Source organism: Gossypium arboreum, chromosome 12 (assembly GCF_025698485.1).
Source record: "Gossypium arboreum isolate Shixiya-1 chromosome 12, ASM2569848v2, whole genome shotgun sequence".
In the NCBI taxonomy this organism is placed as follows: Eukaryota; Viridiplantae; Streptophyta; class Magnoliopsida; order Malvales; family Malvaceae; genus Gossypium; species Gossypium arboreum.
Window position 1 is genome coordinate 107,994,869 of NC_069081.1, and position 72,089 is coordinate 108,066,957.

General features: G+C 33.8%; 5 protein-coding genes and 2 non-coding genes across 7 annotated transcripts; 3 read left to right on the top strand and 4 right to left on the bottom strand.

Moving 5' to 3' along the window:
- The first annotated feature begins 5,042 nt into the window (after positions 1-5,042).
- LOC128285502 (solanesyl diphosphate synthase 1, chloroplastic-like) lies at positions 5,043-8,775 on the top strand. Its single transcript, XM_053022975.1, has 3 exons — positions 5,043-5,061; positions 7,899-7,981; positions 8,482-8,775. Exons 1-3 carry the CDS (start codon positions 5,043-5,045, stop codon positions 8,773-8,775), a joined length of 396 nt encoding a protein of 131 aa, XP_052878935.1.
- Positions 8,776-11,337: 2,562 nt separating this feature from the next.
- Positions 11,338-12,462, bottom strand: LOC108478910 (protein PHYTOCHROME KINASE SUBSTRATE 1-like). The gene has a single exon (XM_017781364.2). It carries the CDS (start codon positions 12,460-12,462, stop codon positions 11,338-11,340), a length of 1,125 nt encoding a protein of 374 aa, XP_017636853.2.
- Positions 12,463-14,228: 1,766 nt separating this feature from the next.
- TRNAL-AAG (transfer RNA leucine (anticodon AAG)) lies at positions 14,229-14,309 on the bottom strand. Its single transcript has one exon. It is a non-coding gene; the product is annotated as a tRNA-Leu (tRNA).
- A 418-nt stretch (positions 14,310-14,727) lies between these two features.
- Positions 14,728-17,932, top strand: LOC108477280 (putative pentatricopeptide repeat-containing protein At1g74580). The gene is made up of 2 exons (XM_017779786.2): positions 14,728-15,146; positions 15,476-17,932. The coding sequence occupies exon 2, from the start codon at positions 15,581-15,583 to the stop codon at positions 17,858-17,860; it is 2,280 nt and encodes a 759-aa protein (XP_017635275.1). The 5' UTR covers positions 14,728-15,146; positions 15,476-15,580; the 3' UTR covers positions 17,861-17,932.
- A 1,174-nt stretch (positions 17,933-19,106) lies between these two features.
- LOC108478596 (pentatricopeptide repeat-containing protein At1g74600, chloroplastic) lies at positions 19,107-22,228 on the bottom strand. The gene has a single exon (XM_017781061.2). The coding sequence runs from the start codon at positions 21,983-21,985 to the stop codon at positions 19,301-19,303; it is 2,685 nt and encodes an 894-aa protein (XP_017636550.1). The 5' UTR covers positions 21,986-22,228; the 3' UTR covers positions 19,107-19,300.
- Positions 22,229-43,276: 21,048 nt separating this feature from the next.
- Positions 43,277-44,734, bottom strand: LOC108477251 (60S ribosomal protein L34-like). Its single transcript, XM_017779743.2, has 4 exons — positions 44,518-44,734; positions 44,330-44,409; positions 43,670-43,779; positions 43,277-43,508 (listed from the first exon to the last, which is right to left on the bottom strand). The coding sequence occupies exons 1-4, from the start codon at positions 44,594-44,596 to the stop codon at positions 43,415-43,417; spliced, it is 363 nt and encodes a 120-aa protein (XP_017635232.1). The 5' UTR covers positions 44,597-44,734; the 3' UTR covers positions 43,277-43,414.
- Positions 44,735-51,222: 6,488 nt separating this feature from the next.
- Positions 51,223-51,329, top strand: LOC128286056 (small nucleolar RNA R71). Its single transcript, XR_008276602.1, has one exon. It is a non-coding gene; the product is annotated as a small nucleolar RNA R71 (small nucleolar RNA).
- Positions 51,330-72,089: the final 20,760 nt, after the last annotated feature.

Genomic DNA, 72,089 nt, shown 5'->3' on the forward strand with positions numbered 1-72,089 from the left:
ACCATAAATTATGGATATCAAGTGTACATTTTGTCTACAACAACATGATAGCTGGCCACTTCATGTAAAACGGGAGGTTTGTCATGCAAATCCTCCTATTTTGCACTCTTATTTATTTGGCCACTTCAATTTAGCCTATAGCATTTTCAAACATTTTCACATAGGTCCTATTTCATAATTTCACCCCCTTTTTCTTATGGAACAAAAATTAACTAAAATTGTCGGGTTCTATCTTAAGTTTGGGCTTTCTAGAGGCCCACTAACATAATTAAACCTATGCCAACATTCACAGAATTCCCGAAAATTGGGGCGTTACAGTTGGAATGGTTTGTGGCTTCCGAACAGCGATAACGGCGGAACCTAATAAGATAGCAATTACAACCCAAGAAGTAATAAGTACTTGGGCATGGACTTGGAAAGCTCCCTTATTTTGACGTGAAAAAGAAAGAAAGATGAGAAAGATAATATCTTTATCTCTTTTTCTCTTTTTTATGTATTATAATATTAATTGATAAAATATTATTACTTAATTAAAAAAATCATTTAAAAGCCATCATGAAACCATTGATTTTTAAGTAATGGAAAAATTACCATTAAGTCCTTTCCATCAAAATAAAAATAGGATAATTGCACTTTAGTCTCTATACTTTTCTAACTTATTCAATTTAGTCCCTGAACTCGATACTAAATTTTTAACTTAACCCTATACTCCTACTAATAATCCTCTGTGTTTCATGCCTGGCGGTTTTCTCTAAAAACTATAACAATTTCTTATACTACTATTTATTTATATATCACTTATTCAAGGACTTCAACCATAAATATTCATCTTCTCTTCTTCTTCTTTTTTTTTTTAAGTGGGAATGTTACAAGACACCAATCTACTGTCTTTTGATAGTGTATGCTTCTTTATTGATCCGACTCAACAAATTTCGTAAGGTGACAATCTACAAGGAAGAAAACAACGAGAGTAAGTATTTAGGATACTTAGTAAGTCCAAATAGGAAATCCTATGCTTACCTTGTTTTTACAATAAGAATTAAAGCTACCTTAGTTTGGCCTAAAAGCTACCTTAGTTTGGCCTAACTTTGGCTAGAACATGACACTAAAAACACCAACGAAGTGAGCAAATATTTATAACATGAATATTATATGCTATATGTAACTTAACATATCAATTCATGTTACTTTCTTATAACCTATTAAAATGACAATTTCATTCAACAAACCATAAGAATATACAAGTTTACATGCGTTGTAAGATGCTTTTGATGAGTTAGCTTTGAAATTTGAGACCATAAATTTTAAATATAAGAAAATAATTTCTAAGCTCAAAGTAGAAAATGATATTCTTTTAAAAACTAAATACAATTTTGAAAGTGTAAATAAAAATTTGAAAAATGATATAAAGGCTTTCAAATTTACATGTGCTACATTTGAAAAAGAAAATTTTGATTTGAAGTTAAAACTTGAGAACTTGAAGAAAGAAAAATAAATAATTTTAGAAAACCCATAAAAATGGCAAAGTGTAAACATTATCATTATCATTTTATTGTGTTTAATTTTTTTATAACTTTTGATATATTTTGGGTGTTTTGTTAAAAATATATATTTAAAATTTTTGAGGGTTTTTTTAATTTTCCAAATTGTACTTATTTTTTATTTTTTCATAAAATTTTGAATTTTTGTATATTATTTTAAAATTTTAAAATTTACATTTATGTATTTTAAAATTTTATTTAAAAATGAAATTTTGAATTATTTAAAAGTTATATATAATATGTTTTTTTAAATTTTAAATAAATGTAATACACATAATATTAAAAATAAAAGGTGACATGCAATGTGTCATACATTTTGCTACATTGTGCTACAAAATAATGGTTTCATTATGAGAGGGAAAATTTAGATAACGAAACGAAAAATGAGTATGGGTTAAGGGCTAAAGTAAATATTAAGCCATTTCTTCCTCGCAAAAGGAAATTATAGAATCACAAGCCCAAAGCAGCACCTCATCATGGGTTCCGCTGAATTTTAGTTCCAAAGGTCCAATTTGCATTTAAAATCTACCTAGAAAATACGTAATTTAGTTTTGGGTAAACTGCCTGGTTGGTCAGGAGGTGAGACTAGGGAGTGCTGCGGTCAGGGTTGCAGTGGGGCTTGTTCTGAGTGTGATTAGCCCAAGTGCGAACCACGATGTCGAAGCTGAAAGGGTAAAGAGATAGAAGAGACTAAGGACAATGACCATCAGCCTATTCCACCAAAGTAGAGAGACAAACCATATTTAGCTGGAATAACGAGTGAAAAGTTTGTTGTGTTATTATTATCTAAATGACAACTAATGATGTGGAAATTAAAAAAAAGTCAGGTTTAGCATTTCTATTAAAAAGTCAGCATATAACTTGTAATCAAATATTTTTTTAAAATCCTTCATTTATTTTGGTATGATAATAATAATAATAATAATAATAATAAATAGGTTTAAGAGGAACAGGTGGTGGGGGTCAATCTTTATGGTTCACATAAACTTCTTTTATGTGTTTTCAGTTGAAGACATTCATCAACTATGTAGTCTATGTTATCATGTTCTGCTTGCTCCCCCCACAATACCCTTCCCAGCTCCACAACTACTGTACTGGGCAATTTCTCAACTCTTTTTTGCCTTTTTTCGATTAAATATAAAATCTAATTTGATATTTTATGCATTTTAATATTAATATAAATAATTTTTTTTGTAATTTGATGGTTGTTGTTTTTTTTTTATAATTATTATCTATATCTATTCTTTAAATGTTATAAAAGCTATTCGATTGAAAATTGAAAATTCAGTCTGTGTTATCTGTGTAGTGTTGATACCTCTCATACCTGACGGCTCAATAATACTAAATTATTAAAATAGTGGATGAGCTAGTTCTTAAGTCTCAACCATAAATGGTTGAGCTCTAAGTGGTCCAATGCCAACTATTAGCATTTCAGCTTCTAGTAATTTCAATTTGAGATAAAAGTAATATTTAATCACTTCACTAGTTTCTTTTCTTTTTTTTTCTTTTTTTACATTAGTTTCAAAAATTAGTAACTTTTCTCAATTTAGTCTTTGAATTTATATTTTATTAAGATATGATGGCGTGACATTTTAAGATTTTTATTAAATTTTCAGATGATGATATAGTACAATTTTAGAGTATCACATCATCACACTTTAATAAATCCAAATTTAAGGACCAAATTGAAAAAAAATTACTAAGGCTCAGTTTGTTTACTTGTAAAAGCTTTTCCGTAAAAGCTTTTCAGCCTTTTCTGATGTTTGGTTGGCAGAAAAAAATTTCCACGGTAAAACAATTTACAAGACACGGGAAAATAAAGTTTACCCTTTTTATTTCTGTAAGACAAGTTTCTCCTTTTCACATCCAACTTGCTAAATGCTTTCTCCTTCTCCTTCTCCTTCTCTTTCCTCTTCCTTTCATTGTGTCCCCGACCCAAGATTCCTCTTTGTATAAAAAACAACCAGCAGTAGCTTAGTTGACGAAAAGAAAAAAGCCCTATCCATTGTCTTTTGAGAAATGAAACTCTCATCTAAAAAGTCCCTGCCCTGATGTATTCCCAATTCTTCCTGAAAGCCGGGCATTCTCAAGCAGCGGAGTCAATAGCAATTGGCATCCTTACAAAGAAAGATGCTCACGAAAGACCAGCAGCAGCCTAGCCCTTTTCTTGCGAAGAGGGGATTATGCTCGGCGAATCGGCATCATATCACACACAGAGGTAAGGAATGCGGGAAGGTGCGTAGCCCTGCTAAAGGAATGCCTCAGGGCATAGCAAAAAAGGTAGGACTAGTTCTTCTTCAATTGCGAAAACTGCTGATTCGAGAACAAGAACAGCTTCTTCCTTGGCACAGCTACCAGCCAAAGCAAAACAATTTGGTGATTTTTTCTCTTCAATTTTTTCGTCTATTTCCCTTCAACGATTTGCTTTCATGGGATTAGCTGGGATCCTGATGAGGTTCAATTTGTGATAGAGTTAATATTTTGTGTTTGAATTAGGCCTTTTGATGCGTTTGATTTTATGGGTATTTGATTTTGAACCATTTCTCTTTATTAGATTGTCTGTTTTATACTACAATGTTGGAATGGAATGGATGTTAGCAAAGATGGGTGATTTGTGGTTACCTTTAATTTTGTAAAATGGATGAAATGGCTAATTCTTTGTTTGGTAGTATTACTTATTTTTATCCTCTGCTTTGCGTTTCTTGATTCGTGATTAATAGTGTTTTGTGCTGCCTGATTGTATTTTGTTAATCTCCCATGTATCAGAAATAGACATGAAGAAGTTAATTCTTTATGTGCTCCTCCATGCACAAAAAATAAGGAAGGGAAAACACTTATGGGATGTGTTGAGGCCCAATTTTAGCCCAGATACAAACCAACCCAACTGCCCCAAAAACCCAAAACTAAGCCCAAACCTAACCTAACCCTAGCCTACTATCCTAAACTCCTTCAAGAAACCCTAGCCCCTAGGTGTGCCGCCCTTAGTCTTTGGCCTCTGCCATGCCGCCGACATCATCCCCTCTGCCACCACCTGCTCCATCGCCCTAGTCTGCCCCCACTTGCACCTGCAGAGAAGAGAAATAAATCATTAGCAATATCAAGTGGAAAAATGGATATAAAAGCCATTATCAATCCAATGTAAAGAGGGTTTTTTTTATCAATAGAAAGCAATAGATTTTCAACAAAAAAAGAAAATACAGTCACAAAAAACAAGATTCAAATACATAAATAACAAATAGTAGATCGAAAGAGGGATCGAAAAAAAGTTCAAAAATCAAGTAAAGGTCATCTTCTTTTATTTCATTTTTATTTTCTTTTTTTCTTCCTTTACAAATCTGTTTATACATATATATAGATATACACATATATAAAAAGTGTATAAAAAAGCATAAAAAGAGGACTTACTTTCGATCTCGCTGAAAAAGGCTGACTTTTGGCCTTCCCATCGCCAAGATGCTTGTGGCCAAACAAACGGCGAATGACAATGGTACGTGATGACCGATGGCGGATACCAAGGCCGGTGAGGGCCTGCTGCAGAGAAAAGAGAAAACCCCCTTTTATCTTTTTGAAGAGAATGATGGAAGAATGAATTTTTTAAAAAATATTTAGCTTTTATACCCACATAAAACGGCGTCGTTTTGGGTTTGAAGTTCAAACGCCAAAACGGCATCGTTTTGAGCCTTAACCCGGGACCCAACTCACTTCAGGCCTAAGATCTGCGTGTTTCTACAAAAGGGGGTATTTATTGTTTAGGTCCTTTCGCTTTTTTATTATTCTGAAATTAATTTTTTTATTAGTTCTAATTTTACCCCGTAATTTATTTTGGTTTTCATTTTGGTCCTATGTGGTGCTGCGCGTTTTAGAGAGAGGGTTTATTGCCTGATTTGGTCCCTCCTTTTTGTTTGCACATTCGAATTGGTCCTTTCCTTCTTCATTTATTTTCAAATTGGCCCCGAACTTTCATTTTAGGTTCGATTTAGACCCTTTTTGTTATTTTTCAATGTTTTAATTAAATTAATTGGTTTAATGTTATTATATTTACTATTATTATTTTACTATTATTATATAATATATTTTTATTATTATAATTTTATTATTTTACTATTATAACTTAACGTATTATTATTACTATTATTTTTATTTTTATTACCATTATTATTATTATTATACTTGTACTTATATTTATTTTATTCTAATACCATTATTATTATTACTTCTATTATTTTTATTTCTAACTATTATTATTCATATATATATTATTATTTGTATTATTGTTATTCTTACTATTATTAATATACTTATTATTGCTATTATTATTTTTACTATTATTACTATTTTATTTTTTACTTTTATTATTATTAATATTATTATTATCATCTTATTTTATTGCTATTATCATTGTTGTAATTACTATTACTAGTATTATTATTTTTTAACTATTATTATTATTGGTAGTAGTATCATTACTATAATTATTTTATTTTATTTTATTTCATTTTGTTTTTACTTATACGTCATTATCATTATTAAATTAATTATTTTACATTATCATTTCTATTATTTCTTTTTATATCTATATACCTAATGTCTTTAAGTACATTTATTTCATCTTATCCCATCATTTTATTTTTTATTTATCCATACCCTTTTATAATTATAAACTTTAGATTGTTCATAATTTCTCTTATTATTAATATTATTCTCATTATTAACACATTTTTTTAATTTATTTGCTCATTATTAATATTATTCTCATTATTAATATCTATTTGCTCATTCGTTTAATATTTTTCAGTTTCAAATTTTCAATTGACTTATCATTTTTCCCTTTTATTTTCGCCTTGTTCGTTTATTTTATTTTATTTTCGATCTCATATATTGTCGTTTATATAAACGCATTTATCATGTTGTGCATGTTAGTACCGTAATTTATTTTATATTTTACTATCAAATTGTGTTACATCTTACCTGATACTTTAATTTTTTTTTAAATAATTGATATTCTATGTTTCGAGATTTGAGAAAATCGTGCCCTAACTTACTAGGTTTCGATTTCTCTCATTTAACCCAAATAACGGAATATTCTTTTGAATTGTAATACGAGTTTTTAATAAAATACTTATTCTTGGAAATACGAAGTGTTGTGCCCTAACTTACTGGATATGACATCTTGTTACCTCGGGATAAGATTTTTTTTTAATAAAGGCAATTTGGTATTTGGAAGTTCGAGAGATTGTGCCCTAACTTACTGAGTTTCGATTTTCCTCGTTTACTCTAAAATATCGAATATCCTTTTAAAAAAGTTAAAATACACGGTTTTTAAGTAAAAGGCAAGCTCATTCTCAAAAGTTCGAGACGTTGTGTCCGAACTTACTAGATGTGACGTTCTATTACTTCGAGACGGGAAGGTCTTTAACGTTCGAGTCTTCTACAAAAAGAGGGGTCGTATTTTGAAGTCTTTCAAGTTTTCAATTTTCGACACTAAGACACTAATTAATCAACTAGGTACCAATTTTTGGGCGTTACGAGGGTGCTAATCCTTCCTCACACGTAATCCACTCCCGAACCTATTTTTTTTGAATTTCGCAGACCAAAATCGTTGTTTTAATAAATCAAACCATTTATTAAAAACAACCGCTTTTACGAGGTGACCCGATCACACCTCATCAAAAAGGATGGGTGGCGACTCCCATGTTCGTTTTCATTTTCAAAAATAAAGTCGATCCCCGTTTTACCAAAAAAATGGTTTCGACAGAATGCTTTTAAATCTGTTAGGACAAATGAAAATTCAAGTAGGTTAAAAGGTTAAGATCATGGTTTGATTTTATAAGACAGATACTGATTTCACTTGGAGTTCGAGGTCTCTGGATTTATCAGTTTCCAACTCCAATATTTGGTCTTCAGTCAGCAAAATCAGAAAATGGTTAAAAGGTTAGTCCTGTTGTTTGCTTTTAGAATGATCGAGTGTATAGAAAGAATGACATGAATGTGATTTCTGGTCTCTTTTGCTGTTGCCTAGGTATGGAGTGTATTGATGTAAAAAGAATATCATGATGCAGTGAGTAGACGGATTGAAGCACTTATTTGCTTCAGTGTTGCAATGATGTGATAATGATTTGTACAAGCAATCAAGAGTTCTTGTTGATCCTGAACTTTTTGCAAGAGAGACAAAACTTCTTGCAAGAGAGACAATTTATATGTTATCATTTTTTCTTTTCTTTTTAAATATTCTTCTATATTGCTGATGTGATAAATTCAATGTTTTTGCTTGATTTAACATTTGTTCAGTCTTTGCCTATGTTATTTTAGTTCTTGAGTCATTCTATTGAAATTTGTTTTTTGCTCATCTTCATGTAGCTAGTGTAAGTGAAATAGAAGCACTTTATAAGCTTTTCAAGAAGATAAGCAATGCTGTTATAAATGATGGGCTGATTAACAAGGTTTTTGTTTTTTCATAGTTCCTATTTTGTTATATATTTGATATATATTTTTATTTATTTTTGTCAAGTTCTTTTGGCTTGATGATCACTCCTCGTCTTGAGTTGGTTCTTTCCCTCTCATCTTTGTAGCATTTAAGTTTTATTTGTATTACTATTTAACAAGAGGAGTTCCAATTGGCGTTATTCGAAACAAACAAAAAAGAAAAGTTGATCGAGTATTTTTATCTAATGTTAATTAATAATCTGTCCATAGTTGAAAGAATAATTCTTATTAGCATAATATTGCTTGAGTTGTTGTCAATGTATTTCTGATTTCACTGCAAATATTTGACTTGTTTGATACAAAGCATAATGGAATTCTAGGTTTCGAAGAGTTTGATCGTGCTTTTTCTATCTTCCATCGTAGTGTAACAAAGCAAATGTATGAATATGGAAAGAATCTTGGCCTATTATTCCAAGTTGTTGATGACATATTGGATTTTACACAATCAGCAGAGTAGCTGGGGAAACTAGCTGGTAGTGATCTGGCAAAAGGCAACCTCACATCACCTGTAATTTTTGCGCTCAAAAAGGAGCCCAAACTTAGAGATATCATTGAATCTGAGTTCTACAAGACTGGTTCCCTTGACGAAGCAATCGAACTAGTAAAGCAATGCGGGGGAATCGAAAGGGCACAAGAGTTGGCAAAAGAGAAAGCTGATATTGCAATCAAGAATATCCAATGTCTTCCTCAAAGCGATTTCCGGTTAGGGCTTGAAGATATGGTGATGTTTAATCTAGAAAGGATTGATTAGTTTAACTAATCCAAAACAATCAGCATGATACATGACAGATAAACATGGCATGAAGTTGAAGCCTATACCAATATAGAATAGCTTTCTTAGGATATTAATTGGTTCATTGTCATTGGTTGTATATTCATACAAGGCTTTGAGCTTTGACTTGAGCTCCTAGTTTCAATGTCTTCAAATTATACATTTGTCTGAGAAAAAATAATTTCTCTATTAAATAATTAAATTGATGACCAATAAAGTTTTTATGGTCATCAATATTTAGCTAATAAACTTCCATTATGTATACAAGGAAAACCTATGTTATAAGGGTTTCTCTTTTTCTTCTTAAAGTATTTGTGTTTGACGTTTATCTGAAAAAGTGTGAATAGACTTTGGTCGTTTTCAATTTATGACGGTTAATATTCTAGCTTAATAATTTAATATTATTCTATATTTAATTTGATTTATTTATAAATAAGTCATTGCAATATATGTAAAATAATTTAAAATATAAATTTATTAATATATATAAATTTATTAATATATGTAAAAACAACTTTTCTGAAAAATATTTTCAGGAAATTTGCCAAACAACAGAAAATATTTTACAGAGATTCATCTAAACACCAGAAAAGTAAATTATTTTCCAGAAATTATTTTTTGAAAAATATTTTACTAGCAAACAAACGAAGCCTAAGTTGAAGAATTGAATTATATTGGCCACTTCCCAACATTCCTCTGCCATCGTTTTGCTTAATTTAGCAAATTCATAGTATCTAACCATATCAATTATATATATTTGAAAGTTGAGTCGAATTGGTTAAAATATGTCATGATTTTTTGTATTCTCTATAAATTTGAAATTTGGTTTATGTACTCTTATTTTAGAAATTTAATTTTTTAGATTTCAAAATTCAGTTCCAACTGGTAAAATTATTTTATTAAGTCTATGTTTATTATAACGTTATTTTTCAGTTATATGATTACTAAGTGAATATTTTTTATTTCAAAATATCACTCAATAAATTTAACAAAAAATAATATTAATAATTAAATTTGAATTTTAAAACTTAAAAATAAAGAGATTAAAGATAAAAATCGAGAGAGTAAAATTTAAATTTATGAAGCCTATAAAAACAATAAAAAATTGAGATGAATACGCGTCCATTTCGTTTGCAACCCCACCATGTAGTTCATCTTTAGTTTGGCTGTTGGGTGATATGACCCAAGGATATCCCAAAAAACTAAGAATGAATGAATATTGTGTTGATTTTACTATAATTTCAACTCAGACTGAAAATGAGAGAACAAAGCAGTGGGGTCCACTTGTCCCCATGGACCAAGCCGGATCGTTGTCTACTTGTTAATATATTTTTATGTCAAACTTCAAAAATCAAAGTCTGATTCAACCCATCGCCCAATCTTATTGTTTCAAAAACAATAAATATTAAAAAGTATGTTTTTATAGTTACATTTAAATAAAATGTTTTCATTTGAATTTGAATTGGATCAAGATGGGCATGGAATTTATGAGTCTACCTAACTTGTTGCAGCATGCATGTTGATGGATTTGAAACATCAAACATGTGATTGTGGGTAAACATTCTTGTTAGTTTTCATCATTAAAATTTGTGACACCATTGACACATTCAGCTTCCATTCTGGTCAAGGGGATTGTGATATATGCCACAATTTTTGGAGCTTGGCAAATTTTCATCCTATTGTTTGCAAATTCAGTTTGCACCATACTTGAACCATAACTAAAGCTGGATTAGCCACCTTTCAGGTTGGTTGGCTAGTAAAGAGTTTTCGATTGTCCAACCCCAAGCAACCAATCATGCTTACTAGACTGAGTAGAAAGCTCAATGTTTGGACACAGGTGAAGAAACAGTGCTTGAAAACAACAATGCACTGTGTAAACTGAAGAAAGCTTAAAACAGCAATGTACTGTTTGAAAACAACAAGACATTAAGTGACAAAGGCAATACCGAAAGCTTAAGCTAATAGGAAATGGTTCAACTACTACATATAATGGAAGGGTTGCAATTGTAATTCATCAAACATAGCGACAAGACGACATGGCAAAACCGGGAGGTGGGACTAGAGATTTTATTTACAACATAAATAAACAAATAAATATAATCCCACTTTTTGAGTGTCTTCATGTCGTTGTGAATAAAATGTCAATGCAAATGAGGTCTGTTGTTGTAGGCTCTTCAAGGAAGGGAAAGATCAAAGATGATGGCTTCTTAAAAAGCAACTTGAATAAAAAGTAAACTGATTGGACCAAAGTGTAGGTCTGTTAACCTTCTTTTTCGGGTCCAATTTGCCTTCACATTCTCCTCTTATGTTTCCATGCTGTTGTGCATTTTAGTGACACAAAACCTATATGGACTTCAACTTCCTGTAGAGACAATCAGTACTTGAAAAGCCAAAACACATGTGAAATATTCTTGACAAACTAACTACATGATTAAAAGAAAATTTATGTCCATATGCAACGATTTCAGCTATCTTAAAATTTATGTCCATATGCAACGATTTCAGCTATCTTCTTCCTTAATCGTCATTGCTTTACCCATCTCAGTATGGAAACAGCTTTTTAGGAACTATGCTGCTTGGACTCTTCGTTTTTCCGTCTCTTGTGTATGCAGTTTCAGCAACCATGGCTGCTTTGTGACTCTTGCACCCCAATATCCCGCCTGATCGGCTTCTTTGCGCCACTTTGGTGGCGACTGCGTTTGGTTTCTTTACATCATAATCCGAAACGAATGAGCAGTCCGCTGCACCGGCGGTGACGACGCTCCATTCAACGCTGGTCCCGCTCGGTGCATACGGTGGTGTCATGCAGCTAGACATGCCATCCGAGGCATGCCCTGGCCTTGGCCTTGCGAACAACGCGGCTGGACCATCGCCGCATATGTTATCAATCTCAAAGAGATCTGAACTGCAATCGCTTTCGACATCATCGCCTGCTTGGCTACTTCTCGAAACAGATGAAATGGTCGGGGCATTTGGGATGGCATCCCAAGTTAACATGGACAGTTTCCTTTCAAGGTTCTTGGTTATGTCCCCTTTCTTCATCGCAGTGGATCCGAATACTTCGAGGGAATTTCGTGGATCATCCATTTGTCTTTTGAGTTTCAGAACCGGCGATCGGAAACACACTTCTCTGTTAGAACCGGCACTCATCTGATCAAACTTATCTTTGGCTTCCATCAGTTTCCTTCTCACCTGTTTTGCATGAACCCTTCCATGATCAACATTCTGATTGACGTAAACAGATTTCCCATCGGAGCAAGACCCGGTGCAGCTAAGATTAGAGAAAAAGAAGCTCCTTCCATCAACCCTTTTTGGTTTGTTTACGGATCGATTCCCCCTGAAACTTGGTAGCAAAACGCTTTGGCTACTCCAACTTGCTTCGGAACTGGCAGTGGGTGTCCCAGGCCAGCGGCGTGGACCCACCGGATGCAGCAGATCATCATCACCATCATCGAGTTTCATATTGAAGTAATTTTCAGCTCCAAATACACTGATTTCACTAACTTGGGTCTTATTCCTTTCTAGTCGTCCGATGGCAACCTGGGGATGCTTAATCCTATTCCCAGGTTCTGCAAAGTTATGAACAAAGATCTCTTCTGCGGTGGTATGGTAAGAAGAAAAGGAGACGTCACCGAGACTGGTGTTTTTCCTTTTCTCACCGTCCATCATCTCAAACAACTGGGATAAACTTGATGGATTGAATTTGAAGTATTTCGAAACTGGTAATCCCAAAACTAATTTAAGGAGAGAAGTTTGGCTATGATCCAGGAAGAAGTGGAGGTCACTTGGCTCCTTAAGAGGTCCTACTTGCTTGGGGCATTGAATGACAATTCATCACCTTTTTGCTCACTACATCTAGTTTCATTTTTCATTCTACGACTATTTTTCATTCTACGACTATTTCTTGATAGCTTTTTAAAAACAAGATACATGTTTTTACTGTAGATATGGACACCTAACAAAATGACACGTGTCCCCTATATCACTATTATTTTTGTCCGATCGAAGGAAAAGGGTAATTTCTGTTTTGGATCACTAGATTTACTCAAACTTTTCATTTTATTAAATTACGTTTAGAAAAAGTCACAGGCTCCAAATCTAGTTATCGTTATTATTTTGTTTACTCATCAATTAATTAGACATTAATTTAAGGACTAAAATATTATTTAAATGATATCATTTTGAAAATATTTCTGTTTTTATATTAAAATATTAAATAATATTTAGAGTTCGTTTGGATAGTATAGAGTACACTTTGTTCTAATTACAAATAATTATAATTCTCTAGGCATGTTCTAATTACACGTAATTCCTTATATCATGATAGTACAAATTATAATTACACATTTACATCATTTATACTTTTAAAATATTAATTACTATAAGAATTATTAATATGATAAAAATAATTTTAATTAAGTAACAATAATTAAAAGCAAATCATCATAAGTATTATTTAGTTTAAAGAAAAAACAATTGATAATATGAGTACTAATGAGAATAACAAAAAGAAAAATATTATATGCAATTTTATCTAATTATTCGTAGTAGATTTGTTAGATTATTCCTTTTTAATATTTAACATATGCTTTCTATCGTCCTTTGTTTGTTCTTGATCGAGTTCATTATCATTTAAATTTTAATCTGCATCATTAGAATTATCAAGATCTCCTTCTTTCATGTACTTTTTCAAGTATGAATCATTTCAATTCCACATATGATTGAATTTATGAAACATGCAACATGCTAGTATGATCCAACCTAATTTTTTTTTTATACTAAGGTGATGTTAATATGTAAAGTATTTTTTTTAAAAATAACAAATGTCTTCTCAACCACATTTAAAAGCCTTAAATGTCTCAAATTAAAGAGTTTGTAACATATTTATGGTGCTTGTTTTCAGCATCATTCTCTCAAATGGTATCATACCCCACAACAAGATACAATAAATTCTTTTATATTTGTATAATTAACATCAACATTGTAATATTTGAAATTCACAATATAATTAATATGTAAATTAAGTAAAAATAATATAAAACAAACTAGAATTAATTTAGAGTAAATTTTAATACTACATCGTAGTATTGGTAAACTTTGACATATGGGCATATAGAATAATGAAGTAAAACCATTAGCTTGATCTAAGAAAAAATTAGTGAAAAGAGTGGATTTGATTAAACAAGATGGCCTGCTCAAAATGCTATTCATTGAAGAAACTTTAAACATAAATTCAAATGAAAAATCAAAGCTTTAACGAAATTCAACAACAAAATAGAATCGAAGTTTGTAAGTACGATTAATTCATAACCGCATTTAAAAAAGAACCCCCATGAAAAACAAAAAAACAAAACCCCAATAAATACTGCTCACAAAGAAAAGCCCAAAGAAACCCACTATACAGAAAAGAACACATAAAAATAGCATAACATTGTTGAGAGTGGGATTTGAACCCACGCCCTTTCGGACCAGAACCTTAATCTGGCGCCTTAGACCAACTCGGCCATCTCAACACCACTGTTAATATCCTATTTTATAATTATAAACTATAAAACATTTTGACATAATCACTTTACAATTGTAAAATCACCTTAAAATAAATAAAAATATTTATTTACGGTTATTAACTTTAATGATATAGCAAGTAAATGAAAATATTTATATTTTTAATTTTAATGATATAGTGTCTACGTGACCGTTTATATATATGTTACATTAAAAATAAGCAAGATACAGATCTCTAATACTAATCTACATATTATTAATTCAACTTAGATTTTAAGTGATTTGAGTATTTTCAATCCATTGCTGTCATATTCTTTAACACACATTAGGATACTTGCTATGGCTGCTTAGACAACTAACATAAAGACTTGAAATTTAAATGGTAAATCAATTAAAACCTTCATAAGAGGCACCGCGCAAAAGAAGAAAATTCTCACCATACTCGATTAAAAGGTAACATGCATGTGTAGGGGCTGAGCCATCTCACAATAAGAGGGTATGATTTCTCCATCCAAACCCCAACCCAAATCCAAACCCGTCTCTACTTTCACGCACCCTTCCACTATAGCCATTTTTTTCCCTTTCTCCTGCTCTTCAAAGCGCAGTTGAAAAGAATGAAAATTGGAGATACTTTATATTACCCTGCTTGCCGTTCGATTGAGTATACGAGATGGGTCCCAATTTAAGCTTCAAATAGCGATATCTGAACCGTTGATTGGGTTGAATTCTGAAACTCCCGCTACCTTTTCTCCCTTTGGAATAACCTTCAGCCACGCCAATTCAAATTGGAGTTCAATCTCTTCTTGGCTACTTTCGGGCATTACAAATGCTGCAACTTTTTTCTGGTATCCTTTCTTTCTTTAATTCTATGTTTCAGTTTTATTTATTTATTTATTGTCTATGCTAATATCGAGTAGTTAATGCATTGCTGCTTTTATTTGTTTCCTGAGAAAGTGGAAGAAAAGAAGACAATTTTTTTAACCCATTTGCTTACTTTACTTGTTTCCCATATTATCTTAGATTTAGCATTGAAGGATTTGATTCCTTTTTATATCTGTTAATCATTGAAGTGTAGAGCTTTTCATTCCTGAAAAGAGTATCTAATTTTGGACTAGGGTTTTTCGAATTACAAACTAATGGTCATTTCTTTTGGGTAATTTTTTTCTTGTTTTAGGATAAGCCAAAGCTTAATGTGAGAAGAAGAGCTGAACGCCTTCAGATGTTAATTGGCTTAATAGGTTTGGATATGATTATATTGTGTTAGATTTCTCTTTTTGGAATGAGTCCTGCTTTGCTTCCTAAACATGTAGCTGCAGTTGTAAAACACCAAAGGGATCCGCTCAAAGCGCTTCAAATGTTCAATGCAGTAAAGAAAGAAGATGGATTCAAGCATACTTTGTTAACCTATAAGTGCATGATTGACAAGCTTGGGTTTCATGGGGAATTTGAGGCTATGGAGAAGGTACTGCTAGAGATGAGACTGAATGTCGACAGCAGTCTGCTTGAAGGAGTTTATATCGGGTGCATGAGAAATTATGGACGCAAACAGAAAGTTCAGGAAGCCATCGCTGTGTTTGAAAGGATGGATTTTTATAATTGCGAGCCAACAGTTTTATCATATAATGCAATCATGAATATTTTGGTTGAATATGGATATTTCAATCAAGCGCACAAGGTGTATATGAGAATGAGAGATAAAGGGATCGTCCCCGACGTGTACACTTTTACGATTAGGATAAAGTCATTTTGTAGGACAAAGAGGCCTCATGCTGCTTTAAGGCTTCTTAGAAACATGCCTATGCTAGGATGTGAGATAAATGCAGCAGCTTATTGTACTGTAGTAGGAGGGTTTTTTGAAGAGAACCATCACATTGAGGCATATGAGTTGTTTGATGAGATGCTTAAGCTCGGAATTGCTCCAAATATCACTTCTTTTAATAAACTTATACACATTCTTTGCAAGAAGGGGAATGTTCGAGAAAGCGAAAAGCTGCTGAACAAGGTCATGAAGAGGGGAGTGTCTCCAAATTTGTTTACAGTCAATATCTTTATCCAAGGGCTTTGCAGAAAAGGTGCACTAAATGAGGCCGTTAGTTTTTTGAATGGTGTGGCTGAGGAAGGTCTGAAACCAGATGTTGTTACATACAATACCTTAATATGTGGCTTGTGTAAGAGCGCCAAGGTTGTAGAAGCTGAAATATTTTTGCATAAAATGGTGAATGAAGGTTTGGAGCCAGATGGTTTTACCTACAATGCTGTCATTGATGGATATTGCAAATTGGGCATAATACAAAATGCAGATAAGATTCTCAACGATGCAGTTTTCAAGGGTTTTATTCCCGATGAATTCACTTATTGTTCCTTAATTAACGGTTTATGCCAGCATGGTGAGACAGACCGTGCTGTGGCTGTATTTAATGAGGCTTTGGGGAAAGGATTAAAACCTAATATTATTATGTATAACACTCTTATCAAAGGGTTGTCTTTGCAGGGGCTGATTTTGCAAGCCTTGCAGCTGATGAATGAGATGTCGGAAAATGGTTGCAGTCCCAACATATGGACTTACAATATAGTTATAAATGGATTATGCAAGATGGGGTGTGTCTCTGATGCTAACAATTTACTGAATGATGCTATTGCGAAAGGTTACCTTCCGGATATTTTTACATTTAATACTTTGATCGATGGATACTGTAAGCAGTTGAAAGTGGAAAATGCAGTTGAGATTTTAAATCAAATGTGGAACTATGATGTTATTCCTGATGTGATAACATATAACTCTGTGCTGAATGGCCTCTGTAAAACTTCGAAGTCCGAAGATGTCATGGAAACTTTTAAAACCATGATGGAGAAAGGGTGCATTCCCAATGTAATCACATACAATATACTTGTTGAGAGCCTCTGTAAAGCTCGAAAAGTTAACGAAGCAATGGACTTGCTCGAGGAAATAGAAAAGAAGGGTCTTTCTCCAGATATCGTTAGTTTTGGCACGCTGATCCATGGATTTTGTGATAACGGAGACCTGGATGGAGCATATCAGCTGTTTAAAAGAATGGGACAAAGATACACGGTTTGTCATACAACGGCGACGTACAATATTATGATCAATGCTTTTTCTGAGAAGCTAAAGATCAATATGGCTGAAAAGCTTTTCCATGAAATGGGTGAAAATGGTTATACCCCTGACAGTTATACGTATCGTGTCATGATTGATGGCTTCTGCAAAACGGGAAGGGTTGATTCAGGTTATGATTTCCTTCTGGAAAAAGTTACAAAAGGGTTCATTCCATCGTTAACAACATTCGGACGGGTTATAAACTGTCTTTGCGTAGAGAATAGGGTTAATAATGCAGTTGGTCTCATCCACCTTATGGTGAAAAAGGACATTGTTCCTGAGATCGTGAACACCATTTTCGAGTCAGATAAGAAGGAAATTGCAGCTCCTAAGATAGTTGTAGAAGATTTGTTGAAAAAGGGTCATATAACTTATTATGCATATGATCTTCTTCATGATGGAGTTAGAGATAAAAAGCTGCTAAAAAAGCTTCAGAGTGGGTAATATCATAATTTTCATAGAGGATTGTATACTGTTTTGAATCACAAATTTATAAAGATATGTTTTTATTATAAACGTAGTAAAATGTCATTGCAATCATCAATTATGTGTTTTTATAGGTTAAAAGTTACTCTGCCAATATCTTCAAGCATCCCTTACTATAGAAAACCCTTTAATAATAAATGGAAAGGAAATAACCAATACCTTGGAACTTATTGAAATGAGAACTAGCCATACACGAAGTGCTGTTTAAGTCTTTATATTGCTTTCCCATTTTGCTTAAAAGACTCCATGATAGATACGGTTTGACAATAATACGACATTCCAAGATTCTTACGTAACATTTGCATTCAAGTCTAAATAGTTTAAATAACATTCAGTCTTCAATTAAATCCTAATTTAATAGTAAAAATTAATTTCAGTTTATGTAAATTCTGAAATAATGAATTTTTTATTTGAATTTTCAAACACCCTTCTAAAACAATAAATTGGAAGAGAAGAGGTTAACATACTAAAACAATACAATCATATATTTTTCTGACGTAGGCGCCAGCCTTAGAATTTTATTTAATTTTTGTTTTGCACCAAAATCATTAACTTTTAGATGATTATAATGATGTAATATAAATTAAATTACAACAGATTCGTGAAAAAAAATTAAAAATATTTTCATTAAAACTTCATATCCCACTTTGTTTAAACGGTTAAGTTAAAAAAATTAAAAATTGCAATGTTTTATACCAAATCTCATTAATGGTTTTTATTGATTTTATATAAATAAAAGATAAAAAGATAAAATATTTTTAATTGAGTTGGTGCTCAATTTACTCTAGACAGCAACTCAATTAAAGATTATAAAATATACAGGCTAAATTATGGTATACCGATGATGTGAATGAAAAATGTAAGGAAAATATTTATAAAAATTAATGTAATAAATAAATAAATAAACTTCGATTAAAATGATAAGTATATATATTTAATTTATTATTATGGGTTTAAATTGGTTTTATAAATTTATATAAAAATTAAAATATAAAATACCATCCTAATAATATTTGGTGTTCGGTTGATTCCTTAGACCAAATAGCTATATGCAGTGTAGATAGAAAATAAGTAAATAACTAGATAGTAACGAGTTTCTACCCTTGAAGTTGAAGACATAAGTTTTGCTCCCAACAGCTTAGCATGTGCTGTTGCAGATATTGCATCGTTAGCTCCAACATTTACAAGCTCCTTTGAGAAAGGATGGTTAGAATCAAGAGCTATCGTCTTTAACATGTCATTATCAGGATGAAAAAGTGCAATCTGCCACATCAAATTTCACTATAGGGCCTGAATATTTTCACAAATTTTACCCCCCTTTCAGAAATTGATGTGCATCTTTGGGTACAGATTTCCAAGCAACTAGCTGAAGAACAATGAATACTGAAGTCAGATAATTCACATAGAACTCCAACCAGGTTCCTTCCTCGCCCCGCTTCCCTCCATCAGGCTTCTGATCTCTAGGGCTCCTTCCCACTCACCCATGTCAGCACAGATATTAGATAAGGAAACATAAGCTCCTGCAGCACTTGGTTCTAACTCAATAACCTTTTTGGCTGCGAGCCTTCCAAGTTCAACATCTCCATGTACTTTACATGCAGCCAGTAGTGTTCCCCAAATGAAGGCATCAGGCTCAATAGGCATGTTGTTTATAAACTTTTCAGCTTCTTTCAATTTCCCAGACCGACCAAGAATATCAACCATGGAGGCATAGTGACGACAATTAGGTTGAATCCCATAGTCTTTGGCCATTGAGTTGAGATGGTAGTGACCTTCTTCAATCAGCCCACTATGACTACAGGCAGATAAAACCTTAACGAAAGTTATAGGGTCAGGGTTGATTCCTTGTTTCTTCATGACCTCATAGATTCTTAGGGCCCCTAAACCTTTTCCATGCTGAGCGTAGCTTGAGATCATAGCTGTCCAACCTACCAAATCAGGTTTATCTATCTCGTTGAATGCAGTCTCACAATCTTTAATGCTCCCACATTCAGAATACATCATAACAAGTGAACTTCCAACAGAAACTTCTGAATCTAAGCCCACTTTTATGACAAGTGCATGCAGTTGATTCCCAATGCCTGATTTGTTTGGAAGTGCACAAGCCCTAAGGATGGATGAAAGTGTGTAAGAGTTTATGGCCAAATTAGAGTTCATCATTGCACAAAAAAGCGACAGTGCCTCTTGAACTAAACCACTTTGAGCATACCCAGAAATCAAGGATGAATATGATACAAGATCTTTTTGGACAAGCATGTCAAATACCTTTCTTGCTAATTGTAGTGCTTTGCATTTTGAGTATACAGTTATAAGTGTGCTACAAATAACTGCTTCATTGCCAAGACCTGCACGGATTGCATAGCCATGAATTTCTTTGCCTTTACGCAGACAAGAAAGAGAAGAGCATGCAGAAAGAGTTGCACTTAGAGTCATTTGATCAGGTTTGTCTTCAGACTGCATGTCTTTGAACATTTGAACAGCACGTTCCGCATAGCCATGTTCCGTAAACCCAGCAATCATTGAAGCCCATGAAATATTGTCGTGGACAGGCATACTCTGAAATACTTTTAATGATTCTTCTAAACTACCGCATTTGGAGTACATTGTGAAAAGAGAAGTCTCAACGGAAAGATCAAAGATCAACCCAGTTTTAAGAGTGTAACAGTGCATCTGCCTCCCTAGTTTTAGACATTCTATCACACTAAAGACACTAGACATACAAAACCTATCCGGTCTCACACCCTCTTTTAACATTCTCCTTAACAATTCAATTACATATTGAGAACTCTGTTTCTGAGCAAAAGAAGAAATCAACACAGCTAATGTATCTGCGGAACTCCTTATGCCTTCCATCTCTTTGAACACTATTTCAGCCATACCAATGACTCCTATTTTTGAGTACATATTTACCACAGCAACTTGTATTACCGAATCCATACAAAATCCACTCTTTATAATCCATGAATGGATTTGTGTTGCCTCTTCAATCATGTTTAGTTTAGCACAAGCAGAAATCACAGCAGTAGCAGTGTAGTTGTTTACTTCCAAGTTCATATATCTCATTTCTTTAAAAAACTTGAGCGCATTGATATAATCATCCTTCTGCACAAATCCAGAAATTATAGCAGTCCAAGAAACAACATTTCGCGTAGGCATCCATGAAAATACATTCACAGCTTCATCCATGTCTCCACTCTTGACATAGAAATCGATCAAGGCAGTTCCCACAAAGACATCTACTGCACCACATTTAATTATCCACCCCTGAACTTCTTTTCCAATCTCAAGCTCTTTGAGTGCAGCACAAGCAGTCAAAACACTTGAGAAGGTAAAACTGTTAGGCATCAAAAACTGCTTTCCCATTTGAACAAAAAGATCCAAAGCAATCCAATTTTCTTCGTTCCTAACAGCTACAGATATAATACCATTCCAACAGACCACATTCTCACAACTTGAAACGTCATAAAACACCCTCAAAGCATCCCAAAAGGCACAACATTTTGCAAACAAGTCAATCATTCCAGTACGAACATACCCATTCGAATTAAGCCCATTTTTCATCGTAACTGAATAAACCTGCTTGCCAAAACTAATACTTTGCATAGCAACACAAGCCGCAAGCACATTTCTATAACTAATCTCATCAGGTTCAAAACCGGAAATCCACATTTTGCTAAACCATAAACAAGAACTCTCAAACAACTTCTTGTAATTAAAGCCAGAAATCAGAGTATTCCATGAAGTTACGGTTGGTTCAGGCATTTTATCAAACAACTTGACAGCTTCTTCCATTGAACCCCATTTGCAGTACCTATCAAGCAAATTATTTGCAACAAAGATATCGGTTTGAAGTTTTGACGTTTTGAGTAAATGGGCATGTAAAATTTTCGTGCTTTTAATTGTATAGTTTCTCGATCTTCTGTAATCAATGACAAAGTTAGAAGTACTAGAAAAAGTTGGACTTGTTTCATCATTTTCTACGCTGTATATAGATGGGGCTTCAATGGCCGCGAGAGTTGAGATACATTTACAAGAAGAGTAAGAGATATGAGTATGAAATTGTTTATTCAAAACAGAACGCATTTCTGAGTATGAACCTAGGGAGGTTGTTTGATCTTGTGAGATTACATTGCTTACTAGCAGCAAAACTATAATTTTACGTTATATATAATATAACGTAATAATTGGCTCATTAAATGTCAATATCGCCGAATTGGTGTAATGCGCCAGTTTCAGGTACTGGTCCGAGAAGGCATGAGTTAGAATCTCATTCTTCACATAAATATTATTTTAATTCCTATTGAGGTTGCTGGGTTTCAATGGGGATCCCCTGAATTCAATTTAAATAATAAAAATATTTTAATAGTAAAATCGCTATTTTGGATGAGATGGATAAACTGAAATAATTTTTAAAATTAAGCGGTTCAATTCAATCAATGATATTTCTAATAAATTGTGTTAAAAAGAATTATTTATAAGTTGAGGTAATGAATAATACTAGATATTGTATTAAAAAAATTAATATGATCGAATTTATAATGAATAATTTAAAGAAAAAACTAATAATTTTGTTAAAATAAAATTTAAAAATAAATTTTTAAATATTGTAAAGGTACTTAAATTTTCTTTTCTCTCATCTTCCCCAAATTGATGTATTAAAAATGGAATAAAGTTAAGAAAAGTAAAAGATACTCAATTCCCTTTACTTTCCTCTATTCTTTTCACTTTTTCACCCTTTATAAAAATAACTTATTCAAACAAAGAAACAAAAATCACCTTTCCCTCACTTTAATTACCTTTCCTTTTTTTTTTCTTAATCCAAATATGTTGTTAGAAGGAAAGTGTAACAACCAATTTTTCAATAGTGTTGGAAACGAAATTTTCAAACCTCATTTTCGATGTTTGAGTCCATAAATATTAAATAGTATAAAGACTAAATTGTAACAGCAATAAAAGTTAATCACTATAATATTTTAATTAATTGAAGGATCAACTGAACAATTGGACCTTTCCTAAACCACCAAACAGTGGTGAATGCCAACTTTTATCCATTAAAATTGTTAATCATCATTAAGATAAATAAAGTTTAACTTAATTAATTAAGATATATCAATTTAATTTAGTGTAAAAGGAAATAAAATAATAAAAAAAACCATTTATTCTTCCTCGTTTCATCAAAACCATAGAAAAATTATAGGGTTTTGAGCATAAACATTTCAAGTCTTTTTCTTGTGATTTTTATATTTTTGAGGTCTTCAGAGCTCGATTTAGTTAGTCTGTGTATCAATTTATAAAATTATTAAAGCTTTCAAAGGTCTCCATTTATGAGTACTTGATGAATTTAGTGTTAATTTGTCAGATTTTAAGCTTAGATATGAAAAATGACTAGTGGGTAAAGTTTAATTGTTAATTTTTGAACATAAAGACTAAAGTGCATAAATTGCAAAATTGATGTCAAAATTTATGTAAATATAGATAACAAAGGGCTGTAGAATGATGGAATTGAGATCAGTTTCAAAATCAAGGGTCAAATTTGAATGTTATGGTGATTTCGATTTTGGGGACTAAATTGAACAAAATATGAAACTTTAGGGAACATTCATAAAGTGAAATTGAAATGTCATAAGCATATAATAGGATGTTATAAGGTAACTGGTATTTATAAATTGAAATAAATTATCGTATAGATCAAGAATAAAACCAACCAGAGGAAAATCAAGGAAAAGACAAAATTACAGATTAGTCCTCGATGTTTCATCTGTTGTTTTTTTCATGTAAGTTCATATAGAACTTACTATGTTATTTTTATGTTATGTTTAAATTATATTATAATGTCTATTATTTAAGTAAATTGTAATTTTGGTGATTTTGACATCTAAAGGGCTAAGTCATAAAATTTGAGAAATAAAGTATTACAAGTGAATACAATGTATGAAATTTATGTGAAATGTTTATATGACTGAATGGTATGTATATGATGATGTTACAAGGTTTGAAATGATGTGGAAACGATAACAGTATGCGTGTGAACTTAGTAAACAATTAGGATATGAATGGCATGCCATTAGGGTTTAAACAAAAAAGGAAATGGTTTAAACGAAAAACGAAAATGGGTGTTCGATCAGGGATTAATACGATGGCTTGAGACCCAACATTTGTTGTTGATTCTCTGAAGCTAGTATTAGTAGCATCGAACTAGCTCGATTGAGCAACCTTAGTCTGAAGTTAGTCTTAACAGCCTGATTATGTCAGCTCATGAGAGCAAATTAGTCCCGTGTATCTGAGTTCAATTTACTTTAGTTTTTCGGGTGAAAAACAGAAATGGAAACAGTAACCTAATGAAGAATGAAATTGTTGAAATGATTTGAACATGAATCGAATTACGTATGTGTCAAATTGAATATGAATTGTATGACACATGATGTTATATTGAATTATTAAATGTATCTATATGATTGTTTTATAAGTTCATGATATGTTTTTGAACTAACCCATTTGATATATTTTTTGAAATGTATATGAAACTGTAAGGTTGTAAAAGATGTCATGTTCGTACCAATGTGTTTCAATTGTTTAAATTATTGCAATGTCAAGGTAAGTTAAGTAAATTTTATATGGACTTACTAAGCATTCAAAATGCTTACCCGTTGCTTCCCTTTTCCTTGTAGATTGTTGGTTTGCGGAATGTGTCGATTGGATCGCCTTAAGGCTCAGACTATCCTGTTATTATTCGGCAGTCTTTTGGTCGTTTTAAACTCGATTATGTGGCATGTACATAGGTGTTATAAATATGATTTTATTTGGAAATGATAGCTCGATTTGAATCATGGTTAATGGTTGATCTTTGATAAAGTTATTGCCTATATGTATTAGTGTTTGTTTGGTAATATGTTTTGGCATCTTGAATGGCCATTTTTTATGTGAATTGGTTTGATGAGATGACAGTATACTTTGGTTACATATATGGTTGTTTAACTTGGAATGGTACAAATAGATTTGAAGTGAATTGGTGGCAATTGTGGCATATTGGATTGATTGATTTTAGAAATGGTTAAATGAATGTTTTGGTATGAGTTTTGTTTGGTTTTATGCAAGTTTTGGTATTCATTTAAGCACCATTTGAATTGGTTGTTAAGTTGACATGTAATAGGTACTAAAATGCAAGTATTTGCCAATTTGGCTCAGAGGAATCGATACCTTAGACAAGTTTATTGGTACATTAGTGATTTTTTGGAATTTTTAAAACATCGAACTTAAAAACGATATCGATACCTTGACAAGGGTATTAGTACTTTAAGTCAGGTATATGATCGCTTCCAGACGTGCAAACGCAGAGAGTGAGAATACTGCTACAAAATATGTGGAATTAGGCGGTGTTCGCAAGTATACGGGTCAGGTTTTAATATAGATTGTTACAACGAAACAAGGAAGTATTCTGAAGATTTTACCCAAAAGAGACTTGATTAGATCAATATTAATTTCTATATCAATAAGTCTAAACAATACCTATTTGAAACCATTGCATGATTATTCATGTAGAAAAGTTAAATAAGAATAAAAGACGCAAAAAGTACTAAATAACAAAAATAAAAATTATTATAAATCTCTTGATAGAATAAATAGAAGACTAACTTGCTTTAGTGTTCATAGCTAACTCTTGATCCAGGGTTCTATCGATCAACTAGTAGTTAACTTAGTTATTACTTCTTGGCCTCTAACCTAACTAGTTTATAAGAACTACTTATCTCTCAACCTTATAGTTCAGACCAGAACAGGGAAGTGATGCTCAATAGACTATTATCTCGACCTCATCGATCTAAATAACTTTCTAAGGTTGTCAACCCTAAGGTTTATGCTCCCTCAACCCGAACCAATTACAAGTAACCGAAAAGCAGTTGTTAACTATTCCCACATTCGATCATTAATCTCCCTTAGATCTTGATTACTCATGAATCAAATTGCAGAAATCCCTAGATTGAATTCAAACATCGATGCAAGATTAAAAGACAAAAGAGGGAAGAAATAAATCGATTTGGAATATAATTGAAGTGTAGAAACTTGAAGATTTGTAATAGCGTTGATTAACTCATAATCTTAAAATAAAAACATGAACAATTGATGAACTAAATTGAGAATTGAAACTAAGTTATTACAAAATCAAAACCTAATTTTTAAGAATTAAAACTAAAACAAAATGGAAGAAGTTTCCAATTAAGTTTTGAGCATTCCAATTTATAGAAGTCGTGTTAGATGACTCATTTAGACCTAATACAGATGGCTAAACATGGCTAACTCGAGCTATGCAGACAAAAACACCCTTGACATTTTAACTGGCCTCGTCGCATCTATGTTGCGACACCGAAGGCAATGTACTTATTTGTGATGCATTGAGGGCTGTGTCGCAACATGGTCGACAATATACTTCTTAGGCTTTCTGAATGGTGTGTTGCAACATAGGGATTGCATGTTGCAACATAGGGAGCAATCCACTGACTCCCTGGCTTAAACTAGGGTCCTGCACTCTCAACTAGCAAGTTAGTCTTTCCTTAGGCTCGAATCAGCCTAAAAGGTAAAAAAAATACTCAAATTTGCTTACTTTATTAACTAAGTTCTCTAAATAGAAACTTAACGAAAACATTACTTATTTGCTAGAAAACAAATTCACTAAGTATTGAAAAGGGTTAAAAACCAATTCGATGATTGCATATTAAAATAATTATTTAAAAATATATATATTTATATTTATATTTAAATAAAATTCTAAAAGTTTGTTGATTTTATCTTGCAACTAGGTTATTGATTAACAAAGTGAAAATAAGATATGAGTATAAAATTTTGATTATGCAGCTCAAAAGTTTATTACGTCGACGAGACTTTACGCTTAAAGAGTAATTCATTGTCAATCCATCGTAAAAAAATGAATCACTAAGTTATAACATCATTACTAGATTTCTCTCCGCTAAAACTTTTCTTTTGAAACACTGTACTTTCCATTTAAAATCTTCCAAGTAAATGCATATATCAACAAAATATGACAGATTACACGACCATACCTATGCATCTTTAATTGTAACTAAAATTACATTTGGCAAAAGGTAATTATCACTAATAAAATTTATTATTAGAAAGTCATTTGAAATTTACAAAATCTTAATATAATGAAGATGTTGGACAGATGGATCCCTCTTACTGACCTCGAATATTCAAAATTTTAAAATGAAAAGTCATCAATCTGATAAAAGCCATCATAAAATCTACTTATAAGTTGTAAAAGCATCAATTAATCTGATAGAAATAGAAGGGATATATAGTGGGAGATGGAAGAGGTAAACAAGGTGAAGTTGCATGGGGTAGAGGTTAATCCATATTCAAAGAGGGTGAAAATGGCCCTTAGAATCAAAGGCATACCCTACGAATACATAGAAGAAGATACAAGTAATAAAAGCCAATCTCTCTCAACTACAATCCTATTTACAATCAAACACCTATTATCGACTCCCTTATCATCTTACAATACATTGATGAAACCTAGAAGAAGCCTCCTCAGCTTTTGCCTCACCCTCCATTTCACAGAGCTAAAGCCCGCTTCTAGGCAAATGTCATTTAACAAGAGGTAAATCAAATTTGTAATTAGTCTTTCTTATCTCCACTGATTGGGGGACTTAACAAAAAATACTATGGAGATGCAGTTATTTGAGACCATGACTAGAATAGTCACATGTGATGGAGAAGTTCAAGCAAAAGCAGTAGATGAAATCTACGAGAAAATGAAGGTGGTGGAAGAGGGGATTAAGGACTTCTTTCAAGCCACAATTTCACCACCATCCATTGCCCTTTAAAACCTTTTAAGGGCTTGGGTTCAAACCCCACTAAAATCGAAATGATAAAAAATATTCTTTAAAAGACCTTAAAAAACTCCATGAACCTGCTTGAGTTTTTTTCAGAATCAGAAGAAAAATTTTTGGGAGTAAAATTGAGGACAAACATCCTGAGAATAATACCAAGTATTTGAAATCCGAGTTGGCTACTCAAAAAACAACACTTAAAAGATTTCTCCCAATAAGAGAATCGATTCTCCCTCAACAACTTACATATGCATTAATGTCACAGTGGGAGCAGTGGGAGCTTCTAAGAACACATATTTTAGGCTAAGTATAATTGGACTCTTATGAGATGTATGAGCTTTCATTGTAGTTGGTTAAATGATCTTACATATATTAAAATTTTAAGTTTTCACATAAGTATTTTGAATTTTTTTCTAAAAAAAAATCATATTGTTGAAGATAAAATGACAAAAAAAGAAGGGAGATGAAGTGTGCAAAGAGCTACTTGAGGTGGAGGTTAAATGGGATAGATAAGTGCATAAGAAAAGGTTGAAAGAAAAAGAGCTTTCTTAAGATTATAAGAAGATATTTATAAACAAGGTTGACTGCACTTAAACTTTGATACTTGTCATAATCAACTCTTTAAGAAGGCGATGATGAAAATGATGGATTTAGCAATCCATATGTGATTGAACTGTGTCAACTTGATGAAGTTCGATGTGTTTTTTATATGATGATGAGGCTCAATATTTATCTTTTACAAGGTGAATTGGAGGCACTCTATGTGTTAAATAGGCATATATTGACGAGGGCCAAAGATAGCAAGATGTCACCCATAGGTGAGGTTGTGATTGAAACCCATTTTAACGAGGTATGTATAAGAATTATACCTCAGGCCCAAATATGTGAGACATAAATTTTAAATACAAGTACTTCAAGAGATATCTCAATTTAGATGGTGTTTGTTGTTAATTTTCAAGGACATTTCACTTTCTTTTGATATTAATTAATTTGCTTAGCATTCAATGATAGAAGATAAAATAAATTGACGATAAATACATGCCCAAACTCATAATCTTGATCAATTTCACATCATTCAACCATAAGGGAAGGCAGCATTCTGGTCTTTTATGGTATTTTGCAATTTTAACCCGAGACCTTCATTACCTTGAGAAAGAAGGAACTGATCAATTAGTTATAGATACGAGGTCATTGCTGATGTAATTTCTTGAATATTTGGTAGAGACAACTAAGATTAAAAAGGAATATAAGCCAAAACCCTACCAATTGTTCAACTTATTATTATACATCATTTTTTACTTGATGGGGTAAGACCTTAAACATGTTGCAAGAGAAAGAATTGTGTGAAGATAAGATTATCCTAATCAAATCTTCAAGGTGGAGATTATTAGAATATACCCATTCCTTGCCCATACCTTGCCCATACCTACCCATACCTTGAAAAGGTCAAAGTTATGGGCACCAAATATTTATTTAGTGTTGGGCATGGAATAATAGCAATTTTTGGCCCCTAATTGTATAGAGACTTTGCAAGGTGGCCCTTGAACCTCAAATATAAATAGGCCTAACCATTGCTCATTCTAATCATCCCACATTTTCCATTCTCTATTTAAGGCATTGTTCTCTCTCCCTATTTGTAAAGTTTCACTTGTATTTTGGAGTGAAATATATTTGGTAGTGCCTGAGGACGTAGGCAAGATTTGCCGAACCTCGTTAAAATTCTAGTGTTCTTTACTATTTATTTTTCATATTTTGTGAGTGTGATTGTAGTGATTTATTATGCTATTAAATTACGATAAAAGGGATATTCTGGCTAGGAAAGACTTGGTACTTAAGTGATCCTCGTGATCCACCTTTCTTTCCTGAGAATTGAACTTAGTGAGATTTTTTAATACAATAATTTTACTCTTTCAGACGCTTCCGCGCAACAATTGGTATCAGAGCCAGATTCGTACTTGGGGAATACGACCATTTACGGCACTATTTACGTATACAATACTATTTATGTATACGATACTATTTACGATATCTGATCTGCTCACGATACGATGAGTTGGGATTGAGGAGAAAAATGGCAGCAGCATCGTCATTAGCAAGGACTACTATGACAAATGCAAAATTTGAAGTAGAGAAATTTGACGGTACCAATAATTTTGGTATGTGGCACTGTGAGATCCTGGATGTCTTATGTCAGGAAGAGCTAGATATAGCCCTTGAAGAAAAACCTGACAAGATGTATGACAAGGAATGGGCCAAGATCAATAGACAGGCGTGTGGTACAATCCGCCTATGTTTGGCCAAAGAGCAGAAGTACTCTGTCATGAGGGAGACATCAGCGAATAAGTTATGGGATACACTGGAAGAAAAGTTTCTAACGAAAAGTCTTGAAAATAGGCTTTATATGAAAAAGAAACTTTATCAATTCACGTATGCACCCGGTATGTCGATGAATGACCATGTGAACTCATTCAATAAAATTTTAGCTGACTTGCTAAATTTGGATGAGAAATTTGAAGATGAAGACAATGCATTATTGTTGTTGAATTCCCTTCCTGATGAATATGATCATCTTACCACCACATTGCTTCATGGGAAGGACACGATCACATTTGATGCAATCAGAGTGCGTTGTATAGATCTCGAGACTCGAAAGAAAGATAAAAGAGATCACAGAGATACAACTGCGAAGTCTTAACAAGAAGAGGTCGCTCACACAAACAAGAACTGGTAGAAGGGAAAGTCCAAAGGGAGACCCGCCAAAGATGAATATGCCTTTTACCGTAAAAAAGGGCATTGAAAAAAAAATTGTCCTAAGCTACAAAAGGGTAAGGCTATTTCTAATGCATGTGTAGCGGAGCATGATGAGGAGTCAGACTTTAGCTTGGTTGGCATGGCAATGGCATGTCAAACGGATGAGTGGATTTTGGATTCAGGATGTACTTACCATATGTGTCCTAATAAGGACTGGTTTTCTAGTCTTAAAGAGTTAGAAGGTGGAATTGTTCTTATGGACAATGATAGTGCTTGTAAGACAATGGGAGTGGGTACAGTCCATTTGAAGAATCACGACGGCTTAATCCAAGTCTTGATAGATGTTCGCTATGTACCTAGCCTGAAGAAAAATCTTATCTCATTAAGGGCCCTAAAATCTAAAGGGCTCATAATCACTTTAAGAGATGGATTACTAAAAGTAGTAGCTGGGCAATTGACGGTGATGAAAGGCACAAGAAGAAATAACTTGTACTTTTTAAATGGAAGTACAGTTATTGGATCAACATCAACAGTTTCTACAAATGATGTAGATTCAGAGGCTACCAGATTATGGCATATGCGATTGGGACATACTGGTGAAAAAGCTTTACAGACATTGGCGAAGCAAGGCTTGTTGAAAGGTGCAAATTTTTGCAAAATGGAATCCTGTGAACATTGTGTTTTGGGCAAGCAGAAGAGGGTAAAATTTGGTCCAGCAATTCACAATACGAAAGGAATTCTAGACTACGTTCACAGTGATGTGTGGGGACCTACCAAAATGGCTTCTTTGGGAGGTATGCACTATTTTGTTACTTTTGTTGATGATTATTCAAGAAAAGTATGGGTGTATCTAATGAAAAGAAAAAATGAAGTTTTGGATGCATTTCTGAAATGGAAAAAGATAGTGGAGACTCAGACTAGTCGAAAGGTCAAACGACTTCGACCAAATAATGACACTGAGTACAAAAATGATCCATTTCTACAAGTATGTCAAGATGAGGGCATTGTGCGACACTTCACTGTTCGGGATACACCACAACAGAATGGGGTGGCAGAACGCATGAATCAAACTATACTGGAGAAAGTTCGATGTATGTTGTCTAATGCTGGATTGGGCAAAGAATTTTGGGCTGAGGCAGTTACATATGCGTGCCATCTAATTAACCGTTTGCCATCAGCTGCAATAAATGGAAAAACTCCTATGGAGATGTGCACTGGTAAATCTGCTACTGATTATAATTATTTACATGTATTTGGTTCCACTGCATATTATCATGTAAAAGAATCTAAGTTAGACCCAAGAGCAAAGAAAGCATTATTCTTGGGTATAACTGATGGAGTTAAAGGATACCGTCTCTGGTGTTCTGATACAAGGAAGATTGTTTTCAGTAGAGATGTGACTTTTGATGAATCAACCATGTTAAAGTATAAGGATTCACAAAAGAATGACAAAACCAAAGAAGATTTTGCGGCAGTGGAACTTGAAAAGGTTAACGATGATCCGACTAATATTGAAGGGACAAATGATGAAGAGGTTCCTACCCAAGAACCTCTACAGCAATAAGATTCAATTGCATATAGGAGGCCAAGAAGAGAGATTCATAAGCCTGCTCGCTTTGATGATATAGTGGCCTATGCACTTCAAATTGCAGATGATGATGTTCCTTCTACTTACACAGAAGCAATAAGTAACCCTGATAGTGTAAATTGGAAGTAAGCAATGAATGAAGAAATGCAGTCTCTTCATAAAAATAGGACCTGAGAGTTGGTGACACTACCTAAGGGAAAGAAGGCAATTGGGTATATGCAAAGAAGGAAGGATTTCTTGATAAAAATGAAATTCGATACAAGGCTAGATTGGTAGCAAAGGGTTACGCTCAGAAAGAAGGAATAGACTACAATGAAGTGTTTTCTCCAGTTGTGAGGCATTCGTCTATTCGAATTTTGCTAGCCTTAGTTGCGCAATATGATCTTGAACTAGTTCAGCTTGATGTGAAGACCGCGTTTTTACACGGTGATTTGGAAGAGGAAATCTATATGACTCAGCCAGATGGATTCAAGGTTGCTGAAAAAGAAAATTGGGTTTGCAGACTGACAAAGTCGCTTTATGGATTAAAGCAATCTCTGAGGCAGTGGTACAAGCGATTTGATCAGTTCATGAAAGGGCAAAGGTACACAAGAAGTAAATTTGATCATTGCATGTATTTTCAGAAGCTACAAGAAAGAACTTTCATATACTTACTCTTATATGTTGATGATATGCTAATAGCATCTAAGAGCAAAGTTGAGATTGAAAGATTGAAGACTCAACTCAATCTCGAGTTTGAGATGAAAGATCTAGGAAAAGCTAAAAAGATTCTCAACATGAAAATATAGAGAGATAGAGCTCACGATAGAGTTAGCTTGTCTCAGAAGCAGTATTTGAAGAAGGTACTACAGCAGTTTGGCATCAACGAGAAAACAAAACCTGTAAGTACCCCGTTGGCTTCTCATTTCAAGTTTTCTGCACAGCTATCTCCTTTGACGAATACGGAACGAGAATACATGTTGCAAGTTTCAGATTCTAATGCGATGGGTAGCTTGATGTATGCAATGGTGTGTACAAGACCCGACATTTCACAGGCAGTTAGTATAGTGAGCAGGTATATGCATAATCCTGGAAAAGGACATTGACAAACTGTGAAATGGATTCTACGGTATATTCATAAGACCGTGGATGTTGAATTACTGTTCAAGTAGGATAATACACTTGGTAAAAGTGTTATTGGATACGTTGATTCTGACTATGCCGGTGATTTGGACAAGCGAAGATCAACCACCTGGTTATGTGTTTACACTTGCTGGAGGACCAATAAGTTGGAAGTCTACATTACGATCTACGATTGCGTTGTCAACCACGAAGCCGAGTACATGGTCAGTAATGAGGTCAGAAAGGAGGCTATTTGGTTACAAGTTATGGCTAAAACCTTAGGGTTGGTTCAGAGCATATTAACGTGTATTGTGATAGTCAAAGTGCTATTCATTTAGCAATGAATCAAGTCTATCATGTACGCACAAAGCATATCGACGCATTTATTCCATTTTGTGCGGAAATTATTGAAGAGGGGAAAATTTGTCTTCAGAAGATCAAGACTGCAGATAATCCCGCAGATATGATGACCAAGGTAGTAACAGTAACTAAGTTCGAACATTGTTTGAACTTGATCAATATCCTGCAAGTTTAACAGTTGAAGAATGCACTATCAAGTATTGTTGTCAAAGGCAGAAAGAATTGTGTGAAGATAAGATTATCCTAATCAAATCTTCAAGGTAGAGATTATTAGAATATACCCATTCCTTACCCATACCTTGCCCATACCTTTCCCATACCTACCTATACCTTGGAAAGGTCAAAGTTATGGGCACCAAATATTTATTTAGTGTTGGGCATGAAATAATAGCAATTTTTAGTCCCTAATTGTATAGGGACTTTGCAATGTGGCCCTTGAACCTCAACTATAAATAGGCTTAACCATTGCTCATTCTAATCATCCCACATTTTTCATTCTCTACGTAAGGCATTGTTCTCTCTCCCTATTTGTAAAGTTTCACTTGTATTTTGGAGTTAAATATATTTGGTAGTGCCCGAGGACGTAGGCAAGATTTGCCGAACCTCGTTAAAATTCTAGTGTTCTTTACTATTTATTTTTCATATTTTGTGAGTGTGATTGTAGTGATTTATAGTTATTAAATTACGATAAAGGGATATTCTGGCTAGGAAAGACTTGGTACTTAAGTGATCCTCGTGATCCACCTCTCTTTCTTGAGAATTGAACTTAGTGTGATTTTTTAGTACAATAATTTTATTCTTTCACACGCTTCCGCGCAACAATTGGCATCAGAGCCAGATTCGTACTTAGAGAATACGACCATTTATGGTACTATTCATGTATATGACACTATTCACGTTTACGACACTATTTACGTATACAGTACTGTTCACGTATATAGTACTGTTTACGTATACAGAAGTTGGGATTGAGGAGAAAAATGGCAGCAGCATCGTAATCAGCAAGGACTACTGTGACAAATGCAAAATTTAAAGTAGAGAAATTTAACGGTACCAATAATTTTGGCATGTGGCAATGTGAGATCCTGGATGTCTTATGTCAGCAAGAGTTAGATATAGCCCTTGAAGAAAAATCTGACAAGATGGATGATAAAGAGTGGGCCAAAGTCAATAGACAGGCGTGTGGGACAATCCGATAATGTTTGGCCAAAGAGCAGAAGTAGTCTGTCATGAGGGAGACATCAGCGAAGAAGTTATGGAATACACTGGAAGAAAAGTTTCTAACGAAAAGTCTTGAAAATAGGCTTTATATGAAAAAAAAACTTTATCGATTTACGTATGCACCCGGTTTGTCGATGAATGACCATGTGAACTCATTCAATAAAATTTTAGCAGACTTGCTAAATTTGGATGAGAAATTTAAAGATGAAGACAATGCATTATTGTTGTTGAATTCCTTTCCTGATGAATATGATCATCTTACCACCATATTGCTTCATGGGAAGGACACGATCACATTTGATGCAGTTTGTAATGAGTTGTATAGATCTGAGACTCGAAAGAAAGATAAAAGAGATCACAGAGATACAACTGCAGAAGTCTTAACAGTAAGAGGTCGTTCACACAGCAACAAATCTGGTAGAAAGGCAAAGTCCAAAAGGAGACCCGCCAAAGATGAATGTGCCTTTTGCCGTAAAAAAGGGTATTGAAAAAAGAATTGCCCTAAGCTACAAAAGGGCAAGGCTATTTCTATTGCATGTGTAGCGGAGCATGATGAGGAGTCAGACTTTAGCTTGGTTGGCATGGCAATGACATGTCAAACGGATGAGTGGATTTTAGATTCAGGATGTACTTACCATGTGTCCTAATAAGGACTAATTTTCTAGTCTTAAAGAGCTAGAAGGTAGAATTGTTCTTATAGGCAATAATAGTGCTTGTCAGACAATGGGAGTGGGTACAGTCCAATCGAAGAATCACAATGGCTCAATCCAAATCTTGACAGATGTTCGCTACGTACCTAGCCTGAAGAAAAATCTCATCTCATTAGGGGCCCTAGAATCTAAAGGGCTCACAATCACTTTGAGAGATGGATTACTAAAAGTAGTAGCTGGGCAATTGACGGTGATGAAAGGCACAAGAAGAAATAACTTGTACTTTTTAAATAGAAGTACAATTATTGGATCAACATCAACAGTTTTAACAAAAGATATAGATTCAGAGGCTACCAGATTATGACATATGCGATTGGTACATGCTGGTGAAAAAGCTTTGCAGACATTGGCGAAGTAAGGCTTGTTGAAAGGTGCAAATTCTTTCAAAATAGAATTCTGTGAACATTGTGTTCTGGGGAAGCAAAAGAGGGTAAAATTTGTCTTCAGAAGATCAAGACTGCAGATAATCCCGCAGATATGATACCCAAGGTAGTAACAGCAACCAAGTTCGAACATTGTTTGAACTTGATTAATTTCCTACAAGTTTAACAGTTGAAGAAGGCACTATCAAGTATTATTGTCAAAGGCAGAAAGAATTGTGTGAAGATAAGATTATCCTAATCAAATCTTCAAGGTGGAGATTATTAGAATATACCCATTCCTTGCCCATACCTACCCATACCTTGGAAAGGTCAAAGTTATGGGCACCAAATATTTATTTAGTGTTGGGCATGGAATAATAGCAATTTTTAGTCCCTAATTGTATAGAGACTTTGCAAGGTGGCCCTTGAACCTCAACTATAAATAAGCCTAACCATTGCTCATTCTAATCATCCCACATTTGCCATTCTCTACTTAAGGCATTGTTCTCTCTCCCTATTTATAAAGTTTCACTTGTATTTTGGAGTGGAATATATTTGATAGTGCCCGAGGACGTAGGCAAGATTTGCTGAACCTCGTTAAAATTCTGGGTTCTTTACTATTTATATTTCCATATTTTGTGAGTGTGATTGTAGTGATTTATTGTGCTATTAAATTACGATAATGGGATATTCTGGCTAGGAAAGACTTGGTACTTAAGTGATCCTCGTGATCCACCTCTTTCTTAAAAATTAAACTTAGTGTGATTTTTTAGTACAATAATTTTACTCTTTCACACGCTTCCGCGCAATGATTGGTATTAGAGCCAGATTCGTACTTGAGGAATACAACCATTTATAGTACTATTCACATATACAATACTATTCACATATACGGTACTATTTACGTATATAGTACTGTTCACGTATACAGTAGTTGGGATTGAGGAGAAAAATGACAGCAGCATCATCATCAGCAAGGACTACTGTGACATGCAAAATTTGAAGTAGAGAAATTTGACGGTACCAATAATTTTGGTATGTGGCAATGTGAGATCCTGGATGTCTTATGTCAGTAAGAACTAGATATAGCCATTAAAGAAAAACCTGACAAGATGGAAGATAAGGAGTGGGCCAAGATCAATAAACAGGTGTGTGGTACAATCCGCCTATGTTTGGCCAAAGAGCAGAAGTACTCTATCATGAGGGAGACATCAACGAAGTTATGAGATACACTGGAAGAAAAGTTTCTAACGAAAAGTCTTGAAAATAGGCTTTATATGTAAAAGAAACTTTATCAATTCACGTATGCACCCGGTATATCGATGAATGACCATGTGAACTCATTTAATAAAATTTTAGCAGACTTGCTAAATTTGGATGAGAAATTTAAAGATGAAGACAATGTATTATTGTTGTTGAATTCCCTTCCTGATGAATATGATCATCTTACCACCACATTGCTTCATGGGAAGGACACAATCACATTTGATGCAGTCTGTAGTGCATTGTATAGATCTGAGACTCGAAAGAAAGATAAAAGAGATCACAGAGATACAAATGCAGAAGTCTTAACAGTAAGAGGTCGTTCACACAGCAGCAAATCTGATAGAAGGGGAAAGTCCAAAGGGAGACCCGCCAAAGATGAATATGCCTTTTGCCGTTAAAAAGGGCATTAGAAAAAGAATTGTCCTAAGCTACAAAAGGGCAAGGCTATCATGCACGTACAAAGCATATCGACGTACGATTCCTTGCCCATACCTACCCATACCTTGAAAAGGTCAAAGTTATGGGCACCAAATATTTATTTAGTGTTGTGCATGGAAAAATAGCAATTTTTGGTCCCTAATTGTATAGGGACTTGAACCTCAACTATAAATAGGCCTAACCATCGCTCATTCTAATCATCCCACACTTTTCATTCTCTACTTAAGGCATTGTTCTCTCTCCCTATTTGTAAAGTTTCACTTGTATTTTGGAGTGAAATATATTTGGTAGTGCCGAGGACATAGGCAAGATTTGCCGAACCTCGTTAAAATTCTGGTGTTCTTTACTATTTATTTTTCCATATTTTGTGAGTGTGAAAAGAGTAAAATTATTGTACAAAAAATCACACTAAGTTCAATTTTCAAGAAAGAGAGGTGGATCACGAGGATCACTTAAGTACCAAGTCTTTCCTAGCCAGAATATCCATTTATCGTAATTTAATAGCACAATAAATCACTACAATCACACTCACAAAATATGGAAAATAAATAGTAAATAACACTGAATGTTAACGAGGTTCGCAAATCTTGCCTACGCCCCTGCACTACCAAATATATGTCACTCCAAAATACAAGTGAAACTTTACAAATAGGGATAGAGAACAATGCCTTAAGTAGAGAATGGAAAATGTGGGATGATTAGAATGAGTAATGGTTAGGCCTATTTATAGTTGAGGTTCAAGGGCCACATTGCAAAGTCCCTATACAATTAGGGACAAAAAGTTGCTATTATTCCATGCCCAACACTAAATAAATATTTGGTGCCCATAACTTTGACCTTTCCAAGGTATGGGTAGGTATAGGAAAGGTATGGGCAAGAAATGGGTATATTCTAATAATCTCCACATTGAAGATTTGATTAGGATAATCTTATCTTCACACAATTCTTTCTGCCTTTGACAACAATACTTGATAGTGCCTTCTTCAACTGTTAAACTTGCAAGATATTGATCAAGTTCAAACAATGTTCAAACTTGGTTGCTGTTACTACGTTGGTCATCATATCTGCAGGATTATCTGCAGTCTTGATCTTCTAAAGATAAATTTTTCCCTCTTCAATAATTTCCCGCACAAAATGGAATCGTACGTCGATATGCTTTGTACGTGCATGATAGACTTGATTCATTGCTAAATGAATAGCACTTTGACTATCACAAGACAAAGTTAATATGCTCTGAACCAACCCCAAGGTTTTAGCCATACCTTGTAACCAAATAGCCTCCTTTACGACCTCTCATTATGACCGGTACTCGACTTACGTGGTTGACAACGCAATTGTAGACCGTAATGTAGACTTCAACTTATTAGTCCTCCGCAAGTGTAAACACATAACGGTGGTTGATCTTCGCTTGTCCAAATCACCGCATAGTCGTAATCAACGCATCTAATAACACCTTTACCAAGTGTATTATCTTGCTTGAACAGTAATCCAACATCCACGGTCTTCTAAATATACCGTAGAATCCATTTCACACCTTGCCAATGTCCTTTTCCAGGATTATGCATATACCTGCTCACTATACTAACTGCCTGTGAAATATCGAGTCTTGTACACACCATTGCATACATCAAGCTACCCACTGCATTAGAATACGAAACTTACAACATGTATTCTCATTCCGTATTCGTCGAGGGAGATAATTGTGCAGAAAGCTTGAAATGAGAAGCCAACGGGGAACTTACAAGTTTTGTCTGCTCGATGCCAAACTGCTGTAGTACCTTCTTCAAATACTGCTTCTGAGACAAGCTAACTCTATCATGAGCTCTATCTCTCCATATTTCCATGTCGAGAATCTTTTTAACTTCTCCTAGATCTTTCATCTCAAACTCGAGATTGAGTTGAGTCTTCAATCTTTCAATCTCAACTTTGCTCTTAGATGCTATTAGCATATCATCAACATATAAGAGCTAAATATATGAAAGTTCCTTCTTGTAACTTCTGAAAATACACTCAATGATCAAATTTACTTCTTGTGTACCTTTGCCCTTTCATGAACTGATCAAGTCACTTGTACCACTGCCTCGGAGATTGCTTTAATCCATAAAGCGACTTTGTCAGTCTGCAAACCCAATTTTCTTTTCCAGCAACCTTGAATCCATCTGGCTGAGTCATATAGATTTTCTCTTCTAAATCACCGTGTAAAAACGCGATCTTCATATCAAGCTGAACTAGTTTAAGATCATATTGTGCAACCAAAGCTAGCAAAATCCGAATAGACGAATGCTTCACAACTGGAGAAAACACTTCATTGTAGTCTATTCCTTCTTTCTGAGCGTAACCCTTTACTACCAATCTAGCATTATATCGAATTTCATTTTTATCAGGAAATCCTTCCTTCTTTGCATATACTCATTTGCATCCAATTGCCTTCTTTCCCTTGGGTAGTGTCACCAACTCCTAGGTCCTATTTTTATGAAGAGACTGCATTTCTTCATTCATTGCTTGCTTCCACTTTACACCATCAAGGTTACTTATTGCTTCTGTGTAAGTAGAAAGAATATCATCATCTGCAATTGGAAATGCATAGGCCACTATACCATCAAAGCGAGCAGGCTTACGAATCTTTCTTCTTAGCCTCCTATATGCAATTGAATCTTGTTGCTGTAGAGGTTCTTGGGTAGGAACCTCTTCATCATTTGTCCCTTCAATATTAACTGGATCATTGTTAACCTTTTCAAGCTCCACCTGCTACAAAGTAATACTAGTTTTGTCATTCTTTTGTGAATCCTTGTACTTTAACATTGTTGATTCATCAAAAGTCACATCTCTACTGAAAACAATCTTCCTTGTATCAGAACACCAGAGACGGTATCCTTTAACTCCATCAGTTATACCCAAGAATAATGCTTTTTTTGCTCTTGGGTCTAACTTAGATTCTTTTACATGATAATATTCAGTGGAACCAAATACATGTAAATAATCATAATCAGTAGCAGATTTACCAGTGCACATCTCCATAGAAGTTTTTCCATTTATTGCAGTTGATGGCAAACGGTTAATTAGATAGCACGCATATGTAACTGCCTCAACCCAAAATTCCTTGCTCAATCCAGCATTGGACAACATACATCGAACTTTCTCCAGTATAGTTCGATTCATGCGTTCTTCCACCCCATTCTGTTGTGGTGTATCCCGAATAGTGAAGTGTCGCACAATGCCTTCATCTTGACATACTTGTAAAAATGGATCATTTTTGTACTTAGTGCCATTATCTGATCGAAGTCGTTTGACCTTTCGACCAGTCTGAGTCTCCACCATCTTTTTCCATTTCAGAAATGCATCCAAAACTTTATTTTTTCTTTTCATTAGATACACCCATACTTTTCTTGAATAATCATCAACAAAAGTAACAAAATAATGCATGAACACAATGTTCACAGAATTCTATTTTGCAAGAATTTGCACCTTTCAACAAGCCTTGCTTCGCCAATGTCTACAAAGCTTTTTCACAAGCATGTCCCAATCGCATATGCCATAATCTGGTAGCCTCTGAATCTACATCTTTTGTAGAAACTGTTGATGTTAATCCAATAATTGTACTTCCATTTAAAAAGTACAAGTTATTTCTTATTATACCTTTCATCACTGTCAATTGTCCAGCTACTACTTTTAGTAATCTATCTCTCAAAGTGATTGTGAGCCCTTTAGATTCTAAGACCCCTAATGAGATAAGATTTTTCTTCAGGCTAGGTACATAGCGGACATCTGTTAAGACTTGGATTGAACCGTCGTGATTCTTCAATTGGACTGTACCTACTCCAATTGTCTTACAAGCACTATCATTGCCCATAAGAACAATTCTACCTTCTAGCTCTTTAAGACTAGAAAATCAGTCCTTATTAGGACACATATGGTAAGTACATCCTAAATCCAAAATCTACCCATCCGTTTGACATGCCATTGCCATGTCAACCAAGCTAAAGTCTGACTCCTCATCATGCTCCGCTACACATGCATTAAAAATAACCTTACCCTTTTGTAACTTAGGACAATTCTTTTTTCAATACCTTTTTTCACGGCAAAAAGCACATTCATCTTTGGCAGGTCTCCCTTTGGACTTCCCCTTATACCAGATTTGCTGCTGTATGAACGACCTCTTACTGTTAAGATTTCTGCATTTGTATCTCTGTGATCTCTTTTATCTTTCTTTCGAGTCTCAAATCTATACAACGCACTACAGACTGCATCAAATGTGATTGTGTCCTTCCCATGAAGCAATGTGATGGTAAGATGATCATATTCATCATGAAGGGAATTCAACAACAATAATGTCTTGTCTTCATCTTCAAATTTCTCATCCAAATTTAATAAGTCTGCAAAAATTTTATTGAATGAGTTCACATGGTCATTCATCGACATACCGGGTGCATACATGAATCGATAAAGTTTCTTTTTCATATAAAGCCTATTTTCAAGACTTTTCATTAGAAACTTTTCTTCCAAAGGTATCCCATAATTTCCTCACGATGTCTCCCTCATGACAGAGTACTTCTGCTCTTTGGCCAAACATAGGCAGATTGTACCACACGCCTGTCTATTGATCTTGGCCCACTCCTTGTCATCCATCTTGTTAGATTTTTCTTCAAGGGCTATATCTAGCTCTTCTGACATAAGACATTCAGGATCTCACATTGCCACATACCAAAATTAGTGATACCGTCAAATTTCTCTACTTCAAATTTTGCATTTGTCACAATAGTTTTTACTGATGACGATCTCACGCCATTTTCTCCTCAATCCCAACCATCAGATATCGTGAATGATCAGATATCGTAAATAGTGCCGTATACGTGAATAGTATCGTAAATGATCGTATTCTTCAAGTACGAATCTGGCTCTGATACCAATTATTGCGCGGAAGCGTGTGAAAGAGTAAAATTATTGTACTAAAAAATCACACTAAGTTCAATTCCCAGGAAAGAGGTAGATCCCGAGGATCACTTAAGTACCAAGTCTTTCCTAGCTAGAATATCCCTTTATCGTAATTTAATAGCACAATAAATCACTACAATCACTCACAAAATATGAAAAAATAAATAGTAAAGAACACCAGAATTTTAACGAGGTTCAGCAAATCTTGCCTACGTCCTCGAGCACTACCAAATATATTTCACTCCAAAATACAAGTGAAACTTTACAAATAGAGAGAGAGAACAATGCCTTAAGTAGAGAATGGCAAATGTGGGATGATTAGAACGAGCAATGGTTAAGCCTATTTATAGTTGAGGTTCAAGGGCCACCTTGCAAAGTCCCTATACAATTAGGGACCAAAAATTGCTATTTTTCCATGTCCAACACTAAATAAATATTTGGTGCCCATAACTTTAACCTTTCCAAGGTATGGGCAAAGAATGGGCAAGGACTGGATATATTCTAATAAAACAAGAAATGTCTGAAAATGTGCGTAGAACTTGAAGAAAAAAACAAAAATCAGAAAAAACATTGTTACTTCCAATCATAATGAATCTTTTATCAGTTGAACTGGTTTACTTCCAGTCACTGAATCCCATCTCTTCTAACCGAACCCAATTGATTCTTTTTCATCACTCACCAAAACAACCAAAGAGTAATAAGGAAAAAGAAACCCAACCCCCAAGAATTTAGCCAATTACCAGCAATAAGAAAATTTACTACTGCGCTACATCTAGGATGAGCTAAGCAGATCCAGGGGCTATCAACTAAATACTCATTCATGTTTAAATCAAACACCTCACAATAATATAATGTTCACGATTCATAGTCTCTTCATGTCAAAAAATTTAATCGAAACAAAAGTAAAATTCAAAGTAAAGCTTCCGTTATCTCATCTTTTAGTTCTTTGATGAAACCTTTTCCTTAGTTTTCTGAATCTTCAAAACCTTCTTCACTATCTTCTGTTCTTCAACCAAAAAGGCTCGAATGATCCTATAAAAAGCAATTGACATTTCCGTAGATTATTCATCAAGTGTTAAGATCAAAATAATTCACATTTGAAGCATCTGTCATTGTCTCAAAAAGAAGAAAAATTACTAAGGCATGAACTAAATATCGAAATTAATATTATTTGCGAATAGATCAAAGCACACCTCTCCCTGACTGCACTGCCAGATAACACACCACCATAGGCACGGTTCACAGTCCTCCTGTTCCTAGGTAACCTAGACCTCTTGTATTCCGCAGGTCTCAAGTGAGGAATCTGCACATTGAGCAATACCAAATACATCAGGAAGATTTCTAACTTCATCTAGTAGTCAGCCAATTACTTCCAGCACTAAATTTTAATTAGCTTTGATTAGAAAAACAATTAACAACTGATTAGCATGGTATATTGTCAGTAGTCTTGGCAATATTAGACACAACACTCAGATAAAAAAATTTGACAAAACACGAACACAACACGGATAGATGAGTTTCTCAAAATCTATATAATACAAATTACTGATGTATCAAAATAGTATTACAAATTATTATGATACCTAAAAAAATGCCCAAACAAGACATGGAAACACGAATCGTCAGATCTTATTATAATCATCAGCATTCAAAGCAATTCATCCAAAAGATAACAACCTATCAATTCAAAATCTATTAGCTATTACAAGTCTAAAAGCATTATTTTTATTTTCCTTCCCTAACACTAATGCAAGTAAACTTCTGATGATAAAAAAGAAGCTAAAATTTCATACACAGCTAGAGCCAGAAGCTAAAAGTTAATGGGTTATTTAGAAAATGCAAAAAGAACAAACCCCTTGGATTCGTTTGCCAGTAACTGGACATTTGGGTCCGCTAGCTCTCTTCTTAGTTGTCTGGTAGACAAGTTTTCCACCTTAAAATTTCAGCCAATGTCAACAAAAATAAGCAGAGTTTTATAAAACAAGAATAAATGAATTCATCAATATGTAAAAACAAAACCATTGAAGAAGTATAAAATTACCAGGAGTTTTGACGACCCGGTGCTGGTTGGACTTGGTGGCATAGCTATGGCGGGTCCGGTATGTCAGCCGTTGAACCATTTTTCTTCGCCTTCTTTGATATTCTCTCTGTGGATGGAGGCGGAGACCGGAAGCGTTTTGGGTAATAGTGAAGATAGCAAAAAAAAGCTTTGGGATTGAATGACAAAGGATGCCCTAAATCTGACGGCTAGATTATCTTTTCTATTAACGGTTGAGATTTTGTATCCTTCGCTACTTTACTATTGTTTATTTACTTTTAGGTTAAAATCTCTCATAAGTACCTATATTTTTATAAATTTTAATTTTAAATTTTATATTTTTATTTTAAGAATTTAATTTTTTATTTTTAAGATTTAAAAATTCAGTCAAATTTATTGATGTGACATTTTAGAATAAAAAACAATCACTTGCTAGTCATTTAATTAAAAATAATAGACTTTGTAATAAACTTGAATTTAATAAAATAATTTTAACATTGTTTACCAGTTGGACTTGAAAAGTAGAAAAATTGAATTTATAAAATAACAGTTCCAAATTTTAAAAAGTATAAATTAAAGTTTTTAGATAAAGATTTTAAAAAAAGGTAGGTTATTTTATTTTTTTAAATTCATTTCTTTTCAAAGAGCTTGCATGTAGTCTTCAAAAATGTTAGCATTGCTATAAGTAATGCATTTGTGGCCGTTATGGTGGATTCGCCGTTGGGTTTCTATCAGTTGATGCGTGATATTCGTAACAGGTTTTAAAGATTTATAAATGAAATGTTCTTGAGTCTAACTTATTATCACGATTAAGGCAAGTGTACCTATCGAACAAAGAGTATAGTTCAAAGAAGAACGGATTGTCGAACCCAAAGGAACTGCAGTACTAGTATTTACTTCCTTTTTATTATCTAGCCTAAAATTTAAGAGGTTTGGTTGTCTAAACTAATTACTAACTAAGAATGCACAGAAAGAAAAACTTGGGAAAATACTTTTGGGAAAATTCGATTGATTGAGACAATACCTAAAGACAAATCCACCTAGACTTCACTTGTTATTTGATTCTGAATCAGACGATTTATTCATTTGACTTAATCCGTAGAAATCCTTAAGTTATATTATTATCTCTCTCGAGACGAATAATGTCTAACCCTAGGTTGAATAATTGATATCTCTTTCTAATTAACACCCTAGAATTGCATTAACTCGATCTATGGATTCTCTTATTAGGTTTCACCCTAATCCGGTAAAATCTTGTCACCCTATCTCTAAGCGCGCAATCAACTCTGCTTAATTATGACAAATTTACTCTTAGACAGGGTCTATTCCTCCTCTGAATAAGAGCTTAACTTGAATCAATATCCTGGAATATCAAAACAAGAATTAAGAACACATAATTAAGAACAAGTCAAATATTTATCATACAATTCAGATAATAATAACAAGATATGTCTTAGGTTTCATTCCCCTTAGGTATTTAGGGGTTTAGTTCATACTTATGAAAGAAAACATCTCAAAAGCAGAAAGATAACAAAACATAAGAAAACCCAAAACTCTTGAAGGAACTTGAAGGGAGATCTCCAGTCTTGATGATGAATCCGGCTCTTGAGATGGATCAAACTGCTTTCTTAAGTAATTCATTGCTTCCTCCTCTGCATCCCCTTTTCTAAGTGCCTCCTCAAGTGTTTAAATAGGCTTTGGAATGCCTAAGAGCCCTCAAAATTGGCCTTTTTCGAATTAGATTAAACTTGGGTTCGGCAGGGACACGCCCATGTGAGACGCCCGTGTGCGATTACTGAAGGCCGTGGTCAAGACTGTTAAATGGGCACAGGCGTGTGATCCACTCGTGTAAGTCGTCCTTCGATCCTGCCAAATTGACACGATCGTGTGACACGCCCGTGTGAGGAAGTCTAGGCCGTGTTGTTTTCCCATGTCGGTCTATTTTCTCCGTTTTCGGCCTGTTTCTCGCTCTTTTTACTCTCTTATGCTTTCCTAAGTATAAACATAAAATTAAAGGATTAGGAGCATCGAATTCACCAAATCTAAGAAGAAACCATCCATAAATGCGTTAGGCACGGGGTAAAAATATGTATAAATTACGGTTTATCAAATACCCCCACAGTTAAGCATTTGCTTGTCCTCAAGCAAAACCCTCAACTCACAATCAAAATAAATTATTCTTAACTTATAATTCCTATTAATAATATCTCAAAATAATCCATAAGTAATCATACATTGAGAGTTTGACTGAAAGAACATCAAAGTTCCAAAACATTCCAAGTTGAGTATTTTATCATGAAAGCATAGGTGTCTCCCCTCATCTAAGTAATTACCTTCGACTCAAAATATCACAGAGTTTTACATCCTCACTAAAGATTCACTCAAATCACTTGAGGTGTTTAAGGACAATACATGAAGCATTCAATAGTCAATAATGAAAAGTTATTACCATAGGCTTGTATGAAAAACAAATCTCCACCACTATATATTGAAATGAACATCAATCAAAAGGTCTTTAAAAGGTTGTAACATGGCTTTGGTTAGGGGGTGTGGTCACAAGCTGAAAGAAAAGGTTAGAATCGAGATTGAATTGGAAAATTGCCTAACTAGAAAAAGTAATTAAACATCAATTGAGTACAAGTGAGCTTCTTCTCAAAAGATGAAATTTAGATACTGCGGCTCAACAATACCGAATTACTACTAATATATAAATATGAATTTTTTTATTTATTTAAGAACAAGTCAAATACATAGAAGAGCAAAGCATAGCTAAGCAATTAGTTCAACTCAAATCTCGACAAAAATAGGGATCAAATTAGGGGATTTCAACAATAATGGTTTATAGGTTAATATTGAGGGTAAATCAATTAATAGCCTGTTAGGCTCAAAGGGGTTTACTAAGGGTTAATTATGAAAGTAGGCTTTTGTGGAGTGAATGAGTTAAACCTAAGTGCCTTTATTATTTTGACATATCAAATCAAATGGTGTGGTCTTGACATGCATAGTCAAGCAAGTTCTAGAATAACAATTCAATACTGACGCACTCAAAGCAACAATAAAAGTGAGCATGAAAGAAATTGTAGATGCTCTAAAGGTTCAAAATCTCACAAAAATTACGACTTTTTGATGTTTAAACCTGTGAATTTCAACTAAAGATAATACCTAAAATTGGGATTAAATTCAAAAGTCAACTTATCATGCTTGATTCTTTAATATCATAAAGTTTAAACAATCAATGCATGAATGCCTAAGTTTTACTTCAAGACATATCAATAAAAATCATAAATTAATCAAAATTCATTTTAATCATGGCATGAGAAGATCACATGAGAATAAGACACAATTCAGGGATTTCTAATAACGATATGAAAGACCCCCCACACTTAAGATATACATTGCCCTCAATGTACAAAGATAGATATATTGAAAAAGATAGATTGATAATCATAAGATAGGGAGAGAAGTGAAACTTCCTGAATGATGAATGAACTCCTTGAATTGGGGTTATGGAGAATAATCGGCCAAAGCAATGATGAGGGTGAAGGAGGATACTCTGGTGTTGGTAGAGGTTGGGTTCCACAAATGCTACGCCAAAAGAATATTATATCTCAAGTTGGCTATAGTCGTGGTCGAACAGGGCATGAAAGTCGTGGAGAACCTTTCTCAGTGGAGTTTCAAGTTCTTGAGTAATGTAAGCTTTGGAGCTCTTTATAACTGTGATAGAATCAGTAACTCTTTTAAGAAATATATAAGGAAGAATAAGTACTTGTAATGAATTAGCCGAAATTAAAAATTGTAAAATAATAATTATAAAACCTAATAAAAATAAGGTGAAAGGAAAAGAAAAACTAGTCTTAAACGAACATAAAAGGAACAACATAAAATAATAAATAAAAGTTTTTAAACATCTTCATCACCAGATGGTTCGTGAGGTAGGGGTGGCGATGAGACGTGGAAGTGCTGACAAATCTGCTATAGAATAGTATCAATGTTATCGAAGCGCCGAAAACACTGCTGCTTGAATCGAGTAAGCCGCTCAAAAATGTCAATGTATGAAGCTGCCACATGAACTAAATGATGAGGAAGATGTGGCTGAGACGGTCGGTTCTCGTGATGTGGAAGGACATTATTAGTAATGTCTTCGGGGTCTACCTCCTCAGGGATTTTTGGGGAGGGAGATGATGAATAGTGAGGGGTTTTTATAGATTTTGGGGCACACGACCGTGGGACACGCCTGTGTGTTTCGCGAATTTTAAATTTGGGCGCATCTGACATTCGGCCCACGCCCGTGTTACTCGGGTGTGTGAGTGCACACGGCGGTGTTGCACGGCCGTGTCTCGCTTCGTTCGCTTCTCCCACGCCCGTGTTAACTTGACAGGTTCACCCATGGATGATAGTCACGGGTGTGTCGCACACCCGTACTAGTTTGATAGTTCACCCACGATTTCAAGGCACGAGCGTGTCAAGCGCCTCTATTGTTTTGGCAAGTTCGCCCACGGCCATGTCGCATGGCCGTGGCGACTTTATCGCTTCCCGTGTTGGAAAAATTTTACCTTGTTTTCGCACGGCCTAAGGCATGCCCGTGTGTCTGGCTGTGTGGTATTTAGAGAGTCTGTGTACTATGATTCGGTTAGTATGTTAGATGTTAAAAACTTAAATTTAAAGAAATTTATACTGTTAGTGCTCAGGTTGCCTTTCGAGAAGTGCTTATTTATAGTCTAAGCTCGACTTACTTTTCTGGTGCGTGATCATGGTGAATCGATGAGTTTACACTCCTCATCTCTGCTATCAATTTTATCAACATAAGGTTTAAGACAAGTATCATTTACCTTGAACGTGCCAAATTTAGAGTGGTTTACCTCGACCGTACCGTATGAAAAAATACCAATTACCATAAGAGGGGTTTCTTCATTTGGTTTATAAGTGGCGATTTGATGATTTGCTACATCAAGTAATACTTTGTCTCCAACTTTAAGTTGATTTTCGGATAAATTAAGCTCCTCATGGCGTGGTTTTGGTTTATCATGTTTTCTCAGTTTATGTGTCTGCTATTCATCTAGCTCCTCGATTTGTAACATTCGTTCTTCATGGATAGGTTCTTTGTTGTTGCTTGGCTTATGTATGTTCTTCGAACCTGTTTTCTGCAAAGAAGGTTGTACTATATGGTTAGTTTTAGCCAAATGATTTGTACAGTCACCTTCAATTTTTGATGTGTTATTCGAATTACGGGCTTGAAGGGTGATTGTTTCGTCTTCCACACGAAGTGTGAGTTCACCTATGCCAATGTGAATAATTGTTCTGGCGGTTGCTAAAAAGGGCCTTCCTAAAATTAAGGAGACGTTGCTATCCTCCTTTATGTCTAGAACAACGAAATCAACTGGGAATATAAATTTGTCGATTTTAACGAGTACATCTTCAATAATACCCCTAGGAAATCTGATAGTTTTATCTGCTAATTGAATGCTCATCCTAGTTTGTTTGGGTTTCCCTAGACCTAGTTATTTAAATAATTTGTAAGGCATAACATTGATACTAGCCCCTAAACCAGCCAACGCATTATTAAAATCTAAACTACCAATTAAATAAGGAATTGTAAAACTCTCTGGATCTTTTAGCTTGTTAGGCAGCTTATTCTGTAGAATGGCTGAGGAGACCGCGTTCAGTTCCACATGCGATGCTTCATCTAACTTCCGTTTATTTTCCAGAAGCTCTTTTAAAAACTTAATTGCGTTTGGCATTTGCGAAAGGGCTTCAATAAATGGTAAGTTAATATGTAGTTTCTTTAAAAGTTTAAGGAATTTACCAAATTGTTCATCTAAGCGGTCTTTCTTTGTCGCATTGAGGTATGGCACGCAAGGTTTATATTCTGTAATCACCGGTTTTGGCTTATTGTGGCCAACCTCATCCTTACCTATGCTTACCCCCGTTTTTGGCCTTGGTTCTGCAACTAGCCCTTCCTCATCTTGAATGAAAATCGCGTTGAGTTGCTCTCTTGGGTTAAATTCAGTGTTGCTTGGCAGTCTACCTTGTAGTCATTCGGAAATCAACTTAACGAGCTGTCCAATCTGAGTTTCGAGCCCTTGAATTGATGCTTGTTGATTTTTGAGTGCTGTCTCGGTATTCTAAAAACGAGTTTTTGACACTGAGATGAATTTTGTTAGCATCTCCTCAAGGTTCGGTTTTTTCTCTTGTTGGTAGGGTGGTTGTTGGAAGCTTGGAGGTGGTGGTCTCTGATTCCCTTGGCTTCCCCATGAAAAATTAGGGTGGTTCCTCCAACCTGCATTGTAAGTATTGCTATAGGGATTGTTTTGAGATCAAGGATTGTTACCCATGTAATTTAACCGTTCGTTCTCCATGTTGTGACCATAAAGTGGGTATTCTGAACTGCTTGATCCACCTCCACTTGCTTCGTATTGTATTACTGGGTGAACCTGTGAAGAACTAATGAAATAATCAATTTTCTTATTCAAGAGTCCTACTTGATTAGAGAGCATGGTGACCGTATCGACGTTATAAACGCCGGCTGTTTTTGTTGGCTTTGTCATCATGACTTGCCACTGATAGTTATTTAATGACATCTCCTCTATAAACTCATAGGCATCTTCAGGTGTCTTATTATTGATGGTTCTACCAGCAGCTGCATCAACCATTTGTCGAGTCGAAGGATTCAAGCCATTATGAAAGGTTTGAACCTGTAGCCAAAGCGGTAACCCATGGTGAGGGCATTTTCTCAAGAGGTCCTTGTATCTCTCTCATGCATCGTAGAGTGTTTCTAAATCCATCTGCACAAAGAAAGAAATATCATTACGTAATTTAGCCGTTTTAACCGGCGGAAAATATTTTAATAAAAACTTTTCGGTCATTTGTTCCCAAGTAGTGATTGACCCCCGTAGCAACAAGTTCAACCACTGTTTAGCTTTGTTTCTCAATGAAAAAGGGAATAACCGAGACGAATGACGTCATCAGAAAAGCCATTAATTTTAAATGTATCACATAGTTCCAAAAAGTTTACTAAGTGAGCGTTGGGATCCTCGTCCTGTAAACCATCAAACTGAACAAACTGTTGTATCATTTGAATTGTGTTAGGTTTCAGTTCAAAAGTATTTACGACTACAACCGGTCTAACAATGCTCGATTCAGTTCCTATTAAAGAAGGTTTAACATAATCATACATAGTGCGTGGAGCAGGATTCTGATTAACAGCAATCGCAGGAGGTAGCAGATTTTCTTGGTTTTCAGCCATCTCCTTGGTTGTGATTGAAGTATCGTCCTCTTGCTCATCCTCTGTGTATCTTAGGTTTCGCCTTATTTCTCTCCGATTTCTTCGAATTGTACGGTCGATCTCACCGTAAAAAAGTAGTGGTCCTAACGGGTTTCTTCTGGTCATAAACTAGAAAAACCTGTCAGAAGGAAATAAGAGAAAAATTAGAAAAGAAAATAAAAATTTAAATTGTAATAAAAGTAAAGTGGCTAAAGTAATAAAAATCGAGTTTTCCTTATATCCTAGTTCCCCTAGATTGATTGAGACAATACTTAAGGACAAATCCACCTAGACTTCACTTGTTATTTGACTTTGAATCAGACGATTTATTCATTTGACTTGATCCGTAGAAATCCCTAAGTTATATTATTATCTCTCTCGAGACTAATAATGTCTAACCCTAGGTTGAATAATTGATATCTCTTTCTAATTAACCCCCTATAATTGCATTAACTCGATCTATGGATTCTCTTATTAGGTTTCACCCTAATCCGGCAAAATCTTGTCACCCTATCTCTAAGCGCGCAATCAACTCCGCTTAATTATGACAAATTTACTCTTAGACAGGGTCTATTCCTCCTCTGAATAAGAGCTTAACTTGAATCAATATCCTGGAATATCAAAACAAGAATTAAGAACACATAATTAAGAACAAGTCAAATATTTATCATACAATTCAGATAATAATAACAAGATCTGTCTTAGGTTTCATTCTCCTTAGTTATTTAGGGGTTTAGTTCATACTTATGAAAGAAAACATCTCAAAAGCATAAAGATAACAAAACATAAGAAAACCCAAAACTCCTGAAGGAACTTGAAGGGAGATCTCCAGTGTTGATGATGAATCTAGCTCTTGAGATGGATCAATCGGCTTTCTTTGAGTAATTCCTTACTTCCTCCTCTGCATCCCCTTTCCTAAGTGCCTCCTCAAGTGTTTAAATAGGCTTTGGAATGCCTAAGAGCCCTCAAAATTGGCCTTTTCCGAATTGGACTAAACTTGGGTTCGGCAGGGACACGCCCGTGTGTGATTACTGAAGGCTGTGGTGAAGGTATTTAAATGGGCACGGGCATGTAATCCACTCGTGTAAGTTGTGCTTCGATCCTACCAAATTGACACGGTCGTGTGACACGCCCGTGTGAGGAAGTCTAGGTCGTGTTGTTTTCTAATGTGGGTCTATTTTCTCCGTTTTTGGCCCGTTTCTCGCTCTTTTTACTCTCTTATGCTCTCCTAAGTATAAAACATGAAATTAAAGGATTAGGAGCATCGAATTCACCATATCTAAGGATAAACCATCCATAAATGCATTAGGCATGGGATAAAAATATGTATAAATTACGGTTTATCATCAGTCATTGAATTTTTTTATCGATTAGGGAAAGACTGAGTTGTTTCTTCCTGCTAGACCTTATGTTGCGAATTCTGCTATTAGGGTTTCTATTTGCCCTAAGTTTTCTGATGTTTTCTTAAGTTTCCTTCATCTTGTTATTGGTGCAGTCGTTGTTGCATAGAGATTTGTTTAAGTATTCTCATATTTTCTTATATCTAGCTTAATTATTGTGAATTAAAGTTGGGGTTCTATGATGTTTGTTTTCATAAGGGTAATTTTTAACCAACCACTAATGAAAGGATAATATTCCCTATATCTAGCCAATTCATTTAAGGTGCCTAGTTTGTTCATAGAAAAGTTTACGTTAGAATTAAGTTACCCGAATTCTTATTTAAATAAAACACAGTGGTAAAATAAAATAAAAGTAAAATCCATATAGAACTACACTTCTTTTATTTTATTTTAGAATAAGGTTTTTTAAACATTATTAAACACCATCTATTTGATATTGATTAGAATAATGTGTTTCAATCATACTACACTCCCATTAGAATATGCTTTTACAAGCCTATAAATAGACATAGTCTACTCCTCTTGTAATTATTCGAATTCGACATAGTGAATTTTTTTCTACTTTGCTCATGATTTTTTCCCAAAAGAGTTTTCACGTAAAAATCTATGTTTTTTTTATTTTTATTTCTCTTTTCTTTGTGATATATTGTCATTACCGACGTTTTATTTTTATTAAATTGGTATCAGAGCTTTCGAGTTTTTCATCTCGATCATAGTAATGGTGTTTTTAAAGTATGAAATTCTACTCTTGGATTGCAACACTAGATTTGCGTTGTAGCAGATTAATATGCAAGTAGTTCTTGCGCAGATGGATCTAGATGATGCCCTGCTAAGGATAAATAAGATGCCTTCGACATTAAAAGATGAAAAGAAGAAGCGTAAGGATTGAAAGGCATTAACACAATTACATATGCATTTGCCTAATGAAATTTTGCAGGATATAATGAAAGAGAAGACCGCCGCTGTATTATGGAAGAGGCTGGAACAAATATGTATGTTGAAAACTCTAACCAGCAAGTTGCGTTTAAAGAAGCGTCTTTATACTCATCGTTTAGAGGAAGGTGCAGTTGTGCATAAACAGTTAACTGTGTTTAAAGAAATTCTCTCAAACTTGGAGGCCATGGAGGTTCAGTATGATAAGGAAGACCTAGGGTTGATTCTACTTTGTTTGTTGTCCCCGTCTTATTTAACCTTTATAGACACGATTTTATATAGTCGCGAGTCTCTCACAGTTGATGAGGTTTATGATTCTTTGACCTCATATGATAAGATGAAGCATTTTGTGGTTAAACTCGACTCTCAGAGAGAAGGTCTCATTGTTCGTGGGAGACAAGATCGAAATGCTGATGATGATCATGGAAGGACACAGGAATGAAATCATCGCAATAAATCTAAAGGTAGACCAAAGTCTTCAAATAGAGGTAAAACTTGTAACTTCTACAAGAAAAGATGCACATTAAATCTAAGTGCTATAAGCTGCAGAACAAGATCAAAAGTGAGGCTGCGAATCAAAAGGGAAAACAACTAGAAAAATCTGGTGAAATTGATGTTGTAGAAGACTACAGCATGGTGAATTTCTAGCCGCTTCTATCATTAATTCTAAAGTGATCGAGGAGTGGATCCTTGATTCGGATTGCACTTTCCACATGAGTCCCAATGAGGATTGGTTTAGAACTTATGTTACAGTATCTGAATGTGTTGTTTTGATGGGAAATAATGCTTCATGTAAAATTACAGGTGTTGGAATGATTAAAGTTAAGATGTTTGATGGAGTTGTCAGAACACTTAATGACGTACGACATGTTTCAAAATTGAAGAGAAATTTAATTTCATTGAGTACTCTTGATTCAAAAGGGTACATATACACAACTGAAAGTGGGGTTTTGAAGATTTCCAAAGGTTCTCTCATTGTGATGAAAGGGCAGAGAAAGACTGCCAAGTTTTATGTTTTGCAGGGTTCTACTTTCACTGATGATGTAATTGTCGCTTCCTCTTCCTTTTCAGTTGATGATATTACTAAACTTTGGAATATGAGTGAGAATGGCATAGCAGAATTGAGCAAAAGAGGACTTCTTGATGGGTAAAGAATTTGCAAACTAAAGTTTTGTGAGCACTGCGTTTTTGGGAAGCAAAAAAAAGTTTGTGTAACATCCCAAAATAGGGTCTAGTCGGAACAGTGGTTTTGAGACCACAAATTCGACGTTGAAATATTTATTTTCTGATTATTATGAGGTCTAGAATATGAGTATATGCATGTGTTAAAGTTTCATGAAGAAATTCTATGAGTACGGTGTCCAATTGGAAATTAAGGACCAAATTGAATAAAGTGCAAAACTTAGATTCTAAAATCAATTTGTATGAAATTGCTTTAGATTATTAATTAGAAGTTATTAAAGAGAAATTTGCCCAATTTCTAAGTTTTTGGACAAAAATGTGCATTGTATGAATAAAATTTGAAAGAAAGGGCTTAAGGGCATTTTGGTCATTTGGCTAATTAATGAAATAAAATGGGAAAATAAGCCAAAACTTAGCTTATCTTCTCCACCTTGCTGCTGAAATTTGAGAGCCACCATAGCTAGGGTTTCTTCACTTTTCAAGCTCAATAGTAAGTGCTCTCAAGCCACGTTTTTAATGTTCTTCGTATTTTTGAAATCCCGGTAAATTACTCTCTTCATTTTTACCTATATTTTGAGTTAAGGTTCATGTATGTAAAGTGACCCATGTATGATATGTTTATTCTTTGATGATTTATGGAGGAATATGAAAGTTGGATGTGTGTTAAACATATTTTTCTAGGTGATTTTCATTAAAACCCCCTAAAAGAACCTTTTTGCAAAAGGTGTAAAATATGGGATAGAAATGTGAAATAATGGAAAAATGTAGGCTGTCATAAGAGGAAAGAACATTCTTCTAGGCTGGGGTAATGTAGAAAATTCATGTATTTCATCATACAAGCCTAGGGACTAAATCGTAACTAATGTGAAAGGTTAGGGGCAAAACGGTCATTTTGTCCGAGGGTGAAATTTAGACTTGAAAAGAATAATTTGAGGTATTAATGATTCATTTTTTATTGTTATAGACCTCGAAGAACAAATTTCGGAGGTCTATCAAGGAAAACAAAAGGTTTCGGAATAACCGAGACGCAAAACTGAAACGGATACCAAGTAAGTTCGAATAACTTTAAGTAAACTATTAATATGCCTAGTTACATGTGTTATGAATGTCTGATAATTGGTTATAATGATGGCATGAAAATCCATGAAGTATGTTAATAATAATGAAATGATAATAAATGCCCCGGTTGAAGTCAAAAAGGGAAATTCGATGGATAAACCATGGCTTACATGACTTGAGATCCTGCATGTGTTGCAGAAAAGGATTTAGCCCGGACGGGTAATCTATTGATCTCAAATATAGGAAGAATCTAGCCCGGATGGGTGTTCCTTGAGTGATCGGGCCTCCTGAAGAATATGTGTGCATTGTGGATTTAGCCTGGACAGGTAATCCGACTAGGGTCTGAATTTAACCTGGACTGGTAATTCAGATCCGAGCTCATTATGGGTGTTTGTTGCTGCAAGAGATTTAGCCTAGACTGGTAATCCCTACATCACCCTATGAGTTTACATTGTGGGGGATTTAGCCTGTACTGGTAATCCTACAGTATGATGTGAGGTTTGCGGGAGTGCATACTTGAGATGATCGCTCTTATGACTTGGCAGTAAATGGATAATCCATCGAGACTTCTAAGAAACTCAACGGGATTAACATGAGATATAACAATGAAAATGTTGAATGATGAGCTCATCTAAGACAAATTACATGGTGCATTGTTATGAGACTAACTTGTTGATTGAGTGCATGTGATAAGGAAACTATTTCATGTTTGTTGGTTTTATTGCCTAATATGGATGCATGCTAATTAATCGATAAGTTTACTTTCCAATTATTCGGGCTTACTAAGCATGTAAATGCTTACCCCTCTTTTTTCCTTGTCTTACAGAGTTCATGGACTTGCGAAGATTAGGAGACGGTTGAAGAGTCAACACACTATCATCTTGTCTAGCTTTGGTATATAGATACTCTTATTTTGTTCAATGGCATGTATAAGCCTTTTGTTATTTTGTTATATATGTCATTTGATTAGCCAATATGAAGGCTTATAAAAGTATTTATATTCACTTATTTATGGTCATGGAAATTGGCTCATGTTGGCGTAGGTTATGACTTACCAAATTGTGCATGTTATGTTCCAATGTTCTTGTGATGATTAAATATGGTTTATTCCAATTAGTCATATTTAGCATGACCAAATCACATGGGGTGGTTAGGCCACAATATTGGCAATGAGTGAAGATAACGAGTCAATCTTAATTGAGTCACAAGTCATGAAAATCCTTAAGATAAAGGGGACAACCTAGTATGTATAAAAATTGATGAGATGAGGTTTACATGCAATGAGGTATATTGAGGTCATTTAAGAGTATAATTAGACCATGTTAAGTGTTATTAAAAACTATAAGTGGATACAGTTATTAGAGGGTGACCTAAGGCTTGGAAAATAGCCTAACAAGGTCTACACGAGTGGATACATAGGGGTGTGTCTAGGCCGTATGTGATACACGGACCACCTTAAGGGCGTGTGAAATGGCCGTGTGTCCCCTGCACCTAAAAATATTAAGTCAGAATGCATGGTAGTAAACACACGGGTAGAGACACGGCCGTGTGTCTAAACCGTGTGGAGGGCACGGCTTAGCATACGGGCGTGTGTCTTGGCCATGTGCCCCTAAATGCATGCTGACGTCATAAACAGAATGTTCAAGTTTTTGGACACGGGAGACAACACGGGGGTGTTTAAGCAGTGTGAAGGACACAGGCCAGGGACACGGGCCAGGGACACGGGCGTGTACTTGGCCGTGTGAAAGCCCCTGTAGGTTCGAAATAGAAAATAAATTCAATTAATTCCACACGGGTAGGGGACACAGGCGTGTCTCAAAGCACACGGGCGTGTGCATTGCCTCTATACGGGCGTGTGAGATTTAACTTAGAAAATTCTTCAAGAACTTTCTCAAGTTCTCGGTTTAGTCTCGGACCTTTCTCAATGTATGTTTTGGGCCCCGTAGGCCCATAATAGGGACACTAAAATGTTGTTTGATTGGGTTCAAATTGGAACAAAATTTTATAACCCGTATTTCCCAAAAATGTTCGAGTACATGTCTGGTAACGCCTCGTACTTGATCACGATCTCGGGTACGGGTAAGGGGTGTTACAGTTTGATTCACCAGAGGAATCCATAACATGAAGGGAAGGTTAGAGTATATTCATTCTGATCTGTGGGGGTCATTAAGGTGGAGCTAATTATATGTTAACTTTTATTAATGATTTTTCTAAAAAAGTTTGGGAGTTCTTCCTGAAGCAGAAAAGCGATGTGTTTTCCGTATTTAAGTATTGGAAAATTATGATTGAAAAACATACAGGAAAACAAATAAAATTCCTCCGTACAGACAATGGCTTAGAGTTCTGTTATGATAAGTTTAATAAACTGTGCATGTCAGAAGGGATCGTGAGAGACTTGACAGTTCGTCATACTTCATAGCAAAACTGTGTTGCAGAATGAATGAACAAAACGATCATGGAGAAGGTTCGATGTATGTTGTCAAATGCCAACTTACCAAAGTCATTTTGGGTCGAAGCAACCTCTATTGCATTTTTTTGATCAACCGATCTCCATCCGTTGCCATTGAGAAAAAAGTGTCACGTCCCCTAACCCTATACCGTCACCGGAACAGGGTTATGAGACATTACCAGTCAGTACAGTCCAATTCTGGTCATTAATTAAAATAAATATTCACACTCATCCTAGTTTTAAGATGTCGTCCCTTTAATGGGCCCTCGCGGTCCAATATGAACAGTAAATTCAATTCGGGACTAATTTAGAATCATTACGAGTTTTTAGTAAATTTTAAAATTCATATTATATACCATTGCCAACGATAATTTACTCATTTCATCAATACTTCTACAACCTAAATGACTCTCATAAAACATCCTAGGTACATACCATTACCAATACTCAACATACTTTACCTCATTGAATTCGGGATCGGCCTGGGATGCTGATTCAACGGTCTAGCCTTAACTTAACTCGTGCACGAAAACAAAGCAGACAATTGAGTATACACTCGGTGGTATTTCTATAATCGAACACTTAAACAATTATAAAACATATTAATTTATATATATTGAACTATTCAAACTCAATGAGAATTCAAACATTCACTTTCCAACCAATGTTTTGGTCTATTTTAAATTTCAAATTGTTTATTATTTTTCAATAGCAATTAATCAATCAGTAATGTTCATTACCACTCAGAACAATTATTTATTCAGTAACAGTCAGTTATTCGGTAACAATCAATTATTCAATAATAACCAGTTATTCAGTATCGATCAATTGATCGGTTATCCAGTAACAGTCAATTATTTAGTAAAATAAAATATTCAGTAGCAATTTAAGTTATTCAGTAACAGTCATTCATTCAGTGACAATCAGTTATTCAGTAATGATCAATTATTCAGTAATATTCAGTTATTCAGTAACAGTCAAACTTATCCGGTAACAGTCAATTATTCAGTAATAATCAGTTATTTTATACCTTTATTTACCCCTATTAACATGACTCAGACTCAGATGGATGCACGGATCCAACCAACACACCAGTATGGCACATAGTGCCTTATCGGCCGAAGCCAAAACAGTAACAGTAACAGTAGCAGTACGGTACATAGAGTACCTCATTGGAACAAATCCAGAACAGTAATAGTAAAGTAGCAGTATGGTACACAGAGTACCTCATCGAAACAAATCCGGAACAATAACAGTAACAGTAGCAGTATGGTACACAGAGTAACTCATCGGAATAAATCCTGAACAGTAACAGTAACAGTAGCAGTATGGTAACAATATCTGACACACAAAGTGCCGAATCAGTTATTTTATACCTTTATTTACCCCTATTAACATGACTCAGACTCAGATGGATACACGATCCAACCAACACACCAGTATGGCACATAGTGCCTCATCGGTAAAGCAAAAGCGATATGATAACGATGGCGGTATGGTACATAGAGTACCTCATCGGAACAAATCCAGAACAGTAATAGTAAAGTAGCAGTATGGTACACAGAGTACCTCATCAGAACAAATCCAGAACAATAACGATGCTTGATGGCGATATGGTACACGAGTAACTCATCGGAATAAATCCTAACGATAGATAAAGATAAGAGCGATATGGTAACAATATCGACACACAAAGTGCGAATCGGTTATTTTATACCTTTATTTACCCCTATTAACATGACTCGGACTCGGATGGATACACGGATCCAACCAACACACCAAGATGGCACATAGTGCCTCATCGGTGGCAAGCAAAACGATAATATAAAAAGTAGCGATGCGGTACATAGAGTACCTCATCGAACAAATCCGAACGATAATAGTAACGATGGCGGTATGGTACACAGAGTACCTCATCGGAACAAATCCGAACGATAAAGATAAAGATGGCGGTATGGTACAGAGTACCTCATCGGAATAAATCCTAACGATAAAGATAAAGATGGCGATATGGTAACAATATCGACACACAAAGTGCCAATCGATTATCGATAATATAACAATATTCGACACACAAAGTGCCGAATCGGTAACGGTAACAGTAACAATATTCGACACACAAAGTGCCGAATCGGTAACGATAATGTAACACCCCTTACCCGTACCCAAGGCCGGGATAAGGTACGAGGCATTACCGGACAAACATACAAATATTAAACTAAAATACGGGCCATAAATTTTCATTCATATTTCAAAACGTTCATTTACTTACACATAGTCCCTTATTTGAGTCTACAGAGCCCAAAACATACTTTAGAAATGGTTCGGGACTAAACCGAGAACTTACAAAAATCTTGGAAATTTCATGCTTTAAGGATTCACACGCCCGTGTCCCAAGTCGTGTTCTATACACGGCTGAGACACATGGTCGTGTCTCTGCCTGTGTGGAATATACCTAGGCTATTTTCCAAGCTTTGGCCAACCTTAATCTCTTACACACTTATACAAAATCAAAAGCATATAACATGATATTCATTTAATGATTAAACATTCTCAATTTAAACCACAAACATAGCATTTGTATGTCATCATACATGTGTCTCTCATACTCATTTTACCTTGTCTATTATAGTACCAGTTATACATTTATACCAAGATTATAATCTTACCAAATATCTTCAGTTTAATCATCAAGCATTCATATTTAAAGCTAGATCATATCTTTATAAAATGCCACAATTCAGATGCGCAGAATAACATGTTTTCCTGAAACATTTCAATTCAACTACATACCCAACAAGCATTACATTGAGACTAGACATATATATATATATATATATATATATATATATATATATCATGATACATATCATTCTCTTTCTGCTTTTCTTATAAACACATATCATTTATTTCATTATATCAATATTTCATATACCATAGTCTCCATGTATTCCACATATATTTATTTTCCTCCTCCTCCTCTCCATTCCACATCCTTAATGCATATAGCATTCTAGTAAGTACGATTTCACAATTTACTAATAAATGCTCATATCAAACTGTCCACACGATTCATAGTTACTTACTTATTTATAATTCGAGCTAAAGAGCTCCAAATTAAGATCCGTAAATTTCCCCTAAAACTAGACTCATATATATTTCCACCATAAAATTTTTATAATTTTTGGTTTAGCCAATTAGTACAGTTTATTCATTAAAATTTCCCCTGTTTCACTTTCTGACAATTCTGACGTCTCTTCACTAAAAATTAATTATCTCACAGTACAGAACTCGGATAATGTTCTTGTTGATTTATCTTGAAAATAAACTCATTAGGGATTTTAAAAATATAAGTTTGAGCCTCTAATTATTTTTATCCAAATTTTTGTGATTTTCCAAAGTCAGAATAGGGGATCACGTAATCATTCTGAACTAGTCTCCCAAAAACATAAATATCTGAAAATATAGAACTCCTTTTCTTGTTTTGTTTCTTTTATATGAAAATAGACTCATTAAGATTTAATTTTATATCTCATTCAGTCTCTGATTCAATTTATACTATTTTTGGTGAATTTTCAAATTCACGTCACTGCTACTGTCCAAAACAGTTTTATTGCTAATTCACTCTTTCACACTTTCTTTGTATTAACCTCATTTTAACATACAAATCACAAATCATTTTCACCACATTTCATACATCACAAGTATAGGCCCATGATTACAAGGTCACCATAAAATTATCCTCATATATAACTTACTTGTTTATAACCTTACCACATCCTGGTCATTTAATGAGCACATCATTCACATAACCAAGTTCCTGCACTTATTCATCACAAAACTCACAAAGCAATACATAGAGAGTCTCCCGTTGAACATTTCGGATCAATCCTCGATATTTGGTGGTTTTAGCACATAGCTCCACCCATCATATAGTTCGGCTCTCTTGTACACATGGTGAACACTTAGTACCACCCATGTGACCTAGCCAGTTTGTCTCGTAGCTCTCTTGTCTACATGGTGTCCTTCACCTGGAACCACGCGTGCGACCTAGCTACATATATCCCGTAGCTCTCTTGTCTACATGGTGTACACATAGTATCACCCATGCGACCTAGCTACATCATAATGTCTTGTAGCTCTCTTGTACACATGATGTGCACTCAGCGCCATATATGTGACCTAGCTACATACTATCTGTATCATCCAATCTTTCCGAAGGTTCAACCGGGATTTCTCTCTCTTTTCCAACAATTTCACCAATCAAGTAATTATCCACAAACATATTTCCAATATTATTATAAAATATCATAATACAAGTAATATTGATGTATTACTTACATATAAACTTACATTTCATTTAATATCAAGACAATAACATTAAATTACACATTGCCTTATTAAAAATCATATGAACTTACAATTTCCCATAATATCCATAATCATAGAAATCACATTTATGTATGATAATTCAATGCACTTCATGTACCATAGACATATTTTTAAATCAATTCATAAACTTGGCACCATAATCATTTAATTTAACATAATTCAATTAATTCACTAAATTTAACTTTCAAATATAAATTACAGCATTATTGTTGTATTATTATCATACCAACTTACATACTTTTAACACCTCGGAAATCATAGTAAATATATCAATTTTACATTGAAACATGCATAAATTAATGCTTATTATACATATGAACTTACCTCGATACTAAAACGGCCATTTTACCAACTTCTCCAATTTTCGATTTTTCTCTCATTCTAGGTTCAAATCTCATTTTCCGGGATCTAAAACATCATATTTTACTTATTTAATTAATGTACTATTCAAAAAAGTCCTTAACTCAAACTTTGGAAAAATTACAATTTTGCCCCTAAACTTTTGCATATTTACACTTTTGTCCCTAGGCTTGGGAATTAAACTTCATCCCTTATTCTTATGTTTTATGACATGCTGATCACTTTTCCCTGCTATGGCAACATCAAATTCTCACTCTAACATATACTTATGCCTATTAGGTATTTTTTACCAATTAAGCCCTTTTACTCGTTTTCACTCAAAACGAGTAGCACAAGTTGTCTAACATAATTTAAAACCTCATATTCTATCATAAAAAATCAAATAAACACATTTCACCTATGGGTATTTTTCCAAATATGAACCCTAACTTAAATTATTGCTAGAATAAACTTAATCAAATTACCTGGATTCCAAAAACGTAAAGAACTTGAAAAACGGGGTTAGAACGGACTTGCTGTTGAGCTTGGAAAGCTTGAAAACCCTAGCCATGACTTCCCCCATGCTAATTTCGGCCTCCATGGAAAAGATGAGTCAATTTTGGCTTTATTTTCCCTTTTTATTTCTTTTAGTTACCAAATGACCAAAATGCCCTTCCTTACTAAACTTTCAAAAATTCCATCCATGTCCAATTTTTGTCCATAACTTAAAAATTGGTAAAATTTCTATTTAATACCTCCTAATTAATATTTCAAAGCAATTTCATACTAGAAACTTCTAGAATGCAAGTTTTGCAACTTATTCAATTTAGTCCCTAACTTCAAATTGAGCACTTTATGCATAGAATTTCTTCACGAATTTTTCACAAAATCATGCAATCATATCATAGACCTCAAAATAATCATAAAATAATTATTTCTATCTCGTATTTTGTGGTCCCAAAACCTCTGTTCCAACTAGACCCAATTTTGGGCTATTACAGGTAACAGTAACAATATTCGACACACAAAGTACTGAATCGATAACGGTAACAGTAGCGGTAATAATAACCAGCACATAAGTGCCTAAAATATGGCACATAAAGTGCCTGATCGGTAAAGCCAATAAATCTCGTACTTTTCTAATCCTATGGCATACCAATTATATCTGACTAGCCCGACAAGTTAATAGGGAATTTAATTCTTATTTCAATTTTACTTAATATTCATATTTACCCCTATTAACAAGACTCGGACTTTGGCGGATATGCGGATTCCAACCAAACACACCAGTATGGCACTCAGTGTGTAATGACCCAAAATTCACGGGCACCGGAAAAGTGAGTTATAGGGCTTCCGCCTTAGTACAATAAGTTTGAAAATATTTATTAGAAATATTTTTGAGTTTATTAGCGTGTCTAATTAGGTTTTAATTAAGTGAATTTAGCTTAATTTAGAGAAATTAGTAAAAAGAACTAAATTGAATAAGGGGTAAAAGTTTAATTTTAAAGTAATAGAAAATAAAAAGGATTAAAATGGTAATTAAACCATTTACAAAAGATTAGGCGCCATATTCATTAAAAAAATCTAAGATTTTATTATTATTATTATTATTAATTATTAGTATAGTTTTATATTATTATTATTATTATTATTATTATTATTATTATTATTATTATTATTATTATTATTAATTTTAAGTTAAAGATATTTATTAATTAAACAATTAATTTATGAAATTTTTGTTTGACAAACAAATTGAATAATGACAATTGTAATAAAAATATTGGTACATTTGTAATAAATAGATACATGTACACCTGTAATAAAATAGTTAAGTTACTTAATATTAAAGTAAAAGATATTTGTTAATTAAATAATTAAATTATTAAATATTTGTGTAAAAAATAAATAAAAATAAAATAAATGGTGACAAATGTATGGTATTGATGGTATACACTTGTGTGAATATAATTAAATGCTTAATAGATATTTAAAATAAATATATTATAATATATGTTAATTAAATAAATAAAGTAAATAAAAGAATAAAAGAATGAAATAAAAAGAAACAAACGGAATAAGGAACAGGGAGCATTCGAAAAACAGGGGAAGAAAAGGGTAAGAAAAGAAAAATGGAAAATTGGGATTTTGAAGCTTCAAACTTGTTTGGTAAGCTAAATTTAGTCCTTTTCTCTTAAATTTGATGTTTTAGAAGTCTTTAAACAAGGTTTTGATGAAATTAATTTGATAGTTTGAAAGTTTAAAAGCTTTTAAACAAAGTTCATGTTGAAGAAAAGAAGAATAAGGGATTTAATTGAATGAATTTTAAGTTAGAAATTGAAAAAGGGATTAAATTGTAAAAGAGACTATAAGTTTTGTGTTTTAGGAAATTAAATTCAAAGAAATTTTAAATTAGGTTTTATAATGAACATTAGATTGTTAGGGTGAACATGGAAGGAAATTGAATAGAAATGAAGTATAAATTAAGTTAAACAAATAAAAGAGTTAATTAGGATTAAATGAGAATTAGGAATAAATTGAATAAAAATTCAATTAATTATTAAATTAATGCTGTAATTAATAATGTAAATTGTTATTATTTTTTTCGTAGCTAACAAGGAAAACGAGGCATCGGCATCCAAAGGAAAAAAAAAGATCGTTGAGGAGTAAATTAGTATTCGGGTTTGTATTACTATAACTCAAACTATTTATTAAATGTATATTGAATTTATAGTTATGGAATAATTAAGATAAGGTAAGTATTATATTTAAATTTAAATATAAGTATGTGTGAAAATTAATTTGTATATGAATTAAGATAATAGATATTTAAATTGATTGAGTATTGAAAATTTTTGTGTAAATGAAATTGAAATTAGAAAAGTAAAATAATACCCTATTAACTTGTCGGACTAGATTTGATACAAATGGCATGCCATTGGATTTGTGATGTGATGAGGAGATTGTAGTTCAGCCGAGAAGATATTTCTATTATTGTATACTTCGGTTTATCCGAAGAGGCATTTAATGCCTTACTGGTGTGTTATGGAGGATTTATAATATTCCGGGTGTGTTTGGGTTGGACATTCTGGTGTGTTTGGGTGGAATCCGCGTATCTGTCAGAGTCCGAGCCTTGTTAATAGGGTAAATAATTGAAATGAAATTTTGAAAATGAGATTATTTGTTTTAACACTATTGAAAAGTACGAGAATGAATGTATGAACTAAATTATGAATTGAGTTAGTATGAGAAAAATGAATTATGAATTTAAGATTTATGAAGTAAAATAATTATATATAAAAGTAGTTTAAATAATTATAAAATTTATGGTTGATGTTTGTAATTTATTAATGTTAAATAGTCTTGATTTATAGTAATACCACTTGAGTATGAAATACTCAACAGATTGTTTCCATCTTGAGTCTTTAGAGTTTGGATCCGGTCTAGCATCCAAAACAAACCCGACTCCAACAAAAAGATTTTGGTGATGTATTTCTTCCTTTGGTTAAGTGGCATGTACTAGGTAGTTGCATATAAATTATATGTATACATTAAGTTAAATGATTTTGGTTGTATATAAATGATTATAATGTTTTGGATTATGAATATGATATAAAGTTATGAAATGGTAGAATTGGTATTAAATAATTGAAATGAAATAAATATTATTAATTATACATATATACTAACATGTTATATTGTTTAAACTAAGGTATTAAATTATTATTTTGATATAAATTGGATGTAATTGAGTATACTTAATCATTGGTTGGAGTATTGATATTGGTTTGTTTTTGAGTTTTAAAGTTGCAGGAGGTTTTATGTAAAAATAAGCAGAAATGTTGTCGAAATTTAAAAAAAAAATTTAATTACAAAAAAAATTCGGAGAATTTGAACAAGTTCCGTTTCACTTTTAAATTTATGTTTTGGCTTCGAGCGTCTATTATTAGGACTTAACTATTATATTATACTATGAATATTATTTTTTATTTATGAATTATTTTGTAAGTTGTCTGATTTGTCTGGTAATGCCTCGTAACCCTATTCCGACAACGGTTTGGGGTTAAGGGGGTGTTACAACTGCCTGAACACTTCCAAATCCTATGGCATGCCAACTATATCCAACTCAGTCCAACTAGTTAATAGGGTATTTAATTCACTTTTCAGTTTTCGTTTTCAATTAATTCATATTTTAATTAATTAACTATATATATTCAATTCAATATAATTTCATTCACTTTTCACTAATAAATATTCAATTTCACAATAATCACATTTTTCTATCAATTTCATCACACTTCCAACTACATATATTTTCCAATATAACAAACATTTATTATTCAATTTCCACATCAATATTCATTTCAATTCGAACATTCACATATATTCATAAATCAATTCAATATAATCAATATTCAATCCAATTCAAATAATCATCTCAAAACACCTACTACATATATATATATATATATATATATTAAATAATAAATCCAACAATTTAAGTATTAAGTTCGGATTATAGAAATACAAACCGTAATTTTCGAGCTAACTCCCGTTGACTTTGTCTTGTCCTTTCTTAGCTGAGATTTTCTGTACCACATTGACTACGAAATTAATACAATTCATAATCATTAATACATTACTAATTTATATCTTGAGTTACAGAATTCTAAATTAAGATTCACTAATTTCTCCTGAAACTAGACTCACAAATCTTCTTACCATAAAATTTTCAGAATTTTTCGTTTAGCCATTAAATACAGTTTATTCTTTAAATTTACCCATATTCTGCTGTTTGACAGTTTCGACCCTCCTTCACTAAAAATTAATCATCTCACAGTACAGAACTCGGATAATATTTCTGTTGATTTCTCCTGAAAATAGACTCAATAGGAATTCTAAAAATATAACTTTAAGCCTCTAATTATTTTTCTTCAATTTTTGGTGATTTTCCAAAGTCAGAATAGGGGAACTCGAATTCATTCTGACCTTGTCTAACAAAATTCATTATATGTCATAATTTACAATTCAATTGGTTATACCATTTCTTTTATAAGAAACTAAACTCAATAAGATTTAATTCTATATTTTATTCATCCTCTAATTCAATTTATACAATTTTAGTGATTTTTCAAACTTAGACTACTGCTGCTGACCAAAATAGTCTTAGTGCAAAATGTTGATTTTCTACTTTTAATTTCAATTTAATCCTAACTAAATTCACTTACTTTTCTATCTTAATTCATACTTTATTTCTACTCAATTTTTAACCAAACTTAGACATAATTATCTATTTTTCATCATAAAACCATAATTTCAAAATTCTTTCAATTTAGTCCTTAAAGCATAAAACTTATGAATCACTTTACAATTCAATCCTTTTTTCATTTCTAACTTGAATTTCTATAAATTTAGCCCTTAATTCATCTTTTTGTTCAACTTAATCAACACATAAAAATTCATTAACTTCCTAACTTTTGATATAATTCATGTAGTACTCTTCTCTCGAATTCCATAAACATCAAAATTGCAAGAAAAGGGATCAAATTGACTTACCTAGTAAAGCTTAAGGCTTCAAAAACCCCAATTTTCCTTTTATTTTTCTTTCCTTCCTTTCTTTCCCCTGTTTCGTCTCCTTCTCTGTTTCTTTTTCTTTCCTTTTCTTTTGTTTTACTTTATATATATATATATATATAATATAATAACAATAATAATAATAATAACTTTATTAAATATCTACTTAATATCAAATATTTATTTTACACTTGGGCACACATATATTATTACATTTGTATTTCATCCTCACCATACACTTGTCATTTTATATTTATTTATCATATAAATATATTATAATATAATTATTTATTTAATAAATATCTTTCACTAAATAATAAATATCCATTTAATATCAAATACATATATTACAAATGTATGTATTTTTTATTAATACATTTGTACCAAATCATTACCATACACTTGTCTTTATTTAATCTACTCATCATATAATATCAATTTAATAATAATAAATACATTAATTATTTACTTAAATAATAAGTAAATACATACATGTATTACAAATGTATGTATAATACTTATTACACATGTATTTTATTTTTGCCATACACTTGGCACTCCTTTGGCTTATTTACTTATTTAGTCCTTTCAATTTCTTTATCCTATAATTAAACTTTCACACTTCATTCAATTTAATCCTTCTATCTAATTATCATTTATTTAAGCTAATTTGCTTCATTAAACTTTAATTAAGCACTCTCTTAATTTCGTAAATATTTTTAATAAATATTTACAAATCTATTTTTCAGAAACGGAGACTCGGAAATGTACTTTTTCGATAACTATAAAAATTCGGGTCATTACAAAAAGCTTCACAAGAGGTATGGTCTGGTAATCCTGTTGACTATTCTGATTCAAATATCTTTAGGTGTCCTGCATATGCTCATGTTAATAATGGAAAATTGGAACCAAGATATATTAAATGTGTTTTTCTTGGTTATAAAGCTTGTATAAAAGGGTATAAGTTATGGTGTCCTGAAAATAGAAAAGTTATGATTAGCAGAGATATAGTTTTTTATTAAACTGCTATGCTACCTAACTTATCTCTTAAAGACTTTTCCAATAAAGAAAATCAAAAGTAGGTGGAGCATCAGATTAATCCAAAATCTACAACAGAGTCAACTCTTCAAGCCAGTATAAAAATTCAAAATGGAGTTGCTTTTTCACCATAATACTCTATCGCCAAAAACAAAACTAGAAGAGAAATACAACCTCCAAAGAAGTATGCCGAGGCTAATCTAGTTGCTTATGCTTTAAACGTGGCTAAAGATATAGATGCAAACCAAGAGCCATCTAATTATTCTGAGGTGGTTAGTTGTGAAGACTCAGAGAAGTGGATGTTTGCTATGCAAGAGGAGAATAGAACATGGGATCTTGTGAAACTTCCTAAAGGTAAAAAGGCAATTCGTTGTAAATGGGTGTTTAAAAGGAAAGAAGGGACTCTAGGAGTTGAAGAACCAAGATATAAAGTAAGGCTTGTTGCAAAGGGTTACAGTTAAATTCCAGAAGTGGACTTCACAGACGTGTTCTTTGCAGTTGTGAAATATAGTCTGATTCGAGCTTTTCTTGGCATTATGGCCATGCATAATTTAGAGCTTGGACAGTTAGATGTAAAAACTGCATTTTTGCATGGAAAATTTAAAGAGGATATTTACATGCCAAAACCAGAAGGTTTTACAGTCTTAGAAAAAGAGGACTATGTTTACTTGCTGAAAAAGTCCCTTTACGGTTAGAAACAGTCACCAAAACAGTGGTACAAGAGGTTTGATTCTTTTATGATTTCTCATGATTTCAAAGGAAGTAGCTTTGACAGTTGTGTTTACTTTAAGAAAAACAGTGATAGTTCTTTTCTGTATCTACTCCTTTATGTTGATGACAAGTTGATAACAGTGAAAGATAAATGAGAGATAAGAATGGTTAAAGCCAACTAAGTGAAGAATTTGAGATGAAAGATTTAGGACCAACAAAGAAGATACTTGGTATAGAGATTCTCAGAGATAGACAAGCAAATAAATTGTACCAAAGTCAGAAAGGGTACATTGAGAAAGTTCTTTGCAGGTTCAATATATAGAGTGCTAAGCCTGTTAGTACTCCTTTAGCAACCCATTTCAGACTTTTATCAGCTTTGTCTTTACAATCAGATGATGAGATTGAGTACATGTCACATATTTCATACTTTAGTGCAGTGGGATCTCTCATATATGCTACGGTTTGTTCACGTCTAGATTTATCATATGCAATCAGTGCAGTTAGCAGATACATGGAAAATCCCAGTAAAGAACATTGGAAAGTAGCTCAGTGGATTTTAAGATACTTACGAGGTACTACTGATGTTTGCTTACAGTTTGGAAGTGTAACACCCTTAACCTGTAATCGTCGCCGGAATAGGTTAAGAGGCATTAATAGATTTATAACTCAATTCAGAATAATCATTTATCCGATAACATCTAATCTCAATCAATATCATTCAATCACATTCAATATGTACTTAAATCAAGCATACAAGGCTTTAATTATGCATTCGGGACTAAGTTGATAACTTAACAAAATTTCAGAAACTTAGAAAAATTTTCAACATTTCAAAATATCACACGCCCGTGTGAATAGGTCATGTGCCTCGCATGGCATTAGACACGCCCATGTGTCTAGGTTGTAGCAAAATAGGGTATACATTCTGACTTAAACCACACGGCCGGAGACATGCTCGTGTGCCTTGGCCGTGGTCGAAACTGACTTAAGTTACATCGCTAACTGCACGCACGTGTGTATAGCCCGTGTACCTTTCGAAATGGTCACACACGCCCATGTGCCAAGGCTGTGTGCCTCACACGGCCACTAGACACACCTGTGTGTCTAGGCCGTGTTTTAGACTGACTTTAAATTGTAGGACTACTCTAGGGGACACACGACCGTGTAACATGACCGTATGTCACACACGGTTGAGATACACGCCCGTGTCTTTGTCCGTGTGGACAAAAATAGGCCA

Bases quoted from the DNA above. Each gene is read 5' to 3' on its own strand.
- LOC128285502 (XM_053022975.1), top strand. The intron at 7,982-8,481 runs GTTTTTGTTTTT...TCAGCAGAGTAG, and splicing joins ATGATGGGCTGATTAACAAG to CTGGGGAAACTAGCTGGTAG.
- LOC108478910 (XM_017781364.2), bottom strand. From the start codon at position 12,462: ATGGACGGTGAGAAAAGGAAAAACACCAGTCTCGGTGACGTCTCCTTT.
- LOC108477280 (XM_017779786.2), top strand. From the start codon at position 15,581: ATGAGTCCTGCTTTGCTTCCTAAACATGTAGCTGCAGTTGTAAAACAC.
- LOC108478596 (XM_017781061.2), bottom strand. From the start codon at position 21,985: ATGCGTTCTGTTTTGAATAAACAATTTCATACTCATATCTCTTACTCT.
- LOC108477251 (XM_017779743.2), bottom strand. From the start codon at position 44,596: ATGGTTCAACGGCTGACATACCGGACCCGCCATAGCTATGCCACCAAG. The intron at 44,410-44,517 runs GTAATTTTATAC...TGAAATTTTAAG, and splicing joins CCGGGTCGTCAAAACTCCTG to GTGGAAAACTTGTCTACCAG. The intron at 43,509-43,669 runs GTGTGCTTTGAT...TGCTTTTTATAG, and splicing joins GGCAGTGCAGTCAGGGAGAG to GATCATTCGAGCCTTTTTGG.